General features: G+C 47.8%; 4 long non-coding RNA genes across 5 annotated transcripts; 3 read left to right on the plus strand and 1 right to left on the minus strand.

Moving 5' to 3' along the window:
• Nucleotides 1–35797: 35797 nt before the first annotated feature.
• On the plus strand, nt 35798–37332 carry LOC128076588 (uncharacterized). Its single transcript, XR_008204456.1, has 3 exons — nt 35798–36469; nt 36591–36646; nt 36735–37332. It is a non-coding gene; the product is annotated as an uncharacterized LOC128076588 (long non-coding RNA).
• A 13058-nt stretch (nt 37333–50390) lies between these two features.
• On the plus strand, nt 50391–52760 carry LOC128076586 (uncharacterized). Its single transcript, XR_008204453.1, has 2 exons — nt 50391–50795; nt 52493–52760. It is a non-coding gene; the product is annotated as an uncharacterized LOC128076586 (long non-coding RNA).
• Nucleotides 52761–53014: 254 nt separating this feature from the next.
• LOC128076585 (uncharacterized) lies at nt 53015–57990 on the plus strand. Its single transcript, XR_008204452.1, has 4 exons — nt 53015–53080; nt 54435–54580; nt 55648–56877; nt 57337–57990. It is a non-coding gene; the product is annotated as an uncharacterized LOC128076585 (long non-coding RNA).
• Nucleotides 56311–57181, minus strand: LOC128076587 (uncharacterized). 2 transcript variants are annotated; one of them, XR_008204454.1, is made up of 3 exons: nt 57106–57181; nt 56472–56608; nt 56311–56397 (listed from the first exon to the last, which is right to left on the minus strand). It is a non-coding gene; the product is annotated as an uncharacterized LOC128076587 (long non-coding RNA). The 2 variants fall into 2 exon arrangements; XR_008204455.1 differs by lacking the exon at nt 57106–57181 and adding an exon at nt 56921–57025.
• Nucleotides 57991–69915: the final 11925 nt, after the last annotated feature.

Genomic DNA, 69915 nt, shown 5'->3' on the forward strand with positions numbered 1-69915 from the left:
AAAGTCATGAAGAAAACGTTCATGCCAGGCGTCGAGCATTCTGCTTATTATTAAAAGAATCGAATTCCAATCCGCTCCTTTCCTACGAGCACAGAAGAGCCCTCTACTTGCAGAAAAGCAGCCTGCGGCATTCCCCGAATCAAGGCGACCGAGAAAAAAGGAGACCGGTGCTGGAGGCTGCTAGCAGCATTCGGGGAGAAGCGTGAATGCTCGGAGGCGACTGCAAACTCTCCGGAGCGGTTCTCGCTATTGCCGCTTTCGAACCTGGAGAGCGTAGTAGTGCCATTCCGACGACGAGAACTTGAGAATTCTGCTTGCTTCATCGTACCTGCCTAAAGGTGTTTTTTTCACCGCAGAGCAGATTACAGCGCTCCCACTATTTCGAATGTGCTCCCAAAGAGCACAACATGTGTCGCTCCACGTTATGCACCTTACCTCTTTACAGATTGTAATCCCTTCGACGGTTATCGTCACAGATTGCAGACTTGAAGCCAGGAATAAACTCACTACTACGAAATGTCTCTTGATCGAAAGTCATGAAGACAACTTTCACAGTCAGGCGTAACGCATTCTTCGCATTTCTACATTAGAAGAAGTCCAAACGTCAAAGCTCCCATGTAAGCAGAACAGCACGCTGCACGGAGAAAAGCAGCCGACTGTAGTAGCCCTTTCCCTGCGACCGAGAAAAAACGAGACCGCTGCTGGAGGCTGCAAGCGGCATCCGGGAGAAGCGCGATTGCTCGGACGCGAGTGCAAACGCTCCGGAGCGGTTCTCGCTATTGCCGCTTTCGAATCTGGAGAGCGTAGCAGTGCCATTCCGACGACGAGAACTTGCGAATTCTGCCTGCCGCGATCCTGTCGACCTCGTTTTATCATGTCCGCACTTCTGGAAGGATCCATCGAGTCTTTTTTCGAATGCGCTCCCAACCAGCACAGCATCTGTCGCTGCTCGTATTTCCCTGGTGCTCTTCGGAGAGGCTTATGCTTTCGACTCTTATCGTCACATAATGCAGACGTATAGCCACAGAGAAGACAACTACCACGGATTGTCGCAGGACCGATAGGCGTGGACGCAATCTGCATGCCTGGCGTCGAGCACTGTGCTTAATATTAAACGAAGCGTATTGCAATCCGCACCGTTGCAATCCGCACAGAAGAGCCCGCTACTTGTAGAAAAGCAGCCGGCGGCTTTTGCCGAATCCCAGCGACCGAGAAAAAACGAGACCGGTGCTGGAGGCTGCAAGCGGGATCCGGGGAGAAGCGTGAATGCTCGGAGGCGAGTGCAAGCGCTCCGGAGATGTTCTCGCTATTGCCGCTTTCGAACCGGGAGAGAGAATGAGTGCTATTCCAAATGCAAGAATTCTGCGAATTCTGCCTGCCGCGATTCTCTCGACGGGGTTTTTCATGTCCGCGCTTCAGGAAGAATCCCTCGAGTCTTTTTTCGAATGCGCGCCAAAATAGCACAGGATCTGTTTCTGCACGCATTTCCCTGGTTCTCTTCTGAGAGGCTTATACTTCCTCTCTTGTCGTCACATAATGCAGGCGTTTAGACACGGAGAAGCACACTACCACGAATTGTGGCTGCACCGACAGGCGTGGACGAAACCTGCATGCCTGGCGTCGAGCACTGTGCTTACTATTAAACGAAACGTATTCCAAGCCTCTCCGTTTCTATGTGTATATTTTACGGATAGTGGCGTCTCTTTCGAGTAGCGAGACCTCCCTAAAAGGTGTTTTTTACTCCGCAGAGCTGGCTACACTGCTCCCGACTTTTATGAATATCTCCCGAAGAACACATCTCTCTCACCCTTAATGCCCCATCCCTCTTTACACATTGTCATCCCTTCGACTCTTATCGTCTCAGATTGAAGACTTGAAGCCAGCGATAAACTCCCTACTACGAAATGTCTCTCGATCGAAAGTCATGAAGAAAACGTTCATGCCAGGCGTCGAGCATTCTGCTTATTATTAAAAGAATCGAATTCCAATCCGCTCCTTTCCTACGAGCACAGAAGAGCCCTCTACTTGCAGAAAAGCAGCCTGCGGCATTCCCCGAATCAAGGCGACCGAGAAAAAAGGAGACCGGTGCTGGAGGCTGCTAGCAGCATTCGGGGAGAAGCGTGAATGCTCGGAGGCGACTGCAAACTCTCCGGAGCGGTTCTCGCTATTGCCGCTTTCGAACCTGGAGAGCGTAGTAGTGCCATTCCGACGACGAGAACTTGAGAATTCTGCTTGCTTCATCGTACCTGCCTAAAGGTGTTTTTTTCACCGCAGAGCAGATTACAGCGCTCCCACTATTTCGAATGTGCTCCCAAAGAGCACAACATGTGTCGCTCCACGTTATGCACCTTACCTCTTTACAGATTGTAATCCCTTCGACGGTTATCGTCACAGATTGCAGACTTGAAGCCAGGAATAAACTCACTACTACGAAATGTCTCTTGATCGAAAGTCATGAAGACAACTTTCACAGTCAGGCGTAACGCATTCTTCGCATTTCTACATTAGAAGAAGTCCAAACGTCAAAGCTCCCATGTAAGCAGAACAGCACGCTGCACGGAGAAAAGCAGCCGACTGTAGTAGCCCTTTCCCTGCGACCGAGAAAAAACGAGACCGCTGCTGGAGGCTGCAAGCGGCATCCGGGAGAAGCGCGATTGCTCGGACGCGAGTGCAAACGCTCCGGAGCGGTTCTCGCTATTGCCGCTTTCGAATCTGGAGAGCGTAGCAGTGCCATTCCGACGACGAGAACTTGCGAATTCTGCCTGCCGCGATCCTGTCGACCTCGTTTTATCATGTCCGCACTTCTGGAAGGATCCATCGAGTCTTTTTTCGAATGCGCTCCCAACCAGCACAGCATCTGTCGCTGCTCGTATTTCCCTGGTGCTCTTCGGAGAGGCTTATGCTTTCGACTCTTGTCGTCACATAATGCAGACGTATAGCCACAGAGAAGACAACTACCACGGATTGTCGCAGGACCGATAGGCGTGGACGCAATCTGCATGCCTGGCGTCGAGCACTGTGCTTAATATTAAACGAAGCGTATTGCAATCCGCACCATTGCAATCCGCACAGAAGAGCCCGCTACTTGTAGAAAAGCAGCCGGCGGCTTTTGCCGAATCCCAGCGACCGAGAAAAAACGAGACCGGTGCTGGAGGCTGCAAGCGGGATCCGGGGAGAAGCGTGAATGCTCGGAGGCGAGTGCAAGCGCTCCGGAGATGTTCTCGCTATTGCCGCTTTCGAACCGGGAGAGAGAATGAGTGCTATTCCAAATGCAAGAATTCTGCGAATTCTGCCTGCCGCGATTCTCTCGACGGGGTTTTTCATGTCCGCGCTTCAGGAAGAATCCCTCGAGTCTTTTTTCGAATGCGCGCCAAAATAGCACAGGATCTGTTTCTGCACGCATTTCCCTGGTTCTCTTCTGAGAGGCTTATACTTCCTCTCTTGTCGTCACATAATGCAGGCGTTTAGACACGGAGAAGCACACTACCACGAATTGTGGCTGCACCGACAGGCGTGGACGAAACCTGCATGCCTGGCGTCGAGCACTGTGCTTACTATTAAACGAAACGTATTCCAAGCCTCTCCGTTTCTATGTGTATATTTTACGGATAGTGGCGTCTCTTTCGAGTAGCGAGACCTCCCTAAAAGGTGTTTTTTACTCCGCAGAGCTGGCTACACTGCTCCCGACTTTTATGAATATCTCCCGAAGAACACATCTCTCTCACCCTTAATGCCCCATCCCTCTTTACACATTGTCATCCCTTCGACTCTTATCGTCTCAGATTGCAGACTTGAAGCCAGCGATAAACTCCCTACTACGAAATGTCTCTCGATCGAAAGTCATGAAGAAAACGTTCATGCCAGGCGTCGAGCATTCTGCTTATTTTTAAACGAATCCAATTCCAATCCGCTCCTTTCCTACGCGCACAGAAGAGCCCGCTACCTGCAGAAAAGCAGCCGGCGGCAGTCGCCCTTTCCCGGCGACCGAGAAAAACCGAGACCGGTGCTGGAGAATGCAAGCGGCATTCGGGGAGAATCGCGATTGCTCGGACGCGAGTGCAAGCGCTCCGCAGTGGTTCTCGCTATTGCCGCCTTCGAACCGGGAGAGAGAAGTAGTTTCATTCCGATTGCAAGAATTCTGCCAATTCTGCCTGCCGCGATTCTCTCGACGGGGTTTTTCATGTCCGCGCTTCAGGAAGAATCCCTCGAGTCTTTTTTCGAATGCGCGCCAAAATAGCACAGGATCTGTTTCTGCACGCATTTCCCGGGACCTCTTCTGAGAGGCTTATACTTCCACTCTTGTCGTCACATAATGCGGACGTTTAGACACGGAGAAGCATACTACCACGAATTGTGGCTGCACCGACAGGCGTGGACGAAACCTGCATGCCTGGCGTCGAGCACTGTGCTTACTATTAAACGAAACGTATTCCAAGCCTCTCCGTTTCTATGTGTATGTTTTACGGATAGTGGCGTCTCTTTCGAATAGCGAGACCTCCCTAAAAGGTGTTTTTTACTCCGCAGAGCTGGCTACACTGCTCCCGACTTTTATGAATATCTCCCGAAGAACACATCTCTCTCACCCTTAATGCCCCATCCCTCTTTACACATTGTTATCCCTTCGACTCTTATCGTCTCAGATTGAAGACTTGAAGCCAGCGATAAACTCCCTACTACGAAATGTCTCTCGATCGAAAGTCATGAAGAAAACGTTCATGCCAGGCGTCGAGCATTCTGCTTATTATTAAAAGAATCGAATTCCAATCCGCTCCTTTCCTACGAGCACAGAAGAGCCCTCTACTTGCAGAAAAGCAGCCTGCGGCATTCCCCGAATCAAGGCGACCGAGAAAAAAGGAGACCGGTGCTGGAGGCTGCTAGCAGCATTCGGGGAGAAGCGTGAATGCTCGGAGGCGACTGCAAACTCTCCGGAGCGGTTCTCGCTATTGCCGCTTTCGAACCTGGAGAGCGTAGTAGTGCCATTCCGACGACGAGAACTTGAGAATTCTGCTTGCTTCATCGTACCTGCCTAAAGGTGTTTTTTTCACCGCAGAGCAGATTACAGCGCTCCCACTATTTCGAATGTGCTCCCAAAGAGCACAACATGTGTCGCTCCACGTTATGCACCTTACCTCTTTACAGATTGTAATCCCTTCGACGGTTATCGTCACAGATTGCAGACTTGAAGCCAGGAATAAACTCACTACTACGAAATGTCTCTTGATCGAAAGTCATGAAGACAACTTTCACAGTCAGGCGTAACGCATTCTTCGCATTTCTACATTAGAAGAAGTCCAAACGTCAAAGCTCCCATGTAAGCAGAACAGCACGCTGCACGGAGAAAAGCAGCCGACTGTAGTAGCCCTTTCCCTGCGACCGAGAAAAAACGAGACCGCTGCTGGAGGCTGCAAGCGGCATCCGGGAGAAGCGCGATTGCTCGGACGCGAGTGCAAACGCTCCGGAGCGGTTCTCGCTATTGCCGCTTTCGAATCTGGAGAGCGTAGCAGTGCCATTCCGACGACGAGAACTTGCGAATTCTGCCTGCCGCGATCCTGTCGACCTCGTTTTATCATGTCCGCACTTCTGGAAGGATCCATCGAGTCTTTTTTCGAATGCGCTCCCAACCAGCACAGCATCTGTCGCTGCTCGTATTTCCCTGGTGCTCTTCGGAGAGGCTTATGCTTTCGACTCTTGTCGTCACATAATGCAGACGTATAGCCACAGAGAAGACAACTACCACGGATTGTCGCAGGACCGATAGGCGTGGACGCAATCTGCATGCCTGGCGTCGAGCACTGTGCTTAATATTAAACGAAGCGTATTGCAATCCGCACCGTTGCAATCCGCACAGAAGAGCCCGCTACTTGTAGAAAAGCAGCCGGCGGCTTTTGCCGAATCCCAGCGACCGAGAAAAAACGAGACCGGTGCTGGAGGCTGCAAGCGGGATCCGGGGAGAAGCGTGAATGCTCGGAGGCGAGTGCAAGCGCTCCGGAGATGTTCTCGCTATTGCCGCTTTCGAACCGGGAGAGAGAATGAGTGCTATTCCAAATGCAAGAATTCTGCGAATTCTGCCTGCCGCGATTCTCTCGACGGGGTTTTTCATGTCCGCGCTTCAGGAAGAATCCCTCGAGTCTTTTTTCGAATGCGCGCCAAAATAGCACAGGATCTGTTTCTGCACGCATTTCCCTGGTTCTCTTCTGAGAGGCTTATACTTCCTCTCTTGTCGTCACATAATGCAGGCGTTTAGACACGGAGAAGCACACTACCACGAATTGTGGCTGCACCGACAGGCGTGGACGAAACCTGCATGCCTGGCGTCGAGCACTGTGCTTACTATTAAACGAAACGTATTCCAAGCCTCTCCGTTTCTATGTGTATATTTTACGGATAGTGGCGTCTCTTTCGAGTAGCGAGACCTCCCTAAAAGGTGTTTTTTACTCCGCAGAGCTGGCTACACTGCTCCCGACTTTTATGAATATCTCCCGAAGAACACATCTCTCTCACCCTTAATGCCCCATCCCTCTTTACACATTGTCATCCCTTCGACTCTTATCGTCTCAGATTGCAGACTTGAAGCCAGCGATAAACTCCCTACTACGAAATGTCTCTCGATCGAAAGTCATGAAGAAAACGTTCATGCCAGGCGTCGAGCATTCTGCTTATTTTTAAACGAATCCAATTCCAATCCGCTCCTTTCCTACGCGCACAGAAGAGCCCGCTACCTGCAGAAAAGCAGCCGGCGGCAGTCGCCCTTTCCCGGCGACCGAGAAAAACCGAGACCGGTGCTGGAGAATGCAAGCGGCATTCGGGGAGAATCGCGATTGCTCGGACGCGAGTGCAAGCGCTCCGCAGTGGTTCTCGCTATTGCCGCCTTCGAACCGGGAGAGAGAAGTAGTTTCATTCCGATTGCAAGAATTCTGCCAATTCTGCCTGCCGCGATTCTCTCGACGGGGTTTTTCATGTCCGCGCTTCAGGAAGAATCCCTCGAGTCTTTTTTCGAATGCGCACCGAAATAGCACAGGATCTGTTTCTGCACGCATTTCCCGGGACCTCTTCTGAGAGGCTTATACTTCCACTCTTGTCGTCACATAATGCGGACGTTTAGACACGGAGAAGCACACTACCACGAATTGTGGCTGCACCGACAGGCGTGGACGAAACCTGCATGCCTGGCGTCGAGCACTGTGCTTACTATTAAACGAAACGTATTCCAAGCCTCTCCGTTTCTATGTGTATATTTTACGGATAGTGGCGTCTCTTTCGAGTAGCGAGACCTCCCTAAAAGGTGTTTTTTACTCCGCAGAGCTGGCTACACTGCTCCCGACTTTTATGAATATCTCCCGAAGAACACATCTCTCTCACCCTTAATGCCCCATCCCTCTTTACACATTGTCATCCCTTCGACTCTTATCGTCTCAGATTGCAGACTTGAAGCCAGCGATAAACTCCCTACTACGAAATGTCTCTCGATCGAAAGTCATGAAGAAAACGTTCATGCCAGGCGTCGAGCATTCTGCTTATTTTTAAACGAATCCAATTCCAATCCGCTCCTTTCCTACGCGCACAGAAGAGCCCGCTACCTGCAGAAAAGCAGCCGGCGGCAGTCGCCCTTTCCCGGCGACCGAGAAAAACCGAGACCGGTGCTGGAGAATGCAAGCGGCATTCGGGGAGAATCGCGATTGCTCGGACGCGAGTGCAAGCGCTCCGCAGTGGTTCTCGCTATTGCCGCCTTCGAACCGGGAGAGAGAAGTAGTTTCATTCCTATTGCAAGAATTCTGCCAATTCTGCCTGCCGCGATTCTCTCGACGGGGTTTTTCATGTCCGCGCTTCAGGAAGAATCCCTCGAGTCTTTTTTCGAATGCGCGCCAAAATAGCACAGGATCTGTTTCTGCACGCATTTCCCGGGACCTCTTCTGAGAGGCTTATACTTCCACTCTTGTCGTCACATAATGCGGACGTTTAGACACGGAGAAGCATACTACCACGAATTGTGGCTGCACCGACAGGCGTGGACGAAACCTGCATGCCTGGCGTCGAGCACTGTGCTTACTATTAAACGAAACGTATTCCAAGCCTCTCCGTTTCTATGTGTATGTTTTACGGATAGTGGCGTCTCTTTCGAATAGCGAGACCTCCCTAAAAGGTGTTTTTTACTCCGCAGAGCTGGCTACACTGCTCCCGACTTTTATGAATATCTCCCGAAGAACACATCTCTCTCACCCTTAATGCCCCATCCCTCTTTACACATTGTTATCCCTTCGACTCTTATCGTCTCAGATTGAAGACTTGAAGCCAGCGATAAACTCCCTACTACGAAATGTCTCTCGATCGAAAGTCATGAAGAAAACGTTCATGCCAGGCGTCGAGCATTCTGCTTATTATTAAAAGAATCGAATTCCAATCCGCTCCTTTCCTACGAGCACAGAAGAGCCCTCTACTTGCAGAAAAGCAGCCTGCGGCATTCCCCGAATCAAGGCGACCGAGAAAAAAGGAGACCGGTGCTGGAGGCTGCTAGCAGCATTCGGGGAGAAGCGTGAATGCTCGGAGGCGACTGCAAACTCTCCGGAGCGGTTCTCGCTATTGCCGCTTTCGAACCTGGAGAGCGTAGTAGTGCCATTCCGACGACGAGAACTTGCGAATTCTGCTTGCTTCATCGTACCTGCCTAAAGGTGTTTTTTTCACCGCAGAGCAGATTACAGCGCTCCCACTATTTCGAATGTGCTCCCAAAGAGCACAACATGTGTCGCTCCACGTTATGCACCTTACCTCTTTACAGATTGTAATCCCTTCGACGGTTATCGTCACAGATTGCAGACTTGAAGCCAGGAATAAACTCACTACTACGAAATGTCTCTTGATCGAAAGTCATGAAGACAACTTTCACAGTCAGGCGTAACGCATTCTTCGCATTTCTACATTAGAAGAAGTCCAAACGTCAAAGCTCCCATGTAAGCAGAACAGCACGCTGCACGGAGAAAAGCAGCCGACTGTAGTAGCCCTTTCCCTGCGACCGAGAAAAAACGAGACCGCTGCTGGAGGCTGCAAGCGGCATCCGGGAGAAGCGCGATTGCTCGGACGCGAGTGCAAACGCTCCGGAGCGGTTCTCGCTATTGCCGCTTTCGAATCTGGAGAGCGTAGCAGTGCCATTCCGACGACGAGAACTTGAGAATTCTGCTTGCTTCATCGTACCTGCCTAAAGGTGTTTTTTTCACCGCAGAGCAGATTACAGCGCTCCCACTATTTCGAATGTGCTCCCAAAGAGCACAACATGTGTCGCTCCACGTTATGCACCTTACCTCTTTACAGATTGTAATCCCTTCGACGGTTATCGTCACAGATTGCAGACTTGAAGCCAGGAATAAACTCACTACTACGAAATGTCTCTTGATCGAAAGTCATGAAGACAACTTTCACAGTCAGGCGTAACGCATTCTTCGCATTTCTACATTAGAAGAAGTCCAAACGTCAAAGCTCCCATGTAAGCAGAACAGCACGCTGCACGGAGAAAAGCAGCCGACTGTAGTAGCCCTTTCCCTGCGACCGAGAAAAAACGAGACCGCTGCTGGAGGCTGCAAGCGGCATCCGGGAGAAGCGCGATTGCTCGGACGCGAGTGCAAACGCTCCGGAGCGGTTCTCGCTATTGCCGCTTTCGAATCTGGAGAGCGTAGCAGTGCCATTCCGACGACGAGAACTTGCGAATTCTGCCTGCCGCGATCCTGTCGACCTCGTTTTATCATGTCCGCACTTCTGGAAGGATCCATCGAGTCTTTTTTCGAATGCGCTCCCAACCAGCACAGCATCTGTCGCTGCTCGTATTTCCCTGGTGCTCTTCGGAGAGGCTTATGCTTTCGACTCTTGTCGTCACATAATGCAGACGTATAGCCACAGAGAAGACAACTACCACGGATTGTCGCAGGACCGATAGGCGTGGACGCAATCTGCATGCCTGGCGTCGAGCACTGTGCTTAATATTAAACGAAGCGTATTGCAATCCGCACCGTTGCAATCCGCACAGAAGAGCCCGCTACTTGTAGAAAAGCAGCCGGCGGCTTTTGCCGAATCCCAGCGACCGAGAAAAAACGAGACCGGTGCTGGAGGCTGCAAGCGGGATCCGGGGAGAAGCGTGAATGCTCGGAGGCGAGTGCAAGCGCTCCGGAGATGTTCTCGCTATTGCCGCTTTCGAACCGGGAGAGAGAATGAGTGCTATTCCAAATGCAAGAATTCTGCGAATTCTGCCTGCCGCGATTCTCTCGACGGGGTTTTTCATGTCCGCGCTTCAGGAAGAATCCCTCGAGTCTTTTTTCGAATGCGCGCCAAAATAGCACAGGATCTGTTTCTGCACGCATTTCCCTGGTTCTCTTCTGAGAGGCTTATACTTCCTCTCTTGTCGTCACATAATGCAGGCGTTTAGACACGGAGAAGCACACTACCACGAATTGTGGCTGCACCGACAGGCGTGGACGAAACCTGCATGCCTGGCGTCGAGCACTGTGCTTACTATTAAACGAAACGTATTCCAAGCCTCTCCGTTTCTATGTGTATATTTTACGGATAGTGGCGTCTCTTTCGAGTAGCGAGACCTCCCTAAAAGGTGTTTTTTACTCCGCAGAGCTGGCTACACTGCTCCCGACTTTTATGAATATCTCCCGAAGAACACATCTCTCTCACCCTTAATGCCCCATCCCTCTTTACACATTGTCATCCCTTCGACTCTTATCGTCTCAGATTGCAGACTTGAAGCCAGCGATAAACTCCCTACTACGAAATGTCTCTCGATCGAAAGTCATGAAGAAAACGTTCATGCCAGGCGTCGAGCATTCTGCTTATTTTTAAACGAATCCAATTCCAATCCGCTCCTTTCCTACGCGCACAGAAGAGCCCGCTACCTGCAGAAAAGCAGCCGGCGGCAGTCGCCCTTTCCCGGCGACCGAGAAAAACCGAGACCGGTGCTGGAGAATGCAAGCGGCATTCGGGGAGAATCGCGATTGCTCGGACGCGAGTGCAAGCGCTCCGCAGTGGTTCTCGCTATTGCCGCCTTCGAACCGGGAGAGAGAAGTAGTTTCATTCCGATTGCAAGAATTCTGCCAATTCTGCCTGCCGCGATTCTCTCGACGGGGTTTTTCATGTCCGCGCTTCAGGAAGAATCCCTCGAGTCTTTTTTCGAATGCGCACCGAAATAGCACAGGATCTGTTTCTGCACGCATTTCCCGGGACCTCTTCTGAGAGGCTTATACTTCCACTCTTGTCGTCACATAATGCGGACGTTTAGACACGGAGAAGCACACTACCACGAATTGTGGCTGCACCGACAGGCGTGGACGAAACCTGCATGCCTGGCGTCGAGCACTGTGCTTACTATTAAACGAAACGTATTCCAAGCCTCTCCGTTTCTATGTGTATATTTTACGGATAGTGGCGTCTCTTTCGAGTAGCGAGACCTCCCTAAAAGGTGTTTTTTACTCCGCAGAGCTGGCTACACTGCTCCCGACTTTTATGAATATCTCCCGAAGAACACATCTCTCTCACCCTTAATGCCCCATCCCTCTTTACACATTGTCATCCCTTCGACTCTTATCGTCTCAGATTGCAGACTTGAAGCCAGCGATAAACTCCCTACTACGAAATGTCTCTCGATCGAAAGTCATGAAGAAAACGTTCATGCCAGGCGTCGAGCATTCTGCTTATTTTTAAACGAATCCAATTCCAATCCGCTCCTTTCCTACGCGCACAGAAGAGCCCGCTACCTGCAGAAAAGCAGCCGGCGGCAGTCGCCCTTTCCCGGCGACCGAGAAAAACCGAGACCGGTGCTGGAGAATGCAAGCGGCATTCGGGGAGAATCGCGATTGCTCGGACGCGAGTGCAAGCGCTCCGCAGTGGTTCTCGCTATTGCCGCCTTCGAACCGGGAGAGAGAAGTAGTTTCATTCCTATTGCAAGAATTCTGCCAATTCTGCCTGCCGCGATTCTCTCGACGGGGTTTTTCATGTCCGCGCTTCAGGAAGAATCCCTCGAGTCTTTTTTCGAATGCGCGCCAAAATAGCACAGGATCTGTTTCTGCACGCATTTCCCGGGACCTCTTCTGAGAGGCTTATACTTCCACTCTTGTCGTCACATAATGCGGACGTTTAGACACGGAGAAGCATACTACCACGAATTGTGGCTGCACCGACAGGCGTGGACGAAACCTGCATGCCTGGCGTCGAGCACTGTGCTTACTATTAAACGAAACGTATTCCAAGCCTCTCCGTTTCTATGTGTATGTTTTACGGATAGTGGCGTCTCTTTCGAATAGCGAGACCTCCCTAAAAGGTGTTTTTTACTCCGCAGAGCTGGCTACACTGCTCCCGACTTTTATGAATATCTCCCGAAGAACACATCTCTCTCACCCTTAATGCCCCATCCCTCTTTACACATTGTTATCCCTTCGACTCTTATCGTCTCAGATTGAAGACTTGAAGCCAGCGATAAACTCCCTACTACGAAATGTCTCTCGATCGAAAGTCATGAAGAAAACGTTCATGCCAGGCGTCGAGCATTCTGCTTATTATTAAAAGAATCGAATTCCAATCCGCTCCTTTCCTACGAGCACAGAAGAGCCCTCTACTTGCAGAAAAGCAGCCTGCGGCATTCCCCGAATCAAGGCGACCGAGAAAAAAGGAGACCGGTGCTGGAGGCTGCTAGCAGCATTCGGGGAGAAGCGTGAATGCTCGGAGGCGACTGCAAACTCTCCGGAGCGGTTCTCGCTATTGCCGCTTTCGAACCTGGAGAGCGTAGTAGTGCCATTCCGACGACGAGAACTTGCGAATTCTGCTTGCTTCATCGTACCTGCCTAAAGGTGTTTTTTTCACCGCAGAGCAGATTACAGCGCTCCCACTATTTCGAATGTGCTCCCAAAGAGCACAACATGTGTCGCTCCACGTTATGCACCTTACCTCTTTACAGATTGTAATCCCTTCGACGGTTATCGTCACAGATTGCAGACTTGAAGCCAGGAATAAACTCACTACTACGAAATGTCTCTTGATCGAAAGTCATGAAGACAACTTTCACAGTCAGGCGTAACGCATTCTTCGCATTTCTACATTAGAAGAAGTCCAAACGTCAAAGCTCCCATGTAAGCAGAACAGCACGCTGCACGGAGAAAAGCAGCCGACTGTAGTAGCCCTTTCCCTGCGACCGAGAAAAAACGAGACCGCTGCTGGAGGCTGCAAGCGGCATCCGGGAGAAGCGCGATTGCTCGGACGCGAGTGCAAACGCTCCGGAGCGGTTCTCGCTATTGCCGCTTTCGAATCTGGAGAGCGTAGCAGTGCCATTCCGACGACGAGAACTTGCGAATTCTGCCTGCCGCGATCCTGTCGACCTCGTTTTATCATGTCCGCACTTCTGGAAGGATCCATCGAGTCTTTTTTCGAATGCGCTCCCAACCAGCACAGCATCTGTCGCTGCTCGTATTTCCCTGGTGCTCTTCGGAGAGGCTTATGCTTTCGACTCTTGTCGTCACATAATGCAGACGTATAGCCACAGAGAAGACAACTACCACGGATTGTCGCAGGACCGATAGGCGTGGACGCAATCTGCATGCCTGGCGTCGAGCACTGTGCTTAATATTAAACGAAGCGTATTGCAATCCGCACCGTTGCAATCCGCACAGAAGAGCCCGCTACTTGTAGAAAAGCAGCCGGCGGCTTTTGCCGAATCCCAGCGACCGAGAAAAAACGAGACCGGTGCTGGAGGCTGCAAGCGGGATCCGGGGAGAAGCGTGAATGCTCGGAGGCGAGTGCAAGCGCTCCGGAGATGTTCTCGCTATTGCCGCTTTCGAACCGGGAGAGAGAATGAGTGCTATTCCAAATGCAAGAATTCTGCAAATTCTGCCTGCCGCGATTCTCTCGACGGGGTTTTTCATGTCCGCGCTTCAGGAAGAATCCCTCGAGTCTTTTTTCGAATGCGCGCCAAAATAGCACAGGATCTGTTTCTGCACGCATTTCCCTGGTTCTCTTCTGAGAGGCTTATACTTCCTCTCTTGTCGTCACATAATGCAGGCGTTTAGACACGGAGAAGCACACTACCACGAATTGTGGCTGCACCGACAGGCGTGGACGAAACCTGCATGCCTGGCGTCGAGCACTGTGCTTACTATTAAACGAAATGTATTCCAAGCCTCTCCGTTTCTATGTGTATATTTTACGGATAGTGGCGTCTCTTTCGAGTAGCGAGACCTCCCTAAAAGGTGTTTTTTACTCCGCAGAGCTGGCTACACTGCTCCCGACTTTTATGAATATCTCCCGAAGAACACATCTCTCTCACCCTTAATGCCCCATCCCTCTTTACACATTGTTATCCCTTCGACTCTTATCGTCTCAGATTGAAGACTTGAAGCCAGTGATAAACTCCCTACTACGAAATGTCTCTCGATCGAAAGTCATGAAGAAAACGTTCATGCCAGGCGTCGAGCATTCTGCTTATTATTAAAAGAATCGAATTCCAATCCGCTCCTTTCCTACGAGCTCAGAAGAGCCCTCTACTTGCAGAAAAGCAGCCTGCGGCATTCCCCGAATCAAGGCGACCGAGAAAAAAGGAGACCGGTGCTGGAGGCTGCTAGCAGCATTCGGGGAGAAGCGTGAATGCTCGGAGGCGACTGCAAACTCTCCGGAGCGGTTCTCGCTATTGCCGCTTTCGAACCTGGAGAGCGTAGTAGTGCCATTCCGACGACGAGAACTTGAGAATTCTGCTTGCTTCATCGTACCTGCCTAAAGGTGTTTTTTTCACCGCAGAGCAGATTACAGCGCTCCCACTATTTCGAATGTGCTCCCAAAGAGCACAACATGTGTCGCTCCACGTTATGCACCTTACCTCTTTACAGATTGTAATCCCTTCGACGGTTATCGTCACAGATTGCAGACTTGAAGCCAGGAATAAACTCACTACTACGAAATGTCTCTTGATCGAAAGTCATGAAGACAACTTTCACAGTCAGGCGTAACGCATTCTTCGCATTTCTACATTAGAAGAAGTCCAAACGTCAAAGCTCCCATGTAAGCAGAACAGCACGCTGCACGGAGAAAAGCAGCCGACTGTAGTAGCCCTTTCCCTGCGACCGAGAAAAAACGAGACCGCTGCTGGAGGCTGCAAGCGGCATCCGGGAGAAGCGCGATTGCTCGGACGCGAGTGCAAACGCTCCGGAGCGGTTCTCGCTATTGCCGCTTTCGAATCTGGAGAGCGTAGCAGTGCCATTCCGACGACGAGAACTTGAGAATTCTGCTTGCTTCATCGTACCTGCCTAAAGGTGTTTTTTTCACCGCAGAGCAGATTACAGCGCTCCCACTATTTCGAATGTGCTCCCAAAGAGCACAACATGTGTCGCTCCACGTTATGCACCTTACCTCTTTACAGATTGTAATCCCTTCGACGGTTATCGTCACAGATTGCAGACTTGAAGCCAGGAATAAACTCACTACTACGAAATGTCTCTTGATCGAAAGTCATGAAGACAACTTTCACAGTCAGGCGTAACGCATTCTTCGCATTTCTACATTAGAAGAAGTCCAAACGTCAAAGCTCCCATGTAAGCAGAACAGCACGCTGCACGGAGAAAAGCAGCCGACTGTAGTAGCCCTTTCCCTGCGACCGAGAAAAAACGAGACCGCTGCTGGAGGCTGCAAGCGGCATCCGGGAGAAGCGCGATTGCTCGGACGCGAGTGCAAACGCTCCGGAGCGGTTCTCGCTATTGCCGCTTTCGAATCTGGAGAGCGTAGCAGTGCCATTCCGACGACGAGAACTTGCGAATTCTGCCTGCCGCGATCCTGTCGACCTCGTTTTATCATGTCCGCACTTCTGGAAGGATCCATCGAGTCTTTTTTCGAATGCGCTCCCAACCAGCACAGCATCTGTCGCTGCTCGTATTTCCCTGGTGCTCTTCGGAGAGGCTTATGCTTTCGACTCTTGTCGTCACATAATGCAGACGTATAGCCACAGAGAAGACAACTACCACGGATTGTCGCAGGACCGATAGGCGTGGACGCAATCTGCATGCCTGGCGTCGAGCACTGTGCTTAATATTAAACGAAGCGTATTGCAATCCGCACCGTTGCAATCCGCACAGAAGAGCCCGCTACTTGTAGAAAAGCAGCCGGCGGCTTTTGCCGAATCCCAGCGACCGAGAAAAAACGAGACCGGTGCTGGAGGCTGCAAGCGGGATCCGGGGAGAAGCGTGAATGCTCGGAGGCGAGTGCAAGCGCTCCGGAGATGTTCTCGCTATTGCCGCTTTCGAACCGGGAGAGAGAATGAGTGCTATTCCAAATGCAAGAATTCTGCAAATTCTGCCTGCCGCGATTCTCTCGACGGGGTTTTTCATGTCCGCGCTTCAGGAAGAATCCCTCGAGTCTTTTTTCGAATGCGCGCCAAAATAGCACAGGATCTGTTTCTGCACGCATTTCCCTGGTTCTCTTCTGAGAGGCTTATACTTCCTCTCTTGTCGTCACATAATGCAGGCGTTTAGACACGGAGAAGCACACTACCACGAATTGTGGCTGCACCGACAGGCGTGGACGAAACCTGCATGCCTGGCGTCGAGCACTGTGCTTACTATTAAACGAAATGTATTCCAAGCCTCTCCGTTTCTATGTGTATATTTTACGGATAGTGGCGTCTCTTTCGAGTAGCGAGACCTCCCTAAAAGGTGTTTTTTACTCCGCAGAGCTGGCTACACTGCTCCCGACTTTTATGAATATCTCCCGAAGAACACATCTCTCTCACCCTTAATGCCCCATCCCTCTTTACACATTGTTATCCCTTCGACTCTTATCGTCTCAGATTGAAGACTTGAAGCCAGTGATAAACTCCCTACTACGAAATGTCTCTCGATCGAAAGTCATGAAGAAAACGTTCATGCCAGGCGTCGAGCATTCTGCTTATTATTAAAAGAATCGAATTCCAATCCGCTCCTTTCCTACGAGCTCAGAAGAGCCCTCTACTTGCAGAAAAGCAGCCTGCGGCATTCCCCGAATCAAGGCGACCGAGAAAAAAGGAGACCGGTGCTGGAGGCTGCTAGCAGCATTCGGGGAGAAGCGTGAATGCTCGGAGGCGACTGCAAACTCTCCGGAGCGGTTCTCGCTATTGCCGCTTTCGAACCTGGAGAGCGTAGTAGTGCCATTCCGACGACGAGAACTTGAGAATTCTGCTTGCTTCATCGTACCTGCCTAAAGGTGTTTTTTTCACCGCAGAGCAGATTACAGCGCTCCCACTATTTCGAATGTGCTCCCAAAGAGCACAACATGTGTCGCTCCACGTTATGCACCTTACCTCTTTACAGATTGTAATCCCTTCGACGGTTATCGTCACAGATTGCAGACTTGAAGCCAGGAATAAACTCACTACTACGAAATGTCTCTTGATCGAAAGTCATGAAGACAACTTTCACAGTCAGGCGTAACGCATTCTTCGCATTTCTACATTAGAAGAAGTCCAAACGTCAAAGCTCCCATGTAAGCAGAACAGCACGCTGCACGGAGAAAAGCAGCCGACTGTAGTAGCCCTTTCCCTGCGACCGAGAAAAAACGAGACCGCTGCTGGAGGCTGCAAGCGGCATCCGGGAGAAGCGCGATTGCTCGGACGCGAGTGCAAACGCTCCGGAGCGGTTCTCGCTATTGCCGCTTTCGAATCTGGAGAGCGTAGCAGTGCCATTCCGACGACGAGAACTTGAGAATTCTGCTTGCTTCATCGTACCTGCCTAAAGGTGTTTTTTTCACCGCAGAGCAGATTACAGCGCTCCCACTATTTCGAATGTGCTCCCAAAGAGCACAACATGTGTCGCTCCACGTTATGCACCTTACCTCTTTACAGATTGTAATCCCTTCGACGGTTATCGTCACAGATTGCAGACTTGAAGCCAGGAATAAACTCACTACTACGAAATGTCTCTTGATCGAAAGTCATGAAGACAACTTTCACAGTCAGGCGTAACGCATTCTTCGCATTTCTACATTAGAAGAAGTCCAAACGTCAAAGCTCCCATGTAAGCAGAACAGCACGCTGCACGGAGAAAAGCAGCCGACTGTAGTAGCCCTTTCCCTGCGACCGAGAAAAAACGAGACCGCTGCTGGAGGCTGCAAGCGGCATCCGGGAGAAGCGCGATTGCTCGGACGCGAGTGCAAACGCTCCGGAGCGGTTCTCGCTATTGCCGCTTTCGAATCTGGAGAGCGTAGCAGTGCCATTCCGACGACGAGAACTTGCGAATTCTGCCTGCCGCGATCCTGTCGACCTCGTTTTATCATGTCCGCACTTCTGGAAGGATCCATCGAGTCTTTTTTCGAATGCGCTCCCAACCAGCACAGCATCTGTCGCTGCTCGTATTTCCCTGGTGCTCTTCGGAGAGGCTTATGCTTTCGACTCTTGTCGTCACATAATGCAGACGTATAGCCACAGAGAAGACAACTACCACGGATTGTCGCAGGACCGATAGGCGTGGACGCAATCTGCATGCCTGGCGTCGAGCACTGTGCTTAATATTAAACGAAGCGTATTGCAATCCGCACCGTTGCAATCCGCACAGAAGAGCCCGCTACTTGTAGAAAAGCAGCCGGCGGCTTTTGCCGAATCCCAGCGACCGAGAAAAAACGAGACCGGTGCTGGAGGCTGCAAGCGGGATCCGGGGAGAAGCGTGAATGCTCGGAGGCGAGTGCAAGCGCTCCGGAGATGTTCTCGCTATTGCCGCTTTCGAACCGGGAGAGAGAATGAGTGCTATTCCAAATGCAAGAATTCTGCAAATTCTGCCTGCCGCGATTCTCTCGACGGGGTTTTTCATGTCCGCGCTTCAGGAAGAATCCCTCGAGTCTTTTTTCGAATGCGCGCCAAAATAGCACAGGATCTGTTTCTGCACGCATTTCCCTGGTTCTCTTCTGAGAGGCTTATACTTCCTCTCTTGTCGTCACATAATGCAGGCGTTTAGACACGGAGAAGCACACTACCACGAATTGTGGCTGCACCGACAGGCGTGGACGAAACCTGCATGCCTGGCGTCGAGCACTGTGCTTACTATTAAACGAAACGTATTCCAAGCCTCTCCGTTTCTATGTGTATATTTTACGGATAGTGGCGTCTCTTTCGAGTAGCGAGACCTCCCTAAAAGGTGTTTTTTACTCCGCAGAGCTGGCTACACTGCTCCCGACTTTTATGAATATCTCCCGAAGAACACATCTCTCTCACCCTTAATGCCCCATCCCTCTTTACACATTGTTATCCCTTCGACTCTTATCGTCTCAGATTGAAGACTTGAAGCCAGCGATAAACTCCCTACTACGAAATGTCTCTCGATCGAAAGTCATGAAGAAAACGTTCATGCCAGGCGTCGAGCATTCTGCTTATTATTAAAAGAATCGAATTCCAATCCGCTCCTTTCCTACGAGCTCAGAAGAGCCCTCTACTTGCAGAAAAGCAGCCTGCGGCATTCCCCGAATCAAGGCGACCGAGAAAAAAGGAGACCGGTGCTGGAGGCTGCTAGCAGCATTCGGGGAGAAGCGTGAATGCTCGGAGGCGACTGCAAACTCTCCGGAGCGGTTCTCGCTATTGCCGCTTTCGAACCTGGAGAGCGTAGTAGTGCCATTCCGACGACGAGAACTTGAGAATTCTGCTTGCTTCATCGTACCTGCCTAAAGGTGTTTTTTTCACCGCAGAGCAGATTACAGCGCTCCCACTATTTCGAATGTGCTCCCAAAGAGCACAACATGTGTCGCTCCACGTTATGCACCTTACCTCTTTACAGATTGTAATCCCTTCGACGGTTATCGTCACAGATTGCAGACTTGAAGCCAGGAATAAACTCACTACTACGAAATGTCTCTTGATCGAAAGTCATGAAGACAACTTTCACAGTCAGGCGTAACGCATTCTTCGCATTTCTACATTAGAAGAAGTCCAAACGTCAAAGCTCCCATGTAAGCAGAACAGCACGCTGCACGGAGAAAAGCAGCCGACTGTAGTAGCCCTTTCCCTGCGACCGAGAAAAAACGAGACCGCTGCTGGAGGCTGCAAGCGGCATCCGGGAGAAGCGCGATTGCTCGGACGCGAGTGCAAACGCTCCGGAGCGGTTCTCGCTATTGCCGCTTTCGAATCTGGAGAGCGTAGCAGTGCCATTCCGACGACGAGAACTTGCGAATTCTGCCTGCCGCGATCCTGTCGACCTCGTTTTATCATGTCCGCACTTCTGGAAGGATCCATCGAGTCTTTTTTCGAATGCGCTCCCAACCAGCACAGCATCTGTCGCTGCTCGTATTTCCCTGGTGCTCTTCGGAGAGGCTTATGCTTTCGACTCTTGTCGTCACATAATGCAGACGTATAGCCACAGAGAAGACAACTACCACGGATTGTCGCAGGACCGATAGGCGTGGACGCAATCTGCATGCCTGGCGTCGAGCACTGTGCTTAATATTAAACGAAGCGTATTGCAATCCGCACCGTTGCAATCCGCACAGAAGAGCCCGCTACTTGTAGAAAAGCAGCCGGCGGCTTTTGCCGAATCCCAGCGACCGAGAAAAAACGAGACCGGTGCTGGAGGCTGCAAGCGGGATCCGGGGAGAAGCGTGAATGCTCGGAGGCGAGTGCAAGCGCTCCGGAGATGTTCTCGCTATTGCCGCTTTCGAACCGGGAGAGAGAATGAGTGCTATTCCAAATGCAAGAATTCTGCGAATTCTGCCTGCCGCGATTCTCTCGACGGGGTTTTTCATGTCCGCGCTTCAGGAAGAATCCCTCGAGTCTTTTTTCGAATGCGCGCCAAAATAGCACAGGATCTGTTTCTGCACGCATTTCCCTGGTTCTCTTCTGAGAGGCTTATACTTCCTCTCTTGTCGTCACATAATGCAGGCGTTTAGACACGGAGAAGCACACTACCACGAATTGTGGCTGCACCGACAGGCGTGGACGAAACCTGCATGCCTGGCGTCGAGCACTGTGCTTACTATTAAACGAAACGTATTCCAAGCCTCTCCGTTTCTATGTGTATATTTTACGGATAGTGGCGTCTCTTTCGAGTAGCGAGACCTCCCTAAAAGGTGTTTTTTACTCCGCAGAGCTGGCTACACTGCTCCCGACTTTTATGAATATCTCCCGAAGAACACATCTCTCTCACCCTTAATGCCCCATCCCTCTTTACACATTGTTATCCCTTCGACTCTTATCGTCTCAGATTGCAGACTTGAAGCCAGCGATAAACTCCCTACTACGAAATGTCTCTCGATCGAAAGTCATGAAGAAAACGTTCATGCCAGGCGTCGAGCATTCTGCTTATTTTTAAACGAATCCAATTCCAATCCGCTCCTTTCCTACGCGCACAGAAGAGCCCGCTACCTGCAGAAAAGCAGCCTGCGGCATTCCCCGAATCAAGGCGACCGAGAAAAAAGGAGACCGGTGCTGGAGGCTGCTAGCAGCATTCGGGGAGAAGCGTGAATGCTCGGAGGCGACTGCAAACTCTCCGGAGCGGTTCTCGCTATTGCCGCTTTCGAACCTGGAGAGCGTAGTAGTGCCATTCCGACGACGAGAACTTGCGAATTCTGCTTGCTTCATCGTACCTGCCTAAAGGTGTTTTTTTCACCGCAGAGCAGATTACAGCGCTCCCACTATTTCGAATGTGCTCCCAAAGAGCACAACATGTGTCGCTCCACGTTATGCACCTTACCTCTTTACAGATTGTAATCCCTTCGACGGTTATCGTCACAGATTGCAGACTTGAAGCCAGGAATAAACTCACTACTACGAAATGTCTCTTGATCGAAAGTCATGAAGACAACTTTCACAGTCAGGCGTAACGCATTCTTCGCATTTCTACATTAGAAGAAGTCCAAACGTCAAAGCTCCCATGTAAGCAGAACAGCACGCTGCACGGAGAAAAGCAGCCGACTGTAGTAGCCCTTTCCCTGCGACCGAGAAAAAACGAGACCGCTGCTGGAGGCTGCAAGCGGCATCCGGGAGAAGCGCGATTGCTCGGACGCGAGTGCAAACGCTCCGGAGCGGTTCTCGCTATTGCCGCTTTCGAATCTGGAGAGCGTAGCAGTGCCATTCCGACGACGAGAACTTGCGAATTCTGCCTGCCGCGATCCTGTCGACCTCGTTTTATCATGTCCGCACTTCTGGAAGGATCCATCGAGTCTTTTTTCGAATGCGCTCCCAACCAGCACAGCATCTGTCGCTGCTCGTATTTCCCTGGTGCTCTTCGGAGAGGCTTATGCTTTCGACTCTTGTCGTCACATAATGCAGACGTATAGCCACAGAGAAGACAACTACCACGGATTGTCGCAGGACCGATAGGCGTGGACGCAATCTGCATGCCTGGCGTCGAGCACTGTGCTTAATATTAAACGAAGCGTATTGCAATCCGCACCGTTGCAATCCGCACAGAAGAGCCCGCTACTTGCAGAAAAGCAGCCGGCGGCTTTTGCCGAATCCCAGCGACCGAGAAAAAACGAGACCGGTGCTGGAGGCTGCAAGCGGGATCCGGGGAGAAGCGTGAATGCTCGGAGGCGAGTGCAAGCGCTCCGGAGATGTTCTCGCTATTGCCGCTTTCGAACCGGGAGAGAGAATGAGTGCTATTCCAAATGCAAGAATTCTGCGAATTCTGCCTGCCGCGATTCTCTCGACGGGGTTTTTCATGTCCGCGCTTCAGGAAGAATCCCTCGAGTCTTTTTTCGAATGCGCGCCGAAATAGCACAGGATCTGTTTCTGCACGCATTTCCCTGGTTCTCTTCTGAGAGGCTTATACTTCCTCTCTTGTCGTCACATAATGCAGGCGTTTAGACACGGAGAAGCACACTACCACGAATTGTGGCTGCACCGACAGGCGTGGACGAAACCTGCATGCCTGGCGTCGAGCACTGTGCTTACTATTAAACGAAACGTATTCCAAGCCTCTCCGTTTCTATGTGTATATTTTACGGATAGTGGCGTCTCTTTCGAGTAGCGAGACCTCCCTAAAAGGTGTTTTTTACTCCGCAGAGCTGGCTACACTGCTCCCGACTTTTATGAATATCTCCCGAAGAACACATCTCTCTCACCCTTAATGCCCCATCCCTCTTTACACATTGTCATCCCTTCGACTCTTATCGTCTCAGATTGCAGACTTGAAGCCAGCGATAAACTCCCTACTACGAAATGTCTCTCGATCGAAAGTCATGAAGAAAACGTTCATGCCAGGCGTCGAGCATTCTGCTTATTTTTAAACGAATCCAATTCCAATCCGCTCCTTTCCTACGCGCACAGAAGAGCCCGCTACCTGCAGAAAAGCAGCCGGCGGCAGTCGCCCTTTCCCGGCGACCGAGAAAAACCGAGACCGGTGCTGGAGAATGCAAGCGGCATTCAGGGAGAATCGCGATTGCTCGGACGCGAGTGCAAGCGCTCCGCAGTGGTTCTCGCTATTGCCGCCTTCGAACCTGGAGAGAGAAGTAGTTTCATTCCGATTGCAAGAATTCTGCCAATTCTGCCTGCCGCGATTCTCTCGACGGGGTTTTTCATGTCCGCGCTTCAGGAAGAATCCCTCGAGTCTTTTTTCGAATGCGCGCCAAAATAGCACAGGATCTGTTTCTGCACGCATTTCCCGGGACCTCTTCTGAGAGGCTTATACTTCCACTCTTGTCGTCACATAATGCGGACGTTTAGACACGGAGAAGCATACTACCACGAATTGTGGCTGCACCGACAGGCGTGGACGAAACCTGCATGCCTGGCGTCGAGCACTGTGCTTACTATTAAACGAAACGTATTCCAAGCCTCTCCGTTTCTATGTGTATGTTTTACGGATAGTGGCGTCTCTTTCGAATAGCGAGACCTCCCTAAAAGGTGTTTTTTACTCCGCAGAGCTGGCTACACTGCTCCCGACTTTTATGAATATCTCCCGAAGAACACATCTCTCTCACCCTTAATGCCCCATCCCTCTTTACACATTGTTATCCCTTCGACTCTTATCGTCTCAGATTGAAGACTTGAAGCCAGCGATAAACTCCCTACTACGAAATGTCTCTCGATCGAAAGTCATGAAGAAAACGTTCATGCCAGGCGTCGAGCATTCTGCTTATTATTAAAAGAATCGAATTCCAATCCGCTCCTTTCCTACGAGCACAGAAGAGCCCTCTACTTGCAGAAAAGCAGCCTGCGGCATTCCCCGAATCAAGGCGACCGAGAAAAAAGGAGACCGGTGCTGGAGGCTGCTAGCAGCATTCGGGGAGAAGCGTGAATGCTCGGAGGCGACTGCAAACGCTCCGGAGCGGTTCTCGCTATTGCCGCTTTCGAATCTGGAGAGCGTAGCAGTGCCATTCCGACGACGAGAACTTGCGAATTCTGCCTGCCGCGATCCTGTCGACCTCGTTTTATCATGTCCGCACTTCTGGAAGGATCCATCGAGTCTTTTTTCGAATGCGCTCCCAACCAGCACAGCATCTGTCGCTGCTCGTATTTCCCTGGTGCTCTTCGGAGAGGCTTATGCTTTCGACTCTTGTCGTCACATAATGCAGACGTATAGCCACAGAGAAGACAACTACCACGGATTGTCGCAGGACCGATAGGCGTGGACGCAATCTGCATGCCTGGCGTCGAGCACTGTGCTTAATATTAAACGAAGCGTATTGCAATCCGCACCATTGCAATCCGCACAGAAGAGCCCGCTACTTGTAGAAAAGCAGCCGGCGGCTTTTGCCGAATCCCAGCGACCGAGAAAAAACGAGACCGGTGCTGGAGGCTGCAAGCGGGATCCGGGGAGAAGCGTGAATGCTCGGAGGCGAGTGCAAGCGCTCCGGAGATGTTCTCGCTATTGCCGCTTTCGAACCGGGAGAGAGAATGAGTGCTATTCCAAATGCAAGAATTCTGCGAATTCTGCCTGCCGCGATTCTCTCGACGGGGTTTTTCATGTCCGCGCTTCAGGAAGAATCCCTCGAGTCTTTTTTCGAATGCGCACCGAAATAGCACAGGATCTGTTTCTGCACGCATTTCCCTGGTTCTCTTCTGAGAGGCTTATACTTCCTCTCTTGTCGTCACATAATGCAGGCGTTTAGACACGGAGAAGCACACTACCACGAATTGTGGCTGCACCGACAGGCGTGGACGAAACCTGCATGCCTGGCGTCGAGCACTGTGCTTACTATTAAACGAAACGTATTCCAAGCCTCTCCGTTTCTATGTGTATATTTTACGGATAGTGGCGTCTCTTTCGAGTAGCGAGACCTCCCTAAAAGGTGTTTTTTACTCCGCAGAGCTGGCTACACTGCTCCCGACTTTTATGAATATCTCCCGAAGAACACATCTCTCTCACCCTTAATGCCCCATCCCTCTTTACACATTGTCATCCCTTCGACTCTTATCGTCTCAGATTGCAGACTTGAAGCCAGCGATAAACTCCCTACTACGAAATGTCTCTCGATCGAAAGTCATGAAGAAAACGTTCATGCCAGGCGTCGAGCATTCTGCTTATTTTTAAACGAATCCAATTCCAATCCGCTCCTTTCCTACGCGCACAGAAGAGCCCGCTACCTGCAGAAAAGCAGCCGGCGGCAGTCGCCCTTTCCCGGCGACCGAGAAAAACCGAGACCGGTGCTGGAGAATGCAAGCGGCATTCGGGGAGAATCGCGATTGCTCGGACGCGAGTGCAAGCGCTCCGCAGTGGTTCTCGCTATTGCCGCCTTCGAACCGGGAGAGAGAAGTAGTTTCATTCCGATTGCAAGAATTCTGCCAATTCTGCCTGCCGCGATTCTCTCGACGGGGTTTTTCATGTCCGCGCTTCAGGAAGAATCCCTCGAGTCTTTTTTCGAATGCGCGCCAAAATAGCACAGGATCTGTTTCTGCACGCATTTCCCGGGACCTCTTCTGAGAGGCTTATACTTCCACTCTTGTCGTCACATAATGCGGACGTTTAGACACGGAGAAGCATACTACCACGAATTGTGGCTGCACCGACAGGCGTGGACGAAACCTGCATGCCTGGCGTCGAGCACTGTGCTTACTATTAAACGAAACGTATTCCAAGCCTCTCCGTTTCTATGTGTATGTTTTACGGATAGTGGCGTCTCTTTCGAATAGCGAGACCTCCCTAAAAGGTGTTTTTTACTCCGCAGAGCTGGCTACACTGCTCCCGACTTTTATGAATATCTCCCGAAGAACACATCTCTCTCACCCTTAATGCCCCATCCCTCTTTACACATTGTTATCCCTTCGACTCTTATCGTCTCAGATTGAAGACTTGAAGCCAGCGATAAACTCCCTACTACGAAATGTCTCTCGATCGAAAGTCATGAAGAAAACGTTCATGCCAGGCGTCGAGCATTCTGCTTATTATTAAAAGAATCGAATTCCAATCCGCTCCTTTCCTACGAGCACAGAAGAGCCCTCTACTTGCAGAAAAGCAGCCTGCGGCATTCCCCGAATCAAGGCGACCGAGAAAAAAGGAGACCGGTGCTGGAGGCTGCTAGCAGCATTCGGGGAGAAGCGTGAATGCTCGGAGGCGACTGCAAACTCTCCGGAGCGGTTCTCGCTATTGCCGCTTTCGAACCTGGAGAGCGTAGTAGTGCCATTCCGACGACGAGAACTTGAGAATTCTGCTTGCTTCATCGTACCTGCCTAAAGGTGTTTTTTTCACCGCAGAGCAGATTACAGCGCTCCCACTATTTCGAATGTGCTCCCAAAGAGCACAACATGTGTCGCTCCACGTTATGCACCTTACCTCTTTACAGATTGTAATCCCTTCGACGGTTATCGTCACAGATTGCAGACTTGAAGCCAGGAATAAACTCACTACTACGAAATGTCTCTTGATCGAAAGTCATGAAGACAACTTTCACAGTCAGGCGTAACGCATTCTTCGCATTTCTACATTAGAAGAAGTCCAAACGTCAAAGCTCCCATGTAAGCAGAACAGCACGCTGCACGGAGAAAAGCAGCCGACTGTAGTAGCCCTTTCCCTGCGACCGAGAAAAAACGAGACCGCTGCTGGAGGCTGCAAGCGGCATCCGGGAGAAGCGCGATTGCTCGGACGCGAGTGCAAACGCTCCGGAGCGGTTCTCGCTATTGCCGCTTTCGAATCTGGAGAGCGTAGCAGTGCCATTCCGACGACGAGAACTTGCGAATTCTGCCTGCCGCGATCCTGTCGACCTCGTTTTATCATGTCCGCACTTCTGGAAGGATCCATCGAGTCTTTTTTCGAATGCGCTCCCAACCAGCACAGCATCTGTCGCTGCTCGTATTTCCCTGGTGCTCTTCGGAGAGGCTTATGCTTTCGACTCTTGTCGTCACATAATGCAGACGTATAGCCACAGAGAAGACAACTACCACGGATTGTCGCAGGACCGATAGGCGTGGACGCAATCTGCATGCCTGGCGTCGAGCACTGTGCTTAATATTAAACGAAGCGTATTGCAATCCGCACCGTTGCAATCCGCACAGAAGAGCCCGCTACTTGTAGAAAAGCAGCCGGCGGCTTTTGCCGAATCCCAGCGACCGAGAAAAAACGAGACCGGTGCTGGAGGCTGCAGGCGGCATTCGGAGAGAAGCGCGATTGCTCGGACGCGAGTGCAAGCGCTCCGGAGATGTTCTCGCTATTGCCGCTTTCGAACCGGGAGAGAGAATGAGTGCTATTCCAAATGCAAGAATTCTGCGAATTCTGCCTGCCGCGATTCTCTCGACGGGGTTTTTCATGTCCGCGCTTCAGGAAGAATCCCTCGAGTCTTTTTTCGAATGCGCGCCGAAATAGCACAGGATCTGTTTCTGCACGCATTTCCCTGGTTCTCTTCTGAGAGGCTTATACTTCCACTCTTGTCGTCACATAATGCAGACGTTTAGACACGGAGAAGCACACTACCACGAATTGTGGCTGGACCGACAGGCGTGGACGAAACCTGCATGCCTGGCGTCGAGCACTGTGCTTACTATTAAACGAAACGTATTCCAAGCCTCTCCGTTTCTATGTGTATATTTTACGGATAGTGGCGTCTCTTTCGAGTAGCGAGACCTCCCTAAAAGGTGTTTTTTACTCCGCAGAGCAGATTACAGCCCTCCAGTCTTTTTTCGAATGCGCTTCCAAAGAGCACAACATCTGTCCCTCCCCGTTATGCCCCTTCCCTCTTTACACATTGTCATCCCTTCGACGCTTATCGTCTCAGATTGCAGACTTGAAGCCAGGGGATAAACTCACTACTCCGAAATGTCTCTCGATCGAAAGTCATGAAGAAAACGTTCATGCCAGGCGTCGAGCATTCTGCTTATTTTTAAACGATTCCAATTCCAATCCGCTCCGTTGCTACGTGCACAGAAGAGCCCGCTACTTGTAGAAAAGCAGCCTGCGGCAGTCGCCCTTCCCGGCGACAGAGAAAAAAGGAGACCGTTGTTGGAGGATGTAACCTCCGATTTCTCGGACGCGAGTGCAAACGTTTTGGAGCTATTTTCGCTTTTGTCACTTTCGAAACGTGAGAGCGATGTAGTGCCATTCAGGCTTTATATTTTATTTAAAGAAAGAGATGTCTGTTTGCCCCATGCGGTTTACTCGCATGTTTTTGCCACGTCCTGCATTTTACCTATGCCACTTCTTTTGGCCCCAGGATGTGGTTATTTCCATTTTCTCGATGCTTGTGAGAATTCCTGCATTGTTTGTTTTTTGCTATTGCCCAAGTATTTCTACAGCGGTAACGGAATTATTAGCTGAGATGAATGTCCACTGCGAGGTGGTGAGCTGCCCAACCTGGCTGTAAAGCGGCCCGCTGGTTCGAGTCCTCGGTCTCGGTGACACCAGCTGCGTGCCGCTGTGATATCCAGTGGCCAATTGGAAGGTATAAAATGTGCATGGATGCTGATCAGCAGCTCTCTGTGCCCAAGGTTATCGACTCTGAGGCATGTATCTTGTCTAATTCGTGTCTAAATCCCTTTCTACACTTTTCCAGGATTCTGTTGTTGCCGCTACAGAGGAGGAGCGGCTGGTCAGAATGCAGGACTCCATCCAGCATCAGCCCGCTCCTTCACTACAGGTCAGTGCAGCCCTCAGCCTTCTGAGCTCAGCCCTGCTGCATTTCAGAGGGCAATGGTGCGATTCTAGGCTTTGTCTCATGCGAGCAACACGATGCCTGGTTGTGCTGAAACACTGCATGGGGATAATTAGTGGGGTCAGCTCCTGGGCACGGGGACACGCTTGGTGCAACTGATGGCTGTGACTGTGCTGGTGCTGGGGTTGGGTGCTGCAGCGTGGCGCTTGGTCAAGTTTGATCTACTTCATCTTCAGCATCAGTACCAGTAATAACAACTAGCATGAAATGAGGTTTGCTTTGCTTGTCTCAGCACGGCATGGTGGACATTTGCCTCACTTGTTTTCTAGGGCAGCTGATGAGACACTTGGCCTGGTCTGGCTGCGAACAGCTCTGTCACCAACATGCACGCTAATAACTTAGCGATCGTGTGGGCTCCAAACCTCTTAAAGTCAATTTCTTTTTCCATTTCAATGCTTATATCTGTTCTCCAGTAAAATAAAGCAGTCCTCCCTTTTTCTTCATCAAATATGCTCTTCTCCTGTGAAATCAGCAGTGTGTGGCTGACAGCAGAGCAGGAGCCTGGACTGTTCTCCGACCCCACGGGCACAATTTCTAGCTGAGCATTGCTGTTCTCTTGTTTAGATGGGACTGGTTTTCCTTGATCAGCCAGGAGAACTTCTTCAGTGGCATCACTATTTCCCCACTGCGGAAGTCTCCAGAGCCCCCGTATGACAGCTTTGGGCTACAACAGTTCAGTCCCGGGGAAGCGATCTTGGCTGAATGACTTCTAAAACCTGTCTTTTCTGCAGAAAGAGTCTGCCTGCGCCAGCGGGAGAGCTGCCTGCACGGAACTGCAGACGCAGTCGGCCGTGGTGGAATTCATCATGGACCACACAGACGTCCTCTACTGCTCCAAATCTGGACCTGACATCGTAGATGGAGCAGGTGAGTGTCTTCCTCTATTAGCTTTATCTTAATCAGACAGCTGAATCAAGTGTAGGCCTTCTCCAAGTCCTTTGAAATATGCTTTTACTGCAAGGGGACAGCAGAATCCTGGGCTAGGTTAGAATCTGGCACCCTGTTGCAAGCCCAAATGTGACAAGAAGAAAACTGTCACCATCGTTATGTCACCATCATTTGAGCTGCTCTTCTTACAGTGGCTAGGATAAGCAGATCTGAGTACAAACACAGCACCTCCCGACCTGCAATGGCTGTGCAGCCGCTTTCTGATCCTGGCTCTTACCTGTGGTTTTCCCTTACAGGGCACAGTTCTGTCTCAGAGCCTTGTGCCTGAATCCAATTCCGATTCTCCTCTACGCAGAGCTGTTGGTCAGACCTGCGGGCACTGGAAACTAGACGTGGCAGTGAGATGGGGCCGATGAGGTGTTAATGTCAGAGTTAGAGATGCTTTTGAAGATTCTTTATGGCTGCACAATTCCTCAGCAAGTAGCTACGCCTGCCAGCTCAATCGAAGACATCCATAGATGCTGTCCTATACAGCTGTGGAGGCTTTGCTTACATGCTCTGCATCTTTTCTGACACAGTTGAGGATAATTCAGACTTTTTGAAAAAGAGCGAGTTTCTAAGCTTGCGTTTCAGCTGGAACCAAGCCATCGTTTCTCCCGGCTCTGCTGAAGTTACTGACCCATGTCTGCCAGACACCACAGGCACCAACCTGGACTGTGACCCGGTGCCTCTGCAGTACAGCCCAGTCCAAGCAAAGCACGGGTGCTCTGAGAGGAGAATCTCTCAGGAGCAAGTCGGTATCAGCGAGGAGCAGCAGAGCCTCTTGGAGGGGGACTTAGAATCAAGCCTCCAGTCCCAGGCACCGCGCAGCGGCTCTGAGATCTCTGAGCCACTCTCTCTCTGAGCGTTCCACTCAAGAGAGGACGATTTCCAATCTTTACCTGAACCTCTCACGCCCTCCTGTCTTTTCCTTCAATAATAAAAGCGCGCTTGTGCTTAGTCAACAATTGACTGCCTGTAGTCTTCATTCACGAGGGCTGGGATGAATGCAACAAACAGCAAGACACCTCAGCGTGCAATGCTGATGCCGTGGGGTGCATGAAGCAGAGCTCTGGGTTAGTTCCGTTTTGTCTGCCTTCGGGCTGTCTGCAGCTCGCAGACGGTACTGTAGGAAATAATCTCTAGCATCTTGGATGCTGCTCGTGATAACCCCAAGCTTCCTGGCGGTGGCTTTGTGATGCCAATCAGGACTTTTGCATGCACTGTGATGCCTTGGCTGCTACCTAACACCTCTCTCCTCCGGCTTTGTCCATTTGTGGGTCCCAACCTCTGGTCTGCCTGCACAGATCATCTACAGTCCTGTCAACAGCTCGTTGCGACAGGATGAGCTCACCTAGACCCGGCGTCGCATTGGTCAGTGGCAACACTGTTCCGCCTCCGCCAGCGTCTAATTGGTCATCGGCAGCGCCGTCCATCCCTCGTCGACCTCTCATTTGTCAGTGGCAATGCCGTCCCACCTCCGCCAGCCTCTCATTGGTCATCAACAGCACTGTCCCGCCCTCACCAGCGTCTTATTGGTCATCGGCAGCACTGTCCCCGCCCCGCCAACCACTCTTTGGTCATCAACAGCGCTGCCCCGCACCCACCAGCCTCTCATTGCTCATCGGCAGTACCATCCCCAACATCCTCTCATTGGTCATTGGCAGCACTGTCCCATACTCGCCAGACTCTCATTGGTCATGGGCAGTACAGTCCCGACCCTGCAAGCCTCTCATTGCTCATTGGCAGCTCTGTACCGCCCTCAACAGTCTTTCATTGGCCATGGTCAACGCCGTCCCACCTCTGCCAGCATCTTTTTCATCATCAGCAGCTCCATCCCTCACTCGCGAGCCTCTCATTGGTCATCGGCAGCACTGTCCCGCCCCCACCATCCTCTCATTGGTCATCAGCAGCACCGTCCCACCCTTATGAGCCTCTCATGGATCATCGGCAACGCCATCCCGCCCCTGCCAGCCTATCATTGGTCAGTGGCAGCGCCGTCCCGCCCTCATCAGCCTCTCATTGGTCAGCGGCTTCTCCGTCCCTCCCACACCAGCCTCTCATTGGTCATCAGCAGCACCGTCCCACCCTTATGAGCCTCTCATTGATCATCGGCAACGCCATCCCGCCCCTGCCAGCCTATCATTGGTCAGTGGCAGCGCCGTCCCGCCCTCATCAGCCTCTCATTGGTCAGCGGCTTCTCCGTCCCGCCCACACCAGCCTCTCATTGGCCATAGGCAGCGCTGTCCCACCCTTATGAGCCTCTCATTGATCATCGGCAACGCCAACCCCCCCCTGCCAGCCTCTCATTGGTCAGTGGCAGCGCCATCCCACCCTCACCAGCCTCTCATTGGTCATCGGCAGCACTGTCCCGCCTCCGCCAGCCTCTCAATGGTCATCGGCAGCGCCGTCCCGCCCTCACCAGCCTCTCATTGGTCATCGGCAGCACCGTTCCGCCCTCGCCATTGTCTTATTGGTCATCGCCAGCCGTCCTGCCCTTGCCAGCCTCTCAATAGTCATTGGCAACGCCATCCTGCCCCTACCAGCCTCTCAATGGTCATCGGCAGCGCCGTCCCGCCCTCACCAGCCTCTCATTGGTCAATGGCAGCACCGACCCGCCCTCGCCAGAATCTTATTGGTCATCGGCAGCGCCGTTCTGCCCTTACCAGCATCTCTTTTGTCATTGGCAGCACTGTCTCACACTCACCAGACTATCATTGGTCATTGGCAATGCAATCCCGGCCTCTCCAGCGTATCATTGGTCATTGGCAGCGCTGTCCCGCCCTTGCCAGCATCTTATTGGTCATGGGCAGCACAGTCCCTCCCATGCAAGCCTCTCATTGGTCATTGGGAGCACTGTACTACCTTCGACAGACTTGCATTGGCCATGGGCAACGCCGTACCACCTCCGCCAGCGTCTTATTGGTTATCGGCAGATCCATCCCTCACTGGCGAGCCTCTCATTGGTCATCGGCAGCACTGTTCCGCCCCCGTCAGTCTCTCATTGGTCATCGGCTGCTCCATCCCAGCCCTGCCAACCAGTAATTGGTCATCAACAGCGCTGTCCCGCTCCCAGCAGCATCTCATTGCTCATCGGCAGAACCGTCCCGCCCCCACCATCCTCTCATTGGTCAGCGGCTGCTCCGTCCCGCCCACACCAGCTTCTCATTGGCCATAGGCAGCGCTGTGCCACCCTTATGAGCCTCTCATTGATCATCGGCAATGCCATCCCGCCCCTGCCAGCCAATCATTGATCAGTGGCAGCGCTGTCCTCCCCTCACCAGCCTCTCATTGGTCATCGGCAGCACTGTCCCATACTCACCAGACTCTCATTGGTCAATGGCAATGCCGTCCCGCCTCCGCCACCGTATTATTGGTAATCGGCAGCACCATCAAACCCTCGCGAGCCTCTCATTGGTCATTGGCAGCACTGTCCCGCCCCCGCCAGCCTCTCAATGGCCATCGGCAGCGCCGTCCTATCCCCACCAGACTCTCCTTGGTCAGCGGCTTCTCTGTCCTGCCCCTGCCAGCCTCTCATTGGTCACTGGCAGTGCAGTCTCGCCCCTGCCAGCATTTTATTGGTTATCGGCAGCACTGTCCTACCCTTGCCAGCCTCTCATTGGTCATTGGCAACGCCATCCCTCCTCTGCCAGCCTAAAATTGGTCATTGGCAATGCCGTCCCGTCCTCATCAGCCTAAAATTGGTCAGTGGCAGCGCTGTCCCGCCCTCACCAGCCTCTCATTGGTCATCGGCAGCACCGACCCGCCCTCACCAGCGTCATATTGGTCATCGGCAGCGCCGTTCTGCCCTTACCAGCATCTCATTGGTCATTGGCAGCACTGTCCCATACTCGCCAGACCCTCAGTGGTCATTGGCAATGCAATCCCGGCCTCGCCAGCGTCTCATTGGTCATTGGCAACGGTGTCCCAACCTTGCCAGCATCTTATTGGTCATCGGCAGAACAGTCCCGCCCCTGCAAGCCTCTCTTTGGTCATTGGCAGCACTGTACCGCCCTCGACAGTCTTCATTGGCCATGGGCAACGCCGTCCCACCTCGGCCAGCATCTTATTGGACATCGGCAGCTCCATCCCTCACTCACGAGCCTCTCATTGGTCATCGGCAGCACTGCCCCGCCTCTGCCAGCCTCTCACTGGTCAGTGGCTGCTCCAACTCCCCCCCACCAGCCTCTCTTTGGTCATTGGCAGCTCTGTCCCGCCCTCGACAGTCTTTCCTTGGCCATGGGTAACGCCTTCCCACCTTCGCCACTGTATTATCATCGGCGGCTCCATCCCTCACTCGCGAGCTTCTCATTGGTCATCAGCAGCACTGTCCCACCTCCGCCAGCCTCTCACTGGTCAGTGGTTGCTCCGTCCCCCCCCCACCAGCCTCTCATTGGTCATAGGCAGGACCGTCCCGCCCTCGCCAGCATCTTATTGGTCATTGGCAGCGCAGTCTCGCCCTCGGAGGCCTCTCAATGGTCATTGGCAGCGCCGTCCTGCCCTTGCCAGCCTCTCATTGGTCATTGGCAACGTCATCCCGCCCTGCCAGCCTATCATTGGTCAGCGGCTGCTCCGTCCTGCCCCTGCCAGCGTATCATTGGTCAGTGACAGCGCTGTCCTGCCCTCACCAGCCTCTCACTGGTGATCGGCAGCACCGACCCGCCCTCACCAGCATTTTATTGGTCATCGGCAGCGCTGTCCCGTCCTTGCCAGCACATTATTGGTCATTGGCAGCACAGTACCACCCCTGCAAGCCTCTCATTGGTCATTGGCAGCACTGTCCCATACTCGCCAGACTCTCATTGGTCAATGGCAACGCTGTCCCGCCTCCGCCACTGTATTATTGGTCATTGGTGGTGCCATCCTGCCCTCGCCAGCCTCTCAATGGTCATCGGCAGCACCGTCCTACCCCTCCAGCCTCTCATTGGTCAGTGGCAGCGCCGTCCCGCCCTCACCAGCCTCTCATTGGTCATCGGCAGCGCTGTCCCGCCCTCGCCAGCATTTTATTGGTCATCGGCAGCACCGTCCCGCCCTCGCCAGCGTCTTATTGGTCATCGGCAGCGCCGTCCCGCCCTCGTCAGCCGTCTTATTGGTCATCGGCAGCGCAGTCTTGACCCCACCAGTGTCTTACTGGTCGTCGGCAGAGCCTTTCTGCCCTTGCCAGACTCTCATTGGTCATTTGCAACGCCATCCCTCCCCGGCCAGTCTCTCATTGGTCATCGGCAGTGCCGTCCCGCCCTTGCCAGCATCTTATTGGTCATCGGCAGCACAGTCCCGCCCCTGCCAGCGTCTCATTGGTCATCCGTAGCACCGTTCCACCCCTGCCAGCGTCTTATTGGTCATCGGCGGAAGCATCCCGCCCCTGTGTGCCACTCATTGGTCATCGACAGCACTGTGCCGCCCCCGTGTGCCTCTCATTGGTCATCGGCAGCGCTGTGCCGCCCCAGCCACTCTCTCATTGGTTATCGACAGCACCGTCCCACCTCCACCAGCCTCTTATAGCCTCTGATAAGGCTGTAATCCAAACCTTGGTGAAGAGTGGTCTTTTGGGGTTCTGTGTCGCCCCCTAAGGCTCCAGTTTTGCCATTCCCGAAGGCAGGTGGCACCGATCCACGGGTACAGGATCCGAGAGAAATTAATGGCACAGCAGCAGGACAGCGCTGCTGAGTGCGACGGCCCTGATTCCACCCTCCTCCCCCTTTTCCTGTTTTCCTAATTCGTCCCACTTTTCCCTTTTTCCTCCCTTGCTCCCCTTTTCCTTTTTTTCCTCTCTCGCTTTTTCTTTTGTCCTCTCATGCACTTCCAGCTATCCCGCCCTTTTCCCCGCCTTCCCTCATCTCTTCTTGCACTCTTTGCCCCCTTTTTCTCCCCCCATCCTTATTTCTCTTCACATTCCCCTGTTCTTTTTTCCCCTTTCCTCTTCTTCATCCCCAGCTCCGCTTCCCCCCCCACCTCACGTCCCCTTTCTTCTGTCCCTGTACCCCATTTTTCCCCTTTTTTCCCCATCCCCCTTTTTTTTTTTTTTTTTTCTCTGCTGTCCCCTATTCCCTTTTTCCTCTTTGCTCTCTCTCTCTCCTTTCTTCCCCCTCATCCTGTTACAGAAGAGAGTGAAGGAATGATGGACAAGCTGGTGCAGGATGGCAGCAGCAGGGTGGAAGCCCAGGTGGGTGCGATGAAGCCGGGGGTGGGAGTGGGTGGAGCCAGAGCCCAGCCTGAGCTCATTTAAGGGCTGGGAATCGCAGGGCTCAGATGTGTGCCTGGGCTTCTGGTGTCAGTGAGGTTGGGTGAGCAGTGAGGTTTGGGAGGGACCGACTTGTTGGCCTTGAGATTGATGCCCAGCTCCTTGCTCGTCGCATTCTGTTCGGCTCGAGGTTCCGGACACGGCTTGCTCTTCTAAGCAGCGTGAGGACTGCGAGAAAGACTTTGTTGGATGCAGCAGGAAAGCACAGCCGCTGGTGGATGCCAGTGTCCGCTCCTGAGGCTCTGCGCCAAGGTACGTGGATCCCTGCCGTCTCCTGTTTCACACGCTCGCTGAGGTCCTTTGGGGCTTGGTGTCGCTTGTCCCTCGTGCTCATGTTGCTGTCACCGGGTGTTCTTCCTCTCCCCATGCTCAGCTCTGCCCAGTACTGATGGGATGTCAGTGCCACCTGCTCCTCTCAACAAAAGGAAGGTTCGATTCCTTTTGGCTTCCATAGCATTTGCTACACTTTTATTCTGTCTCTCTTCTTTTTTTTCTTTTTGCTCTCAATAAATGGCAGGTTCAATTCATTTTGGCTCCTGTAGTATTTGCTACACGTGTGTTCTGTTTCTCTTCTCTTTTTTCCATGTTGCCTGGCAGTGCCTCGCTGGAGTTCCCATGACCCCCGGGCACACTTGTGACCAAGTGAGGTGCCAAAAGAAGAGGTATCTCCTAAACAGGCTTCTGCTGAGTGCTGTCCTCGTCTTGGGGTTTGTCCAATGCCCACCTTTCTTTTCTAACCCACTTTGTTGAGGACGGCGTGTGAGGCTTTCTTCTTTCTTTGTAGGATTGGCGACTCCACCACCGGACCTAGCAGGCATTTTGGGAGGTCTATGGTTCCGCAGAGAGCATGTCCTGTTCCTGGTAAAGGTGTGGGCGTTCCTGGACATAAAGGTATCTTCATGCTTTCCCCATTTGCCAAGTACCCTGCCAGATGCTGTTCGCATTTTGACACCCCCTCAGTTGCTGTAATGTCTGCGCCCTGATTCTTGGACTGGGGTAAGTGACACCTTTGAAAACAAGTGACATATTAGGCTAAAAACAGGGATTTCTATGAAAATAAGAGATATTTGAGGATAAAAACAGGGATTTCCATGAAAATAAGCGATATTTTAGAGAAAAAAAGCGATTTCTATGAAAATAAGCAATATTTCTTGGATTTCTTGGAAATAAGTGATGTTTGAGGTTAAACACAGGGATTTCTATGAAAATAAGCGATATTTCAGGGGAAAAACAGGGATTTCTATAAAAATAAGCGATATTTAAGGGGAAAAACAGGGATTTCTAAGAAAATAAGCGATACTTTGGGGAAAAACAGGGATTTCTATGAAAATAAGCAATATTTAAGGGGAAAAACAGGGATTTGCATGAAAATAAGTGATTTTTTAGGGGAAAAACATGGATTTCTGTGAAAATAAGCGATATTTGAAGGGGAAAAACAGGGATTTCTATGAAAATAAACGGTGTTTTAGGTTAAAATCAGGGATTTCTATGAAAATAAGCAATATTTAAGGGGAAAAACAGGGATTTCTATGAAAATAAGCGACATTTCAGGGGAAAAACAGGGATTTCTATGAAAATAAGTGATATTTTAGGGTTAAAAACAGGGATTTCTATGAAAATAAGCGATGTTGAAGGGGAAAACGGATTTCTATGAAAATAAGCGATATTGAAGGGGAAAAACAGGGATTTCTTTGAAAATAAGCGATATTTTTGGGTTCAAAATAGGGATTTCTATGAAAATAAACGATATTTAAGGGTAGAAAGAGGGTTTTCAATGAAAATAAGCGATATTGAAGGGTATAAACAAGGATTTCTGTGAAAATAAGCGATATTTTGGGGTTAAAAACAGGGATTTGCATGAAAATAAGTGATTTTTTAGGATTAAAAACAAGGAATTCTATGAGAATAAGCGATATTATAGGATTAAAAACAGGGATTTCCATGAGAATAAGCGATATTTTAGGGTTAAAATAAGGGATTTCTATGAAAATAAGCGATATTTAATGTTACAAACAGGGATTTCTATGAAAATAAGCGATATATCAGGGGTCAAAAGAGGGATTTCTGTAAAAATAAGCGATATTTTAGGGTTAAAAACAAAGATTTCTATGAGAATAAGCAATATTTTAGGGTTAAAAACAGGGATTTCTGTGAAAATAAGTGATATTTAAGGGGAAAAACAGGGATTTCTGTGAAAATCAGCGATATTTAATGGTTAAAAACAGGGATTTGTTGGAAAATAAGTGATATTTAGGGTTAAAAACAGGGATTCCTATGAAAATAAGCGATGTTGAAGGGGAAAAACAGGGATTTTTGTGAAAATAAGCGATTTTTAAGGGGAAAAACAGGGATTTCTACAAAAAGAAGCGATAAGTTAGGGTTAATAATGGGGATTCCTTGGAAATAAGCTATGTTTGAGGTTAAAAACAGGGATTTCTGTGAAAATAAGCGATATTTTAGGGGAAAAACAGGGATTTCTGTGAAAATAAGCGATATTTCAGGGGAAAAACAGGGATTTCTGTGAAAATCAGCGATATTTAAGGTTAAAAACAGGGATTTCTTGGAAATAAGTGATATTTGAAGTTAAAAACAGGGATTTCTTTCAGGATAAGCGATGTTGAAGGGAAAAACAGGGATTTCTATGAAAATAAGTGATGTTTGAGGTTAAAAACATGGATTTCTGTGAAAATAAGCCATATTTTGGTGTTAAAAACAGGGATTTCTATGAAAATAAGCAGTATTTAAGGGGAAAAACAAGGATTTCCATGACAATAAGTGATGTAGTGGGAAAAACTGGGATTTCTATGAAAATAAGCGATATTTTAGGGTTAAAAACAGGGATTTCGATGAAAATCAGCGATATTTCAGGGGAAAAACAGGGATTTCTATGAAAATAAGTGACATTTCAGGGTTAAAAACAAAATTTGTTGGAAAATAAGCGATATTTAGGATTAAAAACAGGGATTTCTATGAAAATAAGCGATGTTGAAGGGGAAAAACAGGGATTTCTGTGAAAATAAGCATTATTTTATGGTTAAAAACAGAGATTTCTATGAAAATACGCGATATTGAAGGGGAAACACAGGGTTTTCTATGAAATAAGTGATATTTTAGTTTAAAAACAGGGATTTCTATCAAAATAAGCGATGTTGAAGGGAAAAACAGGGATTTCTATGAAAATAAGCGATATTTCAGGGGAAAAACAGGGATTTCTGTGAAAATCAGCGATATTTAAGGTTAAAAACATGGATTTCTTGGAAATAAGTGATGTTTGAAGTTAAAAACAGGGATTTCTTTCAAGATAAGCGATGTTGAAGGGAAAAACAGGGATTTCTATGAAAATCAGTGATATTTAATGGGAAAAACATGGATTTCTGTGAAAATAAGCGGTGTTTTATTTGAGAAACAGGGTTTTCTATGAAAATAAGTGATGTTTGAGGTTAAAAACAGGGATTTCTATCAAAATAAGCGATGTTGAAGGGGAAAATCAGAAATTTCCATGAAACTAAGCGATATTTTAGGTTAAGATCAGGGATTTCTATGAAAATAAGGGATATTTTGGGGTTAAAATCAGGGATTTCTGTGAAAATAAGCGATATTTTAGGGAAAAACAGGGATTTCTATGAAAATAAGCGATATTTTATGGTTAAAATCAGGGATTTCTATGAAAATCAGCGATATTTAATGGTTAAAAACAGGGATTTCTATGAAAATAAGTGATGTTGAAGGGGAAAAACAGGGATTTCTGTGAAAATGAGCATTATTTTATGGTTAAAAACAGAGATTTCTGTGAAAATACGCGATATTGAAGGGGAAACACAGGGTTTTCTATGAAATAAGTGATACTTTAGTTTAAAAACAGGGATTTCTATCAAAATAAGCGATATTTAAGGGTATAAACAGGGATTTCTGTGGAAATAAGCGATATTTAAGCTTAAAAACATGGATTTCTTGGAAATAAGTGATGTTTGAAGTTAAAAACAGGGATTTCTTTCAAGATAAGCGATGTTGAGGGGGAAAAACAGGGATTTCCATGAAACTAAGCGATATTTTAGGTTAAAACCAGGGATTTCTATGAAAATCAGCGATATTTTAGGGGAAAAACAGGGATTTCTATGAAAATAAGCAGTATTTAAGGGGAAAAACAGGGATTTCCATGAAAGTAAGTGATGTTGAAGGGAAAAACAGGGATATCTATGAAAACAAGTGATATTTTGGGGTTAAAATCAGGGATTTCTGTGAAAATAAGTGATATTTAAGGGGAAAAACAGGGATTTCTGTGAAAATAAGCTATATTTAGGGTTAAAAACAAGGATTTCTATGTAAATAAGCGATATTTTAGGGTTAAAAACAGGGATTTCTATGAAAATAAGCGATATTTTAGGGGAAAAACAGGGATTTCCATGAAAATAAGTGATATTTAAGGGGAAAAACAGGGATTTCTATAAAAATAAGCGATATGTTATGGTTAATAATGGGGATTCCTTGGATATAAGCTATGTTTGAGGATAAAAACAGGGATTTCTGTGAAAATAAGCGATGTTGAAGGGGAAAACAGGGATTTCTATGAAAATAAGCGATATTTCAGGGGAAAAACAGGGATTTATGTGAAAATAAGCGATATTTTAATGTTAAAAGCAGGGATTTCTATGAAAATAAGCGGTATTTAAGGGGAAAAACAGGGATTTCTATGAAAATAAGTTATGTTGAAGGGGAAAAACAGGGATTTCTATGAAAATAAGCGATATTTTGGGGTTAAAATCAGGGATTTCTGTAAAAATAAGCGATATTTAATGGTTAAAAACAGGGATTTCTATGAAAATAAGCGATATTTTAGGTTGAAAACAGGGATTTCTATGAAAATAAGCGATATTTAAGGGGAAAAACGGGGATTTCTGTGAAAATAAGCGATATTTTAGGTTAAAAGCAGGGATTTCTATGAAAATAAGTGATATTTTAGGGTTAAAAACAGGGATTTCTATGAAAATAAGCGATATTTTAGGGGAAAAACAGGGATTTCCATGAAAATAAGCGATATTTTGGGGTTAGAAAGAGGGTTTTCCATGAAAATAAGCGATTTTTCAAGGTAACAACAGGGATTTCTATGAAAATAAGAGATATTTTTGGTTAAAAAATAGGAATTCTATGAAAATAATCAATATTTTTTAAGGGGAAATACAGGGATTTCTATGAAAATAGGCAATATTTAATGGGAAAAACAGGGATTTCTGTGAAAATAAGCATTATTTATGGTTAAAAACAGAGATTTCTGTGAAAATACGCGATATTGAAGGGGAAACACAGGGTTTTCTATGAAATAAGTGATATTTTAGTTTAAAAACAGGGATTTCTATCAGAAATAAGCGATGTTGAAGGGGAAAAACAGGGATTTCTATGAAAATAAGCGATATTTTAGGGGAAAAACAGGGATTTCCATGAAAATAAGCGATATTTTAGGGTTAACAACAGGGATTTCTATGAAAATAAGCAATATTTCAGGGGAAAAACAGGGATTTCTGTGAAAATAAGCGATATTTCACGGGAAAAACATGGATTTCTTGGAAATAAGTGATGTTTGAGGTGAAAAACAGCGATTTCATTCAAGATAAGCGATGTTGAAGAGGAAAACAGGGATTTCTGTGAAAATAAGCGATATTGAATGGGAAAAACAGGGATTTCTATGAAAATTAGTCATATTGAAGGGGAAAAAGAGGGATTTCCATGAAAATAAGTGATATTTTAGGGTTAACAACAGGGAATTCTATGAGAATAAGCGATATTTTAGGGGAAAACCAGGGATTTGCATGAAAATAAGTGATTTTTTAGGATTAAAAACAAGGAATTCCATGAGAATAATCGATATTTTAGGATTAAAAACAGGGATTTCTATGAAAATAACCTATATATTTTAGGGTTAAAAACAGGGATTTCTATGAAAATAAGCGATATTTTGGGGTTAAAAATAGGGATTTCTATGAAAATAAACGATATTTGAATGGGAAAAACAGGGATTTCTATGAAAATAAGCGATATTTCAGGGGAAAAACAGGGATTTATTTGAAAATAAGCGATATTGAAGGGGAAACACAGGGTTTTCTACGAAATAAGTGATATTTTAGTTTAAAAACAGGGATTTCTATCAAAAAAAGCGATGTTGAAGGGAAAAACAGGGATTTCTATGAAAATAAGCGATATTTAAGGGGAAAAACAGGGATTTCTGTGAAAATAAGGGACATTTTAGGAGAAAAACAGGGATTTCTATGAAAATAAGCGATATTTCATGGGAAAAACAGGGATTTATGTGAAAATAAGCGATATTTTGGGGTTAAAAACAGGGATTTCTATGAAAATAAGCGATATTTCAGGGGAAAAACAGGAATTTCAATGAAACTAAGCGATATTTTACGTTAAAAAACGGGAATTTGTAGGAATATAAGCGATATTTAATGGGAAAAACAGGGATTTCTATAAAAATAAGCGATATTTTAGGGTTAAAATCAGCGATTTCTATGAAAATAAGAGATATTTTAGGGTTAAAAACAGGGATTTCTATGAAAATAAGCGATGTTGATGGGGAAAACAGGGATTTCTAAGAAAACAAGTGATATTTTAGTGTTAAAAACAGGGATTTCTATGAAAATAAGCGATATTTCAGTGCCAATAACAGGGATTTCTATGAAAGAAAGCGATATTTGAGGGGAAAAACAGGGATTTATGTGAAAATAATCGGTGTTTTAGGTTAGAAACGGGGCTTTCTATGAAAATAAGTGATGTTTGAGGTTAAAAACAGGGATTTCTATGAAAATAAGCGATATTTTAGGGGGAAAACAGGGATGTCCATGAAAATAAGCGATATTTTAGGGGAAAAACAGGGATTTCGATGACAATAAGCGATATTTTAGGGGATACACAGGGATTTCTATGAAAATATGCGATATTTTAGGGTTAAAAACAGGGATTTCCATCAAAATAAGCGATATTAAAGGGGAAAAACAGGGATTTCTTTGAAAATCAGCGATATTTAATGGGAAAAACAGGGATTTCCATGAAAATATGAGATATTTTAGGGGAAAAACAGGGATTTCCATGAAAATAAGCGATATTTCAGTGTTAAAAACAGGGATTTGTTGGAAAACAAGCGATATTTAGGGGTAAAAACAGGGATTTCTATTAAACTAAGTGATGTTGAAGGGAAAAACAGGGATTTCTATGAAAATAAGCGATATTTTGGGGTTAAAATCAGGGAGTTCTGTGAAAATAAGCGATATTTTAGGGGAAAAACAGGGATTTCTATAAAAATAAGTGATATTTTACGTTAAAAACAGGGATTTCTGTGAAAATAAGCAATATTTTAGGGTTAAAAACAGGGATTTCTATGAAAATAAGCGATATTTTAGGGGAAAAACAGGGATTTCTGTGAAAATAAGCGATATTTTGGGGTTAGAAAGAGGGTTTTCCATGAAAATAAGCGATATTTTTGGTAAAAAATAGGAATTTCTATGAAAATAATCAATATTTAAGGGGAAAAACAAGGAATTTCTGTGAAAATAAGCGATATTTAACGTTAAAAACAGGGATTTCTATGAATAATAAGCAATATTTCAGGGGAAAAACAGGGATTTCTGTGAAAATTAGAGATATTTAAGGTTAAAAACATGGATTTCTTGGAAATAAGTGTTGTTTGAGGTGAAAAACAGTGATTTCTTTCAAGATAAGCGATGTTGAAGGGGAAAACAGGGATTTCTATGAAAATCAGCGATATTTAATGGGAAAAACAGGGATTTCTGTGAAAATAAGCATTATTTTATGGTTAAAAACAGGGATTTCTGTGAAAATAAGCGATATTGAAAGGGAAACACAGGGATTTCTATGAAATAAGTGATATTTTAGTTTAAAAACAGGGATTTCTATCAAAATAAGCGATGTTGAAGGGAAAAACAGGGATTTCCATGAAAATAAGCAAAATTTTGGGGGAAAAAACAGGGATTTCTATGAAAATAAGCGATATTTTTGTATTAAAAACAGGGATTTCTGTAAAAATAAGTGATATTTTAGTGTTAAAAACAGGGATTTATGTGAAAATAAGCGGTGTTTTATGTTAGAAACTGGGTTTTCTATGTAAATAAGTGATGTTTGTGGTTAAAAACAGGGATTTCTATGAAAATAAGCGATATTTCAGGGGAAAAACAGGGATTTCTATGAAAATAAGCGGTGTTTTAGGTTAAAATCAGGGATTTCTAGGAAAATAAGCGATATTTAGGGTTAAAAACAAGGATTTCTATGAAAATAAGCGATATTTTGTGGTTAAAAACAGGGATTTCTATGAAAATAAGCGATATTTCACGGGAAAAACAGGGATTTCTGTGAAAATAAGCGATATTTCAGGGGAAAAACAGTGTTATCTTTGAAAATAAGCGATGTTGAAGGGGAAAACAGGGTTTTCTATGAAAACAAGGGATGTTGAGGGGGAAAACAGGGATTTCTATGAAAATAAGCGATATTTAAGGGGAAAAACGGGGATTTCTGTGAAAATAAGCGATATTTTAGGTTAAAAGCAGGGATTTCTATGAAAATAAGTGATATTTTAGGGTTAAAAACAGGGATTTCTATGAAAATAAGCGATATTTTAGGGGAAAAACAGGGATTTCTATGAAAATAAGCGATATTTTGGGGTTAGAAAGAGGGTTTTCCATGAAAATAAGCAATATTTTAGGGTAAAAACAGGGATTTCTATGAAAATAAGAGATATTTTTGGTTAAAAAATAGGAATTCTATGAAAATAAGCGATATTTAAGGGGAAATACAGGGATTTCTATGAAAATAGGCAATATTTAATGGGAAAAACAGGGATTTCTGTGAAAATAAGCATTATTTTATGGTTAAAAACAGAGATTTCTGTGAAAATACGCGATATTGAAGGGGAAACACAGGGTTTTCTATGAAATAAGTGATATTTTAGTTTAAAAACAGGGATTTCTATCAAAATAAGCGATGTTGAAGGGAAAAACAGGGATTTCTATGAAAATAAGCGATATTTTAGGGGAAAAACAGGGATTTCCATGAAAATAAGCGATATTTTAGGGTTAAAACAGGGATTTCTATGAAAATAAGCAATATTTCAGGGGAAAAACAGGGATTTCTGTGAAAATAAGCGATATTTCACGGGAAAAACATGGATTTCTTGGAAATAAGTGATGTTTGAGGTGAAAAACAGCGATTTCATTCAAGATAAGCGATGTTGAAGAGGAAAACAGGGATTTCTGTGAAAATAAGCGATATTGAATGGGAAAAACAGGGATTTCTATGAAAATTAGTCATATTGAAGGGGAAAAAGAGGGATTTCCATGAAAATAAGTGATATTTTAGGGTTAACAACAGGGATTTCTATGAGAATAAGCGATATTTTAGGGGAAAACAGGGATTTCTATGAAAATAAGCGATATTTAATGGGAAAAACAGGGATTTCTGTGAAAATAAGCATATTTTAGGATTAAAAACAGGGATTTCTATGAAAATAAGCATATATTTTAGGGTTAAAAACAGGGATTTCTATGAAAATAAGCGATATTTTGGGGTTAAAAACAGGGATTTCTATGAAAATAAGCGATGTTGAAGGGAAAAACAGGGATTTCTATGAAAATAAGCGATATTTCAGGGGAAAAACAGGGATTTCTATGAAAATAAGCGATATTGAAGGGGAAACACAGGGATTTCTATGAAAATAAGTGATATTTTAGTTTAAAAACAGGGATTTCTATCAAAATAAGCGATGTTGAAGGGAAAAACAGGGATTTCTATGAAAATAAGCGATATTTAAGGGGAAAAACAGGGATTTCCGTGAAAATAAGGGATATTTTAGGAGAAAAACAGGGATTTCTATGAAAATAAGCGATATTTCAGGGGAAAAACAGGGATTTATGTGAAAATAAGCGATATTTTGGGGTTAAAAACAGGGATTTCTATGAAAATAAGCGATATTTCAGGGGAAAAACAGGAATTTCAATGAAACTAAGCGATATTTTACGTTAAAAAACGGGAATTTGTAGGAATATAAGCGATATTTAATGGGAAAAACAGGGATTTCTATAAAAATAAGCGATATTTTAGGGTTAAAATCAGCGATTTCTATGAAAATAAGAGATATTTTAGGGTTAAAAACAGGGATTTCTATGAAAATAAGCGATGTTGATGGGGAAAACAGGGATTTCTAAGAAAATAAGTGATATTTTAGTGTTAAAAACAGGGATTTCTATGAAAATAAGCGATATTTCAGTGCCAATAACAGGGATTTCTATGAAAGAAAGCGATATTTGAGGGGAAAAACAGGGATTTATGTGAAAATAAGTCGGTGTTTTAGGTTAGAAACAGGGCTTTCTATGAAAATAAGTGATGTTTGAGGTTAAAAACAGGGATTTCTATGAAAATAAGCGATATTTTAGGGGGAAAACAGGGATGTCCATGAAAATAAGCGATATTTTAGGGGAAAAACAGGGATTTCTATGACAATAAGCGATATTTTAGGGGATACACAGGGATTTCTATGAAAATATGCGATATTTTAGGGTTAAAAACAGGGATTTCCATCAAAATAAGCGATATTAAAGGGGAAAAACAGGGATTTCTATGAAAATCAGCGATATTTAATGGGAAAAACAGGGATTTCCATGAAAATATGAGATATTTTAGGGGAAAAACAGGGATTTCCATGAAAATAAGCGATATTTCAGTGTTAAAAACAGGGATTTGTTGGAAAATAAGCGATATTTAGGGGTAAAAACAGGGATTTCTATGAAACTAAGTGATGTTGAAGGGAAAAACAGGGATTTCTATGAAAATAAGCGATATTTTGGGGTTAAAATCAGGGATTTCTGTGAAAATAAGCGATATTTTAGGGGTTAAAAACAGGGATTTCTATAAAAATAAGTGATATTTTACGTTAAAAACAGGGATTTCTGTGAAAATAAGCAATATTTTAGGGTTAAAAACAGGGATTTCTATGAAAATAAGTGATATTTTAGGGGAAAAACAGGGATTTCTGTGAAAATAAGCGATATTTTGGGGTTAGAAAGATGGTTTTCCATGAAAATAAGCGATATTTCAGGGGAAAAACAGGGATTTCTATGAAAATAAGCGATATTTTTCGTTAAAAAACAGGAATTTCTATGAAAATAAGCGATATTTAAGGGGAAATACAGGGATTTCTATGAAAATAGGCAATATTTAATGGGAAAAACAGGGATTTCTACAAAAATTAGCGATATTTAAGGTTAAAAACATGGATTTCTTGGAAATAAGTGATGTTTGAGGTTAAAAACAGGGATTTCTTTCAAGATAAGCGATGTTGAAGGGAAAACAGGGATTTCAATGAAAATAGGCAATATTTAATGGGAAAAACAGGGATTTCTGTGAAAATATGCATTATTTTATGGTTAAAAACAGAGATTTCTATGAAAATAAGCGATAATGAAAGGGAAACACAGGGTTTTCTTTGAAATAAGTGATATTTTAGTTTAAAAACAGGGATTTCTATCAAAATAAGCGATGTTGAAGGGAAAAACAGGGATTTCTATGAAAATAAGCAAAATTTTGGGGGAAAAAACAGGGATTTCCATGAAAATAAGCGATATTTTTGTATTAAAAACAGGGATTTCTGTAAAAATAAGTGATATTTTAGTGTTAAAAACAGGGATTTATGTGAAAATAAGCGGTGTTTTATGTTAGAAACTGGGTTTTCTATGTAAATAAGTGATGTTTGTGGTTAAAAACAGGGATTTCTATGAAAATAAGCGATATTTCAGGGGAAAAACAGGGATTTCTATGATAATAAGCGGTGTTTTAGGTTAAAATCAGGGATTTCTAGGAAAATAAGCGATATTTAGGGTTAAAAACAGGGATTTCTATGTAAATAAGCGATATTTTGTGGTTAAAAACAGGGATTTCTATGAAAATAAGCGATATTTCACGGGAAAAACAGGGATTTCTGTGAAAATCAGCGATGTTGAAGGGGAAAAACAGTGTTATCTTTGAAAATAAGCGATGTTGAAGGGGAAAACAGGGTTTTCTATGAAAACAAGGGATGTTGAGGGGGAAAACAGGGATTTCTATGAAAATAAGCGATATTTTAGGGGAAACACAGGGATTTCTGTGAAAATAAGTGATATTTAAGGGGAAAAACAGGGATTTCCATGAAAATAAACGCTATTTTGGGGTTAGAAAGTGGGTTTTCTAGGAAAATAAGTGATATTTTTAGGGTAAAAACAGGGATTTCTATGAAAATAAGCGATATTTTTGGTTAAGAAACAGGAATTTCTATGCAAATAATCAATATTTAAGGGGAAAAACCAGGAATTTCTGTGAAAATAGGCGATATTTAAGAGGAAAAACAGGGATTCCTGTGAAAATCAGCGATATTTAAGGTTAAAAACAAAAATTTCTTGGAAATAAGCGATATTTAAGGGGAATAACAGGGATTTCCATGAAAATAAGCGAGATTTTAGGAGAAAAACAGGGATTTCTATGAAAATAACCGATATATTAAGTGGAAAAAAAGGGATTTCTGTGAAAATAAGCGACATTTTGGGGTTAAAAACAGGAATTTCTATAAGAATAAGCGATATTTTAGGCTTAAAAATAGTGATTTCTTTGAAAATAATCGATATTTAAGGTTACAAACAGGGATTTCTGATAAAAATAATCGATATTGACGTGGAAAAACAGGGATTTCTACGAAAATAAGCGATATTTTAGGGGAAAAACAGGGATTTCTGTGAAAAAAAGCGATATTTTAGGGTTAAAAACAGTGATTTCTATGAAAAAAAGCGATATTTAAGGTTACAAACAGGGATTTCTGTGAAAATAAGCGATATTGATGGGGAAAAACAGGGATTTTCTTGAAAATAAGCAATATTTTCTGGTTAAAAACAGGCATCTCTATAAAAATAAGCGATATTTAAGGTTAAAAACCGGCATTTCTGTTAAAATAAACGATATTTAAGAGGAAAATCAGGGATTTCTGTGAAAAAAAGTGATATTTTAGAGCTAAAAACAGGGATTTCTATGAAAATAAGCAACATTTCAGGTTTAAAGCAGGGATTTCTATGAAAATAAGCGATATTTTAGGGGAATATCAGGGATTTCTATGAAGTAGAAATCCCCCTTACCATTAATTACCTACTGTCATGCTGCAGCATTATGGAAAATGCATCAACAGTAGCAGACAAGCAAAGTCCCAAGCTGTAGTAAGTGAGGATGTGCTCAAACACAGCAGCCGTAAACACAGAAACAGAACAAAAACCTGCTTACCTTTGGAAGACCTCATGCAAGCACAGACCTCCAGCCAAAGCCCCCTCACTTCTGATGCCAGTGCTTAAATGAGACCCAGGAGGGGGTGGAGCCTGGCTCCACCCCCTTCCATCACTCAGGTGCGTTTCATGCACCTGAGCTTCTATGGTTTGTCCCTTCTCAATCATTGTTTCAAGCCACGACTTCGGGTTTCCGCTACCCCCCCCCAACAGTATCGCTCCAACATCACTCCCTGATTTCCCCCCCATGATGCTCCAACATCACCCCCCAGCATCACCCCCCACATCATCCCAGGGTCAGCTCAGTGTTACCCTCAGTGTCACTCTATCAGTACTGAAATTTGTGCTCCCCTATCTATTAGAAATTTTACCCAATGCCTTTGAGGACAGACTTCAATCAAAATCCACGTGCCATTGTTGCTCATCCTTTGATCAAACTCCCCTTGCCGGACAGGCAGACCCAATCACCTGCTTGTAATTAGTCTTTTGTTGTTGTTTACAGCCTGAAGCAGTGATGGAGCACCTGGTGAGGGGTGTGGGCAGCCCTGCCAGCACAGGTGGAAGCAATTTACCTGTGGGACCGGATAGGGCTGAGCTTGGCTCCACCCCCTCCCTGCCCATATTTAAGGGCTGGGAACAGCCAGGGCAGCATTCAGCTTGGGATCTGCCTCCATGGGAGCATTGGGAGCCAGTTCTGCTCGTTGGAATGGGGTGAGTGATTGGTGCTTTGTTGTAGGGCTCTGGTCTTTCTGTTTTTGGGGATCCTGACTGCTTTTAAGGGCTGGAAGCTGTAAGGGCAGCATCTCTGCATGGAGGCTGCTTCCTCTGGGGTGTCGGCTGAGTGTTTGTTTTTGGGATGGGGTCATTGGTTTTTTCTGTATTGCTGGATTGTAATTTCACTTTCTGGGGGCTGCTGACCACATTTAAGGTCTGTCAGTAGAAGGAGCAGCGACTGCACCTGGAGGCTGCTTCCTTTAGAGTGTGGGGTGAACCCTTGAAACGGGGTGAGTGAGTCTTTATTCCAGGGTTGCAATATCTTGTTTTTGGGGGGATCCTGACCCCACTTAAGGGCTGGCAGCCTTTAAGGTGGTATCTGTCTTTAGAGACTGTCTCTTTGGGAGCGTGGGGTGAGGGCTGGTCCTTGAGAAAGGATGAGTGATTCCTTCTTGTTTTAGGGCTGTGATCTTTCCTGTTTTTGGGGCATCCTGACCACATTTGAGTGCTGGCAGATGTAAGGGCAGCGTTGATCTCTGGAGGCTGTCTCCTGTGGAGCATGGGTGAGTTTTGGCCTTTGAGAAGGGTGTAAGTGGTTTCTTTGTTTTTTCTTTATTTCAGGCTGCAATCTCCATTTTTTCTTTTCTTTTTTTATTATTATAATTTAGTATCCTGACCCCATTTAAGGGGTGGAAGCCATAAGGGCAGCATCTCTACCTGGAGACTGCTTCCCTGGCAGTGTGGGCTGAGTGCTCATCTTTGGAATGGAGTAACTTCTTCTTCCTTTATTTCAGGGCTGTTATGCACTGCTTCCAACCGTGCAGAGTTGTTTAAGGGCATTCTGTGCACCCTTAGGTGTAATAAGTCTTCATCTTTATAGGAAGCCAAGGTTTGTCCTCTTCTGGACCGCTGTACTCAGCCTCACCCCAGATATCTCCATCCTAATTGTCTGGAGATGCTGTCAGTTTCCTAATCTGTACGACACCCAAACCCCAATTCCTCACCTTGGAAGGGACAGGGCATCCATCATGTCTGGGTAATCTGTTCTGCTGTGTCACCACCATCACTGTACAAGATTTTCTTCATATCTAGGCTAAATCTTTCCTTGTTCTTCCCTTCAGGTGTTGAAAGGCTGTTACCAGATCACCTCGGAGCCTTCACTTCTGCAGGCTGAACAGCTCCAGCTCTCTGTCTTTATAGGAAAGGCGTTCCATCCCTCGGTTCATATCTGTGGCCATTCTCTGGATGTGCTCCAACAGCTCCACGTCTGTCCTGCTCTGCAGGCATCCACATCCACACACAGCACCTCCAGGTGAGGCCTCCCAGCGCAGAGCAGAGGGGCAGGACCGCCTCCCTTCGCCTGCTGACCGCACATCTTTGGATGGAGCCCAGCATACGGTTGGCTTTCTGGGCTGGAAGGCGCGTTGCTGAGTGCCACTACTCAGCCTGTTGAGGTCCCTCTGGATGGCATCCCGTCCCTCTGGTGTGTCACCGCACCCCACAGCTCGGTGTCATTAGGGTGCACTCCACCCTATTGTCAATGTCGCTGATGAAGAGGCAATTCCAGATGTTTGTGCAAACTCAGCAAAGAACACCTTGAGAGCAGCCCCACAGAGAAGGATTTGCAGATCCTGGTGGGTGAGAAGCTGGACGTCAGCCAGCAGAGCGGGCTTGCAGCCTGGAAGGCCAGCTGTGTTCTGGGCTGCATTAAAAGAGGAGCGGCTAGAAGGGAGAGGGAGGCGATCGTCCCCATCTACTCTGCTGTTGTGAGGCCCCATCTGCAGCGCTGCATCCAGGCCTGGGGCCCCCAGCACAGGAAGGACGTGGAGCTCACGGAGCGGGTCCAGAGGAGGCACTGAGATGATCAGATGGTTGGAGCAGCTCTCCTACAAGGAAAGGTTGAGGGAAGTGGGCTTGTTCAGCCTGGAGAAGAGAAGGCTTGGGGGAGACCTCGTTGCAGCCTCACAGTACTTGAAGGGGGGAACAGCAGGAAGGGGAATGGCTGTTTACGAGGGTGGATCGTGATAGGACAAGGGGGAATGGTTTTAAACTGAGACAGGGGAGGTTTATGTTGGTTATTAGGAGGAAGCTTTTCATACAGAGGGTGCTGACGCACTGGAACGTGCCTCAGAGTCCCTTCCAGGAGGATCTGCTCCATGACTTTTTGCAGCACAGAGGTGAGACTGACGTTGGCAGTTCCCAGGGTCACACTTTATATCTGCAGTAACAGCTGTGCTGTCACCTTTTTTCTGCTCACCAGGGACTTCACCTGACTGCCTCGACTTCTCAAATACCACTGAGAGTGGCTCGGTGACTGCAGCACTGAATTCCCTCAGAGCTCTGGGACTCGTCTCATCAGGACCCAAAGACTCCTGGATGCTCGGGTCCTCAGGTGGTCCAGAAGCTGATCTCCCATCACAGTGTGGGATAGGGAGGGGTCTGTGGGACCGGCATTGCTTCCTGAATCCCCACCTACCAAACCAAAGGTGAGGGCAGTGTATAATGAGCAGTTATCAGAGAAGATGGAAGATGGATGTTGTTGGGTACCTCAGCCTTCTCCTTGTCTGTTGTTCCCAGCTCAGTGCTGCTGGTAAGCGGCATCGTGCGCAGAGTGCAGCCACGTTGATCAGAGAAAGGAGTGCAGGTTTGTGAAAGAGGCACATCTGCAGGGCAGCGCCTTCATTACTGCGTTGTGTCCCACAGGTGGCAGCAGGCTGCGGCGCTCCCGAGTGCCGTAACGACTGCATGGAGATGCATGGCTCTTATGGGAGCAGCAAGGAACCGGAATCTGCAGTTCCTGGAATGCCCGGAACCCCACTTTGCTGGCTGGTAATTGTCTGCCCAGCAGGTAAGGGCAATGCACACCCACCAGTGTTTACCCATTCCCTAGCATAGCACAGCACGGTGCTCCCACAGCTCTTCATTGCACTTTGTGGTGCCCTGGATGCTGCCTGTCCTTTTCTTTCTGTGTTCTCCTTGTCTCCGGCCTTTCACTGCAGTGTTTTCATTCCCTTTGCCCTTGCTGTTCCCTGCTCCATTCTCTTGCCCTCCTGTTTTTGTGTTCCATGCCACGTTCTCCTGGCCGCTGCCCTTGCCTTTCTTTGCCGCATTCACTTCAGCATTCAGTTTTGGCGTTCCGTGCCGTGTTCTCTCGCCCTCCTGTTCTGGCATTTCCTTCCATGTTCTCTTAGCCGTTGCCATTGGTTAGGCATCCTCTTGTCCTCCTGTTTTTGTGTTCCACGCTGGGTTCTCTTGGCCATTGCCCTTGGCTTTCTTTGCCATATTCACTTCAGCATTCAGTTTTGGCGTTCCCTGCTGCGTTCTCCTGCCCTCCTGTTTTGGCGTTTCTTGCCGTGTTCTCTTGGCCATCATCCTTGGCATTTCCTTCCACGTTCTCTTGGCCCTTGCCCTTGTCTGGGCATTCCCTTGCCCCCCTGTTATTGTGTCCCATGCTATGTTCTCTTGGCCATTGCCCTTGGCTTTCTGTAGCCACATTCTCTTCACCATTTGATTTTGGCGTTCCCGGCAACGTTCTCTTGCCCTCCTGTTCTGGCACTTCCTGCCATGTTTTCTTAGCCCTTTCCTGGGCATTCCATGCCGTGTTCCCTTGGCCTTCTGTTTTGGCATTTTGTGCTGCGTTCTTTTGGCCGTTGCCCTTGGCCTTTCCTGTTGCGTTCTCTTTGCCCTCCCCTTGGCTTTCCATTGGTGCTCTCTTTGCTTTTGCCCTTGCCTTAGCTTGGCTGTTTGCTTTGCATTTACCTTGGCTTTCCACGGGAGTTCTGCTTTCCTTTGCCTGCCATGGGTGTCCTGCTTCCCTTTGCCTTTGGCACTCTAGGATGAGCTGGGAGGCAGCATTAATGTTACCCTCGACCTAAACCCACAGCTGAATGGGAGTTCTAACGATAACTGTGTTAACCTGCAGCGTATCTGTAGACCAAACCCTTGACCCAGTGTTGAAAATGTCTCTTACCCTGAATGCTGCTGTAAAAATAATGCCCCATGTTTTGTCAAATAACCCTAATTGTAGTGCAGAATACTGATGTTAGACCATCTGTAACTTCAACCCTATCAATACCATTAATTCTATCCCTAACGTTAATTATAATTAATTACAACCCTTGTGTCATCATTACAGCATTGTGCTCAGGGTGCAGCCCCACACATGCGGGGCAGCGCCTTCATTACTGCGTTGTGTCCCACAGGTGGCAGCAGAGTTGCGTTGCTCCTGAGCGCTGTAAGGACAGCACGGAGATGCGCGGCTCTTCAGGCAGCAGCAAGGAACCGGAATCTGCATTTCCTGGGGTGCCCGGAACCCCGCTTTGCTGGCCGGTAATTGTCTGCCCAGCAGGTAAGGGCGATGCTCACCCACCGGTGTTTACTCATTACTTAGCGAGGCACAAGGTAGGGTTCCCAGAGCTCATTTCTGCACTTCACGGTGCCCTGGATGCTGCCTGTCCTTTTCTTTCTGTGTTCTCCTCGCCTCCAGCCTTTCACTGCAGCGTTCTCCTTGCCCTTGGCTTTCCCTGCTGCGTTCTCTTGCCCTCCTGTTTTGGCGTTCCCTGTGGCATTCTCTTGGCCATTTGCCCTTGGCCACCTTCACTGCGTTTTCTTTGGCCTTCGGCTTTGGCCATCTGTGCCACATTCCCTTGGCCTTTGTCCTTGGCCTTCTTTGCCACGTTCACTTTCCCTCCCGTTCTGGCGTTCCCTACAGCATTATTTTGGCCTTCAGTTCTGGCGTTCCTGGCTGCGTTCTCTTTGGCCGTTGCCCTCGGCCTTCTTTGCCCCATTTCCTTTGGCCTCCTGTTCTGGCGTTCCCTGCGGCGTTCTCTTTGGCTTCTATTTTGGCGTTCCCTTCCATGTTCTTTTTGGCCATTACTCCCTGCCTTCTTTGCCACATTCCCTTTGGCCTCTTGTTTTGTCTTCTCCTACAGCATTCTCTTTGCCTTTGGTTTTGGCCTTTTGTGCCGCATTCTCTTTGGCCATTGCCCTTGACCTTCTGCATCGGCCTTCCCTGCAGCGTTCTCACGGACCTCGCCCTCCATTTTGGCCTTCTGCGTTGATCTCTTTGGTCTCCATTCTGGCGTTCTCTGCGGCCTTCTCCTTGGGCCTGACCTCTGACGCGACCTTTGGCGTTCTCCATGTCTTTCCCATCCCTTTGCCCTCTGTTTTGGCGTTCCCTCGGCTGTTCTCCTTGCCTTTTGCTCCTGCCTTTGCCTTGGCCTTCCCTAACGGTCACTCTAACCCTAATCCTGATGTAGCTAACCCTAACACCTTTCCTGTTAAATACTCCTAACCTTACTCTGAAGCCATTTCTTGGAGCGGTGTTTGGCTTCCACGTTTTGTGGGGGTGGGCTGACGGTGAGCACAGTTTGGGTCTCGGCGTTCCTCCTTCTAAAGCGTGTCTCTGTATTACAGGTGAAGATGCCTTCGACGCTTCCAGTCGATGACTTCCCCCCTGCGACGCCATTGGCTTTCCAGGCCTCCCACACTCACCGCCAGCTCGGTTCGGTCAACCGTTACCCGAATCCCCGCTCCGTTTCCTTTCCATGATCTTCCCGTCACTCTGCCACAAGCCCCTACCAAGGTCATCGCAGGCAGCGTGTGGGATGCGGCGCTCGGTCTCATTGCAGTTCATCCCATCGGCCTCAGCCCAGCGATCCAACCCACCCGCACCCTTCCTGAGGGCCCTTCTGCTCCCAGGCCAATCAACGCTTCCTTCTGATGCCATCTGCGTTCCTTCCAGGCCATTTTCAGACTCGTGCCCCTTTGTGGCCATTTTGAGAGTTGTGCTGATTTCAGCATGTGCATTCAATTGACTTCAACCAAATTGGCTTTAGCTTTACATTCAATTGGCTTCAACCAAATTGGCTTTAGTTTTACATTCAATTGACTTCAACCAAATTGGCTTTAGTTTTACATTCAATTGGCTTCAACCAAATTGACTTTAGCTTTACATCCAATTAATGTAAGCCAAATTGGCTTTAGCTTTGCCTTGGTTACGGGGTTGGGCTAGCCTTGCTTTGTTTGCTCCTAGGCAGGGCTAACCCAACCCCGTAACCAAGGGCCGTTGGAGGCGATTTTGTTCCTTCCGGCCAGTCTGAGACTCGCGCCCCATTGCGGCCATTTTGAGAGTTGCGCTGATTTCAGCATCTGCGTTCAATTTATCTCAACCAAATTGGCTTTAGCCTTGCAATCATTTTGCATCAACCAAATTGCCTTTAGCCTTGCATTCAATTGACTTCAACCAAATTGGCTTTAGCCTTGCATTCAATTGACTTCAACCAAATTGGCTTTAGCTTTACATTCAATTGGCTTCAACCAAATTGGCTTTAGCTTTACATTCAATTAATGTAAGCCAAATTGGCTTTAGCTTTGCCTTGGTTACGGGGTTGGGCTAGCCTTGCTTTGTTTGCTCCTAGGCAGGGCTAACCCAACCCCGTAACCAAGGGCCGTTGGAGGCGATTTTGTTCCTTCCCGGCCAGTCTGAGACTCGCGCCCCATTGCGGCCATTTTGAGAGTTGCGCTGATTTCAGCATCTGCATTCAATTTATCTCAACCAAATTGGCTTTAGCCTTGCAATCATTTTGCATCAACCAAATTGGCTTTGGCTTTGCATTCAATTGGCTTCAACCAAATTGGCTTTGGGTTTGCATTCGATTGACTTCAACCAAATTGGCTTTAGCTTTACATTCAATTGGCTTCAACCAAATTGGCTTTAGCTTTACATTCAATTAATGTAAACCAAATTGGCTTTAGCCTTGCATTCAATTGGCTTCAACCAAATTGGCTTTAGCCTTGCATTCAATTGGCTTCAACCAAATTGGCTTTAGCTTTACATTCAATTGACTTCATCCAAATTGGCTTTAGCTTTACATCCAATTAATGTAAGCCAAATTGGCTTTAGCTTTGCCTTGGTTACGGGGTTGGGCTAGCCTTGCTTTGTTTGCTCCTAGGCAGGGCTAACCCAACCCCGTAACCAAGGGCCGTCGGAGGCGATTTTGTTCCTTCCGGCCAGTCTGAGACTCGCGCCCCATTGCGGCCATTTTGAGAGTTGCGCTGATTTCAGCATCTGCGTTCAATTTATCTCAACCAAATTGGCTTTAGCCTTGCAATCATTTTGCATCAACCAAATTGGCTTTAGCCTTGCATTCAATTGACTTCAACCAAATTGGCTTTAGCTTTACATTCAATTGGCTTCAACCAAATTGGCTTTAGCTTTACATTCAATTAATGTAAGCCAAATTGGCTTTAGCTTTGCCTTGGTTACGGGGTTGGGCTAGCCTTGCTTTGTTTGCTCCTAGGCAGGGCTAACCCAACCCCGTAACCAAGGGCCGTTGGAGGCAGTTTTGTTCCTTCCGGCCAGTCTGAGACTCGCGCCCCTTTGTGGCCGTTCTGAGAATTGCAATGTCTTTGGGTGGGCTGAGATCTGCACTGCTTTTGAGGTGGGTTGCAGTATGCAACATTCTCACAAGTGTGGTGTCACTAATGGGTTGTGGAGGCTTTGTACCCTTTCTCTGGTTGGTCTGACATCTATGCGAACCATGTCTTAAAGTGTACTGCGTATGCGTGTGCTGCGCCTGTAAATTGCGTCGTGCCATGTATGCAATATGTGTTAAGTTGCGCCTGTAAACTGAGTTGTGCCATGTACAGAATGTGTGGATGCTGCGCCTATAAACTAAGTCTTGGAATCAGAGACCCATATTCATTACATGTTCTGCTTCTCAATGTGTCGTTGCTGGTATAGCGCGTATGTATATGATTGTATGAGTCCTGCCTTGCGGAAACAGCACTGTAATAAACAAACAGTTAAACAATGCACGTATGTTGTGTGTCTTGCTTTGTCATGGCAACGACTGGAAGGACACTGGAAGGTAGGTGAGAAAGGTAGGTGTGGAGGGTGGTAGACTTAGACTTAGACACTGGGGATTAGACTTAGACTTAGACTTAGACACTGGGGGTTAGACTTAGACTTAGACACTGGGGGTTAGACTTAGACTTAGACACTGGGGATTAGACTTAGACACTGGGGATTAGACTTAGACTTAGACACTGGGGGTTAGACTTAGACACTGGGGGTTAGGGTTAGACTTAGACACTGGGGGTTAGACTTAGACACTGGGGGTTAGACTTAGACACTGGGGATTAGACTTAGACTTAGACTTAGACACTGGGGATTAGACTTGGACTTAGACACTGGGGGTTAGACTTAGACTTAGACACTGGGGATTAGACTTAGACACTGGGGATTAGACTTAGACTTAGACTTAGACACTGGGGATTAGACTTAGACACTGGGGGTTAGAGGGTTAGACTTAGACACTGGGGATTAGACTTAGACTTAGACACTGGGGGTTAGACTTAGACACTGGGGGTTAGGGTTAGACTTAGACACTGGGGGTTAGACTTAGACACTGGGGATTACACTTAGACTTAGACACTGGGGGTTAGACTTAGACACTGGGGGTTAGACTTAGACACTGGGGATTAGACTTAGACTTAGACTTAGACACTGGGGGTTAGACTTAGACTTAGACACTGGGGATTAGACTTAGACTTAGACACTGGGGGTTAGACTTAGACACTGGGGATTAGGGTTAGACTTAGACACTGGGGGTTAGGGTTAGACTTAGACACTGGGGATTAGGGTTAGACTTAGACACTGGGGGTTAGACTTAGACACTGGGGGTTAGGGTTAGACACTGGGGATTAGACTTAGACTTAGACACTGGGGGTTAGACTTAGACACTGGGGGTTAGACTTAGACTTAGACACTGGGGGTTAGACTTAGACACTGGGGATTACACTTAGACACTGGGGATTAGACTTAGACTTAGACACTGGGGGTTAGACTTAGACACTGGGGATTAGACTTAGACTTAGACACTGGGGATTAGACTTAGACTTAGACACTGGGGGTTAGACTTAGACACTGGGGATTAGACTTAGACTTAGACACTGGGGGTTAGACTTAGACACTGGGGATTAGACTTAGACTTAGACACTGGGGGTTAGACTTAGACTTAGACACTGGGGGTTAGACTTAGACACTGGGGGTTAGGGTTAGACACTGGGGATTAGACTTAGACTTAGACACTGGGGGTTAGACTTAGACACTGGGGATTACACTTAGACTTAGACACTGGGGGTTAGACTTAGACACTGGGGATTACACTTAGACACTGGGGATTAGACTTAGACTTAGACACTGGGGGTTAGACTTAGACACTGGGGATTAGACTTAGACTTAGACACTGGGGATTAGACTTAGACTTAGACACTGGGGGTTAGACTTAGACACTGGGGATTAGACTTAGACTTAGACACTGGGGGTTTGGGTTAGACTTAGACACTGGGGATTAGGGTTAGACTTAGACACTGGGGGTTAGACTTAGACACTGGGGGTTAGACTTAGACTTAGACACTGGGGATTAGGGTTAGACTTAGACACTGGGGGTTAGACTTAGACACTGGGGGTTAGGGTTAGACACTGGGGATTAGACTTAGACTTAGACACTGGGGGTTAGACTTAGACACTGGGGATTACACTTAGACTTAGACACTGGGGGTTAGACTTAGACACTGGGGATTACACTTAGACACTGGGGATTAGACTTAGACTTAGACACTGGGGGTTAGACTTAGACACTGGGGATTAGACTTAGACACTGGGGATTAGACTTAGACTTAGACACTGGGGGTTAGACTTAGACACTGGGGATTAGACTTAGACACTGGGGATTAGACTTAGACTTAGACACTGGGGATTAGACTTAGACTTAGACACTGGGGGTTAGACTTAGACACTGGGGATTAGACTTAGACTTAGACACTGGGGGTTAGACTTAGACACTGGGGATTAGGGTTAGACTTAGACACTGGGGGTTAGACTTAGACACTGGGGATTACACTTAGACTTAGACACTGGGGGTTAGACTTAGACTTAGACACTGGGGGTTAGACTTAGACACTGGGGATTAGACTTAGACTTAGACACTGGGGATTAGACTTAGACTTAGACACTGGGGGTTAGACTTAGACACTGGGGATTAGACTTAGACTTAGACACTGGGGGTTAGGGTTAGACTTAGACACTGGGGGTTAGACTTAGACACTGGGGATTAGACTTAGACATAGACACTGGGGGTTAGACTTAGACACTGGGGATTAGACTTAGACTTAGACACTGGGGGTTAGACTTAGACACTGGGGATTACACTTAGACTTAGACACTGGGGGTTAGACTTAGACTTAGACACTGGGGGTTAGACTTAGACACTGGGGATTAGACTTAGACTTAGACACTGGGGATTAGACTTAGACTTAGACACTGGGGGTTAGACTTAGACACTGGGGATTAGACTTAGACTTAGACACTGGGGGTTAGGGTTAGACTTAGACACTGGGGGTTAGACTTAGACACTGGGGATTAGACTTAGACATAGACACTGGGGGTTAGACTTAGACACTGGGGATTAGACTTAGACTTAGACACTGGGGGTTAGACTTAGACACTGGGGATTACACTTAGACTTAGACACTGGGGGTTAGACTTAGACTTAGACACTGGGGGTTAGGACTTAGACACTGGGGATTAGGGTTAGGGTTAGGGTTAGGGTTAGGGTTAGGGTTAGGGTTAGGGTTAGGGTTAGGGTTAGGGTTAGGGTTAGGGTTAGGGTTAGGGTTAGGGTTAGGGTTAGGGTTAGGGTTAGGGTTAGGGTTAGGGTTAGGGTTAGGGTTAGGGTTAGGGTTAGGGTTAGGGTTAGGGTTAGGGTTAGGGTTAGGGTTAGGGTTAGGGTTAGGGTTAGGGTTAGGGTTAGGGTTAGGGTTAGGGTTAGGGTTAGGGTTAGGGTTAGGGTTAGGGTTAGGGTTAGGGTTAGGGTTAGGGTTAGGGTTAGGGTTAGGGTTAGGGTTAGGGTTAGGGTTAGGGTTAGGGTTAGGGTTAGGGTTAGGGTTAGGGTTAGGGTTAGGGTTAGGGTTAGGGTTAGGGTTAGGGTTAGGGTTAGGGTTAGGGTTAGGGTTAGGGTTAGGGTTAGGGTTAGGGTTAGGGTTAGGGTTAGGGTTAGGGTTAGGGTTAGGGTTAGGGTTAGGGTTAGGGTTAGGGTTAGGGTTAGGGTTAGGGTTAGGGTTAGGGTTAGGGTTAGGGTTAGGGTTAGGGTTAGGGTTAGGGTTAGGGTTAGGGTTAGGGTTAGGGTTAGGGTTAGGGTTAGGGTTAGGGTTAGGGTTAGGGTTAGGGTTAGGGTTAGGGTTAGGGTTAGGGTTAGGGTTAGGGTTAGGGTTAGGGTTAGGGTTAGGGTTAGGGTTAGGGTTAGGGTTAGGGTTAGGGTTAGGGTTAGGGTTAGGGTTAGGGTTAGGGTTAGGGTTAGGGTTAGGGTTAGGGTTAGGGTTAGGGTTAGGGTTAGGGTTAGGGTTAGGGTTAGGGTTAGGGTTAGGGTTAGGGTTAGGGTTAGGGTTAGGGTTAGGGTTAGGGTTAGGGTTAGGGTTAGGGTTAGGGTTAGGGTTAGGGTTAGGGTTAGGGTTAGGGTTAGGGTTAGGGTTAGGGTTAGGGTTAGGGTTAGGGTTAGGGTTAGGGTTAGGGTTAGGGTTAGGGTTAGGGTTAGGGTTAGGGTTAGGGTTAGGGTTAGGGTTAGGGTTAGGGTTAGGGTTAGGGTTAGGGTTAGGGTTAGGGTTAGGGTTAGGGTTAGGGTTAGGGTTAGGGTTAGGGTTAGGGTTAGGGTTAGGGTTAGGGTTAGGGTTAGGGTTAGGGTTAGGGTTAGGGTTAGGGTTAGGGTTAGGGTTAGGGTTAGGGTTAGGGTTAGGGTTAGGGTTAGGGTTAGGGTTAGGGTTAGGGTTAGGGTTAGGGTTAGGGTTAGGGTTAGGGTTAGGGTTAGGGTTAGGGTTAGGGTTAGGGTTAGGGTTAGGGTTAGGGTTAGGGTTAGGGTTAGGGTTAGGGTTAGGGTTAGGGTTAGGGTTAGGGTTAGGGTTAGGGTTAGGGTTAGGGTTAGGGTTAGGGTTAGGGTTAGGGTTAGGGTTAGGGTTAGGGTTAGGGTTAGGGTTAGGGTTAGGGTTAGGGTTAGGGTTAGGGTTAGGGTTAGGGTTAGGGTTAGGGTTAGGGTTAGGGTTAGGGTTAGGGTTAGGGTTAGGGTTAGGGTTAGGGTTAGGGTTAGGGTTAGGGTTAGGGTTAGGGTTAGGGTTAGGGTTAGGGTTAGGGTTAGGGTTAGGGTTAGGGTTAGGGTTAGGGTTAGGGTTAGGGTTAGGGTTAGGGTTAGGGTTAGGGTTAGGGTTAGGGTTAGGGTTAGGGTTAGGGTTAGGGTTAGGGTTAGGGTTAGGGTTAGGGTTAGGGTTAGGGTTAGGGTTAGGGTTAGGGTTAGGGTTAGGGTTAGGGTTAGGGTTAGGGTTAGGGTTAGGGTTAGGGTTAGGGTTAGGGTTAGGGTTAGGGTTAGGGTTAGGGTTAGGGTTAGGGTTAGGGTTAGGGTTAGGGTTAGGGTTAGGGTTAGGGTTAGGGTTAGGGTTAGGGTTAGGGTTAGGGTTAGGGTTAGGGTTAGGGTTAGGGTTAGGGTTAGGGTTAGGGTTAGGGTTAGGGTTAGGGTTAGGGTTAGGGTTAGGGTTAGGGTTAGGGTTAGGGTTAGGGTTAGGGTTAGGGTTAGGGTTAGGGTTAGGGTTAGGGTTAGGGTTAGGGTTAGGGTTAGGGTTAGGGTTAGGGTTAGGGTTAGGGTTAGGGTTAGGGTTAGGGTTAGGGTTAGGGTTAGGGTTAGGGTTAGGGTTAGGGTTAGGGTTAGGGTTAGGGTTAGGGTTAGGGTTAGGGTTAGGGTTAGGGTTAGGGTTAGGGTTAGGGTTAGGGTTAGGGTTAGGGTTAGGGTTAGGGTTAGGGTTAGGGTTAGGGTTAGGGTTAGGGTTAGGGTTAGGGTTAGGGTTAGGGTTAGGGTTAGGGTTAGGGTTAGGGTTAGGGTTAGGGTTAGGGTTAGGGTTAGGGTTAGGGTTAGGGTTAGGGTTAGGGTTAGGGTTAGGGTTAGGGTTAGGGTTAGGGTTAGGGTTAGGGTTAGGGTTAGGGTTAGGGTTAGGGTTAGGGTTAGGGTTAGGGTTAGGGTTAGGGTTAGGGTTAGGGTTAGGGTTAGGGTTAGGGTTAGGGTTAGGGTTAGGGTTAGGGTTAGGGTTAGGGTTAGGGTTAGGGTTAGGGTTAGGGTTAGGGTTAGGGTTAGGGTTAGGGTTAGGGTTAGGGTTAGGGTTAGGGTTAGGGTTAGGGTTAGGGTTAGGGTTAGGGTTAGGGTTAGGGTTAGGGTTAGGGTTAGGGTTAGGGTTAGGGTTAGGGTTAGGGTTAGGGTTAGGGTTAGGGTTAGGGTTAGGGTTAGGGTTAGGGTTAGGGTTAGGGTTAGGGTTAGGGTTAGGGTTAGGGTTAGGGTTAGGGTTAGGGTTAGGGTTAGGGTTAGGGTTAGGGTTAGGGTTAGGGTTAGGGTTAGGGTTAGGGTTAGGGTTAGGGTTAGGGTTAGGGTTAGGGTTAGGGTTAGGGTTAGGGTTAGGGTTAGGGTTAGGGTTAGGGTTAGGGTTAGGGTTAGGGTTAGGGTTAGGGTTAGGGTTAGGGTTAGGGTTAGGGTTAGGGTTAGGGTTAGGGTTAGGGTTAGGGTTAGGGTTAGGGTTAGGGTTAGGGTTAGGGTTAGGGTTAGGGTTAGGGTTAGGGTTAGGGTTAGGGTTAGGGTTAGGGTTAGGGTTAGGGTTAGGGTTAGGGTTAGGGTTAGGGTTAGGGTTAGGGTTAGGGTTAGGGTTAGGGTTAGGGTTAGGGTTAGGGTTAGGGTTAGGGTTAGGGTTAGGGTTAGGGTTAGGGTTAGGGTTAGGGTTAGGGTTAGGGTTAGGGTTAGGGTTAGGGTTAGGGTTAGGGTTAGGTTAGGGTTAGGGTTAGGGTTAGGGTTAGGGTTAGGGTTAGGGTTAGGGTTAGGGTTAGGGTTAGGGTTAGGGTTAGGGTTAGGGTTAGGGTTAGGGTTAGGGTTAGGGTTAGGGTTAGGGTTAGGGTTAGGGTTAGGGTTAGGGTTAGGGTTAGGGTTAGGGTTAGGGTTAGGGTTAGGGTTAGGGTTAGGGTTAGGGTTAGGGTTAGGGTTAGGGTTAGGGTTAGGGTTAGGGTTAGGGTTAGGGTTAGGGTTAGGGTTAGGGTTAGGGTTAGGGTTAGGGTTAGGGTTAGGGTTAGGGTTAGGGTTAGGGTTAGGGTTAGGGTTAGGGTTAGGGTTAGGGTTAGGGTTAGGGTTAGGGTTAGGGTTAGGGTTAGGGTTAGGGTTAGGGTTAGGGTTAGGGTTAGGGTTAGGGTTAGGGTTAGGGTTAGGGTTAGGGTTAGGGTTAGGGTTAGGGTTAGGGTTAGGGTTAGGGTTAGGGTTAGGGTTAGGGTTAGGGTTAGGGTTAGGGTTAGGGTTAGGGTTAGGGTTAGGGTTAGGGTTAGGGTTAGGGTTAGGGTTAGGGTTAGGGTTAGGGTTAGGGTTAGGGTTAGGGTTAGGGTTAGGGTTAGGGTTAGGGTTAGGGTTAGGGTTAGGGTTAGGGTTAGGGTTAGGGTTAGGGTTAGGGTTAGGGTTAGGGTTAGGGTTAGGGTTAGGGTTAGGGTTAGGGTTAGGGTTAGGGTTAGGGTTAGGGTTAGGGTTAGGGTTAGGGTTAGGGTTAGGGTTAGGGTTAGGGTTAGGGTTAGGGTTAGGGTTAGGGTTAGGGTTAGGGTTAGGGTTAGGGTTAGGGTTAGGGTTAGGGTTAGGGTTAGGGTTAGGGTTAGGGTTAGGGTTAGGGTTAGGGTTAGGGTTAGGGTTAGGGTTAGGGTTAGGGTTAGGGTTAGGGTTAGGGTTAGGGTTAGGGTTAGGGTTAGGGTTAGGGTTAGGGTTAGGGTTAGGGTTAGGGTTAGGGTTAGGGTTAGGGTTAGGGTTAGGGTTAGGGTTAGGGTTAGGGTTAGGGTTAGGGTTAGGGTTAGGGTTAGGGTTAGGGTTAGGGTTAGGGTTAGGGTTAGGGTTAGGGTTAGGGTTAGGGTTAGGGTTAGGGTTAGGGTTAGGGTTAGGGTTAGGGTTAGGGTTAGGGTTAGGGTTAGGGTTAGGGTTAGGGTTAGGGTTAGGGTTAGGGTTAGGGTTAGGGTTAGGGTTAGGGTTAGGGTTAGGGTTAGGGTTAGGGTTAGGGTTAGGGTTAGGGTTAGGGTTAGGGTTAGGGTTAGGGTTAGGGTTAGGGTTAGGGTTAGGGTTAGGGTTAGGGTTAGGGTTAGGGTTAGGGTTAGGGTTAGGGTTAGGGTTAGGGTTAGGGTTAGGGTTAGGGTTAGGGTTAGGGTTAGGGTTAGGGTTAGGGTTAGGGTTAGGGTTAGGGTTAGGGTTAGGGTTAGGGTTAGGGTTAGGGTTAGGGTTAGGGTTAGGGTTAGGGTTAGGGTTAGGGTTAGGGTTAGGGTTAGGGTTAGGGTTAGGGTTAGGGTTAGGGTTAGGGTTAGGGTTAGGGTTAGGGTTAGGGTTAGGGTTAGGGTTAGGGTTAGGGTTAGGGTTAGGGTTAGGGTTAGGGTTAGGGTTAGGGTTAGGGTTAGGGTTAGGGTTAGGGTTAGGGTTAGGGTTAGGGTTAGGGTTAGGGTTAGGGTTAGGGTTAGGGTTAGGGTTAGGGTTAGGGTTAGGGTTAGGGTTAGGGTTAGGGTTAGGGTTAGGGTTAGGGTTAGGGTTAGGGTTAGGGTTAGGGTTAGGGTTAGGGTTAGGGTTAGGGTTAGGGTTAGGGTTAGGGTTAGGGTTAGGGTTAGGGTTAGGGTTAGGGTTAGGGTTAGGGTTAGGGTTAGGGTTAGGGTTAGGGTTAGGGTTAGGGTTAGGGTTAGGGTTAGGGTTAGGGTTAGGGTTAGGGTTAGGGTTAGGGTTAGGGTTAGGGTTAGGGTTAGGGTTAGGGTTAGGGTTAGGGTTAGGGTTAGGGTTAGGGTTAGGGTTAGGGTTAGGGTTAGGGTTAGGGTTAGGGTTAGGGTTAGGGTTAGGGTTAGGGTTAGGGTTAGGGTTAGGGTTAGGGTTAGGGTTAGGGTTAGGGTTAGGGTTAGGGTTAGGGTTAGGGTTAGGGTTAGGGTTAGGGTTAGGGTTAGGGTTAGGGTTAGGGTTAGGGTTAGGGTTAGGGTTAGGGTTAGGGTTAGGGTTAGGGTTAGGGTTAGGGTTAGGGTTAGGTTAGGGTTAGGGTTAGGGTTAGGGTTAGGGTTAGGGTTAGGGTTAGGGTTAGGGTTAGGGTTAGGGTTAGGGTTAGGGTTAGGGTTAGGGTTAGGGTTAGGGTTAGGGTTAGGGTTAGGGTTAGGGTTAGGGTTAGGGTTAGGGTTAGGGTTAGGGTTAGGGTTAGGGTTAGGGTTAGGGTTAGGGTTAGGGTTAGGGTTAGGGTTAGGGTTAGGGTTAGGGTTAGGGTTAGGGTTAGGGTTAGGGTTAGGGTTAGGGTTAGGGTTAGGGTTAGGGTTAGGGTTAGGGTTAGGGTTAGGGTTAGGGTTAGGGTTAGGGTTAGGGTTAGGGTTAGGGTTAGGGTTAGGGTTAGGGTTAGGGTTAGGGTTAGGGTTAGGGTTAGGGTTAGGGTTAGGGTTAGGGTTAGGGTTAGGGTTAGGGTTAGGGTTAGGGTTAGGGTTAGGGTTAGGGTTAGGGTTAGGGTTAGGGTTAGGGTTAGGGTTAGGGTTAGGGTTAGGGTTAGGGTTAGGGTTAGGGTTAGGGTTAGGGTTAGGGTTAGGGTTAGGGTTAGGGTTAGGGTTAGGGTTAGGGTTAGGGTTAGGGTTAGGGTTAGGGTTAGGGTTAGGGTTAGGGTTAGGGTTAGGGTTAGGGTTAGGGTTAGGGTTAGGGTTAGGGTTAGGGTTAGGGTTAGGGTTAGGGTTAGGGTTAGGGTTAGGGTTAGGGTTAGGGTTAGGGTTAGGGTTAGGGTTAGGGTTAGGGTTAGGGTTAGGGTTAGGGTTAGGGTTAGGGTTAGGGTAGGTTAGGGTTAGGGTTAGGGTTAGGGTTAGGGTTAGGGTTAGGGTTAGGGTTAGGGTTAGGGTTAGGGTTAGGGTTAGGGTTAGGGTTAGGGTTAGGGTTAGGGTTAGGGTTAGGGTTAGGGTTAGGGTTAGGGTTAGGGTTAGGGTTAGGGTTAGGGTTAGGGTTAGGGTTAGGGTTAGGGTTAGGGTTAGGGTTAGGGTTAGGGTTAGGGTTAGGGTTAGGGTTAGGGTTAGGGTTAGGGTTAGGGTTAGGGTTAGGGTTAGGGTTAGGGTTAGGGTTAGGGTTAGGGTTAGGGTTAGGGTTAGGGTTAGGGTTAGGGTTAGGGTTAGGGTTAGGGTTAGGGTTAGGGTTAGGGTTAGGGTTAGGGTTAGGGTTAGGGTTAGGGTTAGGGTTAGGGTTAGGGTTAGGGTTAGGGTTAGGGTTAGGGTTAGGGTTAGGGTTAGGGTTAGGGTTAGGGTTAGGGTTAGGGTTAGGGTTAGGGTTAGGGTTAGGGTTAGGGTTAGGGTTAGGGTTAGGGTTAGGGTTAGGGTTAGGGTTAGGGTTAGGGTTAGGGTTAGGGTTAGGGTTAGGGTTAGGGTTAGGGTTAGGGTTAGGGTTAGGGTTAGGGTTAGGGTTAGGGTTAGGGTTAGGGTTAGGGTTAGGGTTAGGGTTAGGGTTAGGGTTAGGGTTAGGGTTAGGGTTAGGGTTAGGGTTAGGGTTAGGGTTAGGGTTAGGGTTAGGGTTAGGGTTAGGGTTAGGGTTAGGGTTAGGGTTAGGGTTAGGGTTAGGGTTAGGGTTAGGGTTAGGGTTAGGGTTAGGGTTAGGGTTAGGGTTAGGGTTAGGGTTAGGGTTAGGGTTAGGGTTAGGGTTAGGGTTAGGGTTAGGGTTAGGGTTAGGGTTAGGGTTAGGGTTAGGGTTAGGGTTAGGGTTAGGGTTAGGGTTAGGGTTAGGGTTAGGGTTAGGGTTAGGGTTAGGGTTAGGGTTAGGGTTAGGGTTAGGGTTAGGGTTAGGGTTAGGGTTAGGGTTAGGGTTAGGGTTAGGGTTAGGGTTAGGGTTAGGGTTAGGGTTAGGGTTAGGGTTAGGGTTAGGGTTAGGGTTAGGGTTAGGGTTAGGGTTAGGGTTAGGGTTAGGGTTAGGGTTAGGGTTAGGGTTAGGGTTAGGGTTAGGGTTAGGGTTAGGGTTAGGGTTAGGGTTAGGGTTAGGGTTAGGGTTAGGGTTAGGGTTAGGGTTAGGGTTAGGGTTAGGGTTAGGGTTAGGGTTAGGGTTAGGGTTAGGGTTAGGGTTAGGGTTAGGGTTAGGGTTAGGGTTAGGGTTAGGGTTAGGGTTAGGGTTAGGGTTAGGGTTAGGGTTAGGGTTAGGGTTAGGGTTAGGGTTAGGGTTAGGGTTAGGGTTAGGGTTAGGGTTAGGGTTAGGGTTAGGGTTAGGGTTAGGGTTAGGGTTAGGGTTAGGGTTAGGGTTAGGGTTAGGGTTAGGGTTAGGGTTAGGGTTAGGGTTAGGGTTAGGGTTAGGGTTAGGGTTAGGGTTAGGGTTAGGGTTAGGGTTAGGGTTAGGGTTAGGGTTAGGGTTAGGGTTAGGGTTAGGGTTAGGGTTAGGGTTAGGGTTAGGGTTAGGGTTAGGGTTAGGGTTAGGGTTAGGTTAGGGTTAGGGTTAGGGTTAGGGTTAGGGTTAGGGTTAGGGTTAGGGTTAGGGTTAGGGTTAGGGTTAGGGTTAGGGTTAGGGTTAGGGTTAGGGTTAGGGTTAGGGTTAGGGTTAGGGTTAGGGTTAGGGTTAGGGTTAGGGTTAGGGTTAGGGTTAGGGTTAGGGTTAGGGTTAGGGTTAGGGTTAGGGTTAGGGTTAGGGTTAGGGTTAGGGTTAGGGTTAGGGTTAGGGTTAGGGTTAGGGTTAGGGTTAGGGTTAGGGTTAGGGTTAGGGTTAGGGTTAGGGTTAGGGTTAGGGTTAGGGTTAGGGTTAGGGTTAGGGTTAGGGTTAGGGTTAGGGTTAGGGTTAGGGTTAGGGTTAGGGTTAGGGTTAGGGTTAGGGTTAGGGTTAGGGTTAGGGTTAGGGTTAGGGTTAGGGTTAGGGTAGGGTTAGGGTTAGGGTTAGGGTTAGGGTTAGGGTTAGGGTTAGGGTTAGGGTTAGGGTTAGGGTTAGGGTTAGGGTTAGGGTTAGGGTTAGGGTTAGGGTTAGGGTTAGGGTTAGGGTTAGGGTTAGGGTTAGGGTTAGGGTTAGGGTTAGGGTTAGGGTTAGGGTTAGGGTTAGGGTTAGGGTTAGGGTTAGGGTTAGGGTTAGGGTTAGGGTTAGGGTTAGGGTTAGGGTTAGGGTTAGGGTTAGGGTTAGGGTTAGGGTTAGGGTTAGGGTTAGGGTTAGGGTTAGGGTTAGGGTTAGGGTTAGGGTTAGGGTTAGGGTTAGGGTTAGGGTTAGGGTTAGGGTTAGGGTTAGGGTTAGGGTTAGGGTTAGGGTTAGGGTTAGGGTTAGGGTTAGGGTTAGGGTTAGGGTTAGGGTTAGGGTTAGGGTTAGGGTTAGGGTTAGGGTTAGGGTTAGGGTTAGGGTTAGGGTTAGGGTTAGGGTTAGGGTTAGGGTTAGGGTTAGGGTTAGGGTTAGGGTTAGGGTTAGGGTTAGGGTTAGGGTTAGGGTTAGGGTTAGGGTTAGGGTTAGGGTTAGGGTTAGGGTTAGGGTTAGGGTTAGGGTTAGGGTTAGGGTTAGGGTTAGGGTTAGGGTTAGGGTTAGGGTTAGGGTTAGGGTTAGGGTTAGGGTTAGGGTTAGGGTTAGGGTTAGGGTTAGGGTTAGGGTTAGGGTTAGGGTTAGGGTTAGGGTTAGGGTTAGGGTTAGGGTTAGGGTTAGGGTT

The sequence above is a fragment of the Tympanuchus pallidicinctus genome, unplaced genomic scaffold (genome assembly GCF_026119805.1).
Source record: "Tympanuchus pallidicinctus isolate F22 unplaced genomic scaffold, pur_lepc_1.0 scaffold140, whole genome shotgun sequence".
NCBI classification, from domain to species: domain Eukaryota; kingdom Metazoa; phylum Chordata; class Aves; order Galliformes; family Phasianidae; genus Tympanuchus; species Tympanuchus pallidicinctus.